General features: G+C 39.8%; 5 protein-coding genes across 6 annotated transcripts; 3 read left to right on the forward strand and 2 right to left on the reverse strand.

Moving 5' to 3' along the window:
- The first annotated feature begins 18111 nt into the window (after positions 1–18111).
- On the forward strand, positions 18112–34994 carry kpna6 (karyopherin subunit alpha 6). The gene is made up of 14 exons (XM_005812448.2): positions 18112–18221; positions 21005–21138; positions 21231–21323; positions 21472–21571; positions 23209–23303; positions 23397–23528; positions 23624–23712; positions 23852–23951; positions 24426–24589; positions 24691–24769; positions 25076–25201; positions 27895–28022; positions 28121–28305; positions 29842–34994. The coding sequence occupies exons 1-14, from the start codon at positions 18218–18220 to the stop codon at positions 30027–30029; spliced, it is 1617 nt and encodes a 538-aa protein (XP_005812505.1). The 5' UTR covers positions 18112–18217; the 3' UTR covers positions 30030–34994.
- Positions 34995–36136: 1142 nt separating this feature from the next.
- LOC102237307 (alpha-taxilin) lies at positions 36137–42335 on the forward strand. 2 transcript variants are annotated; one of them, XM_023344852.1, is made up of 11 exons: positions 36137–36268; positions 36658–36883; positions 36988–37230; positions 37323–37414; positions 38119–38289; positions 39182–39376; positions 39474–39593; positions 39680–39754; positions 40431–40523; positions 40606–40701; positions 41145–42335. In XM_023344852.1, the coding sequence occupies exons 2-11, from the start codon at positions 36679–36681 to the stop codon at positions 41436–41438; spliced, it is 1584 nt and encodes a 527-aa protein (XP_023200620.1). In that variant the 5' UTR covers positions 36137–36268; positions 36658–36678; the 3' UTR covers positions 41439–42335. The 2 variants fall into 2 exon arrangements, with proteins under 2 accessions (XP_023200620.1, XP_023200621.1); XM_023344853.1 differs by having other exon boundaries at positions 36677–36883.
- A 1500-nt stretch (positions 42336–43835) lies between these two features.
- eif3i (eukaryotic translation initiation factor 3 subunit I) lies at positions 43836–46903 on the forward strand. The gene is made up of 11 exons (XM_005812449.2): positions 43836–43949; positions 44226–44318; positions 44404–44491; positions 44604–44669; positions 44846–44995; positions 45579–45706; positions 45925–46035; positions 46117–46206; positions 46284–46357; positions 46463–46555; positions 46645–46903. Exons 1-11 carry the CDS (start codon positions 43947–43949, stop codon positions 46724–46726), a joined length of 978 nt encoding a protein of 325 aa, XP_005812506.1. The 5' UTR covers positions 43836–43946; the 3' UTR covers positions 46727–46903.
- Positions 46904–47524: 621 nt separating this feature from the next.
- LOC102236362 (probable histone deacetylase 1-B) lies at positions 47525–55394 on the reverse strand. Its single transcript, XM_005812450.2, has 12 exons — positions 55290–55394; positions 53326–53438; positions 52012–52129; positions 51849–51923; positions 51563–51701; positions 50146–50287; positions 49967–50059; positions 49777–49885; positions 49318–49698; positions 49082–49237; positions 48640–48685; positions 47525–48304 (listed from the first exon to the last, which is right to left on the reverse strand). The coding sequence occupies exons 1-12, from the start codon at positions 55336–55338 to the stop codon at positions 48277–48279; spliced, it is 1449 nt and encodes a 482-aa protein (XP_005812507.1). The 5' UTR covers positions 55339–55394; the 3' UTR covers positions 47525–48276.
- Positions 55395–62771: 7377 nt separating this feature from the next.
- Positions 62772–65624, reverse strand: LOC102236611 (MARCKS-related protein-like). The gene is made up of 2 exons (XM_005812451.2): positions 65319–65624; positions 62772–64276 (listed from the first exon to the last, which is right to left on the reverse strand). The coding sequence occupies exons 1-2, from the start codon at positions 65394–65396 to the stop codon at positions 63719–63721; spliced, it is 636 nt and encodes a 211-aa protein (XP_005812508.1). The 5' UTR covers positions 65397–65624; the 3' UTR covers positions 62772–63718.
- Positions 65625–70426: the final 4802 nt, after the last annotated feature.

Consider the following 70426-nt stretch of genomic DNA (forward strand, 5'->3'; position numbering starts at 1 on the left):
CTTCACAAGCAGAATATGAGGATTTAAAAAAAAAAACATTTTCTGAAAGTAATATCGGCAAAGGACATATTATTCAATCACTGGGATCCAGAGGCCACGTCTGTCATGTAATTAGATGCTCTTTCATTCTCGTTTTCTCTCCGTCTCGTCTGCTCCTGCATATTCAATGAAACGCACACTTGCTCTATGCTGTCCAAATACAAGAAAAATAGTCTGGCTTTTAACGCTCATACAAATGGAGGGAGAGTTCTCATTAACGCACAAACGTGTTATTGGGACTTATCTTCACTCGAGGGCAATCCTAACTCCACGTGGCCAGAAAGGTGTCAGGCGTGACTGTTGAAATGCCACCTGGATCACACACACACATGGACGGACGAGATTTGGAGCGGTCAGATTGGGCAATGCCAAAGAGGACCCTGGGAGGCGAATGGAGGAAAATTTAAGGTGGAGAAAAACTGGAAGCGGGTCAGACGAGGGTGAGGTGGGATTAAGATGTGAGAAGGCAGGGATGTTGATGGGGTCAGGCGGTTTAACGGGAGGGATTGATATAATGATATGAGAAAAGGTTGAAACTCTAATCTGTATTCATCAGGGGCCACCCTGTCTGGTCAACCCCCACAAGAGCTGTTGTGTGTGTGGTCAGTTTGTTCATGTCATATTGTACTTAGAGTAGAGTTTTTTTCTATACTCCATGTCAACAGGTTGCAACAGAGTAATAGGTGTCAAACTGAGAAAAAAATTAAATAACATGACAAGAATAAAGCAATGTTACGAGAATAAAGTCAAAGTGTTATGAGAATATCATGACTTTTATTCTCGTAAAACTGAGTTCTTGTATTTAAACTTTATTCTCTTACGAAGTTATTCTTGTAATACTATTATTCTATTCTTGTAATTTATCTCAATTCTTGTAATACTATGATTTTATCCTCATATTATTTCGACTTTATTCTTGTTCGACTTTTTTCTCGTAGTGATAAGACTTCCTTCTCATATTAACTTTATGCTCGTACAACTTTATTATTTTTTATTAATTTAGTATGGCCCCACAACCCATAAATATTTTTTTGTTGTTGATTATTTCAAGTTGTTTTTTTTTTAAATGGGACATTACAGATTAACACTTAATGTAAATACATGAGGTTATAGCCAAGTGGCTAACTTCCATTTCTAATCCCAGTGGTAGGATGATGTATGTGATGAAAAAAGAAGAAGAAAAAGTAGCTTTAGACTACTGCATAACTACTACTACTTCATAAAGGACAAAAGTGGTTAAGCAAGCAGTTATTTTCAATTTGTAGCCTTTAACGCGTCAATAACGGTTAACGATTATTGATATAACGGTTTCAATTTGACTTTTAAGTTGATCATTTGAATACAGTTAGCAAAACCGTACTAAAAGTAAAGTTTATACGGTTAAGCTAGGCTAAGTTAAACAGGCTAATCATGTGGCTAGAAAAATTAGCTTGTGCCCTAAGCTAGGTGTTTTCCATGCTAGCTTTTGGGTGGAAACCCCATTAGCAAACCCTCACACAATGCTACAAAATATGTAAAGGAAACTTTGAGAATGTTTCTTCTAGCTTTTATTCCTTAGTAATTATTAGATTGCTTTACATAATTGTGACCTCATTTCTTCTTATTTTTGTTAGCCATGCTATGCTAGCTTGATCAATTTGACTCCCAGCTAATCTGAAAGAATGAATGATGAGTGGACATGGCAAATAACATCTAAAAAAAATTTTGAATTTGTACTTTCTTAAAAACAGATCAGATTTTACGAAATTTATTTAATCAAGTTTTAGATTTAATTTTTGCCAATTTTTTCCCCCTCATCTTACCTCCAGTTTTTTGAGGCCTCCGACCTCCTAGAACCCCCTGGTTGTCTCACGATGAGGGTGTTGGCAGAATCTTAGGAAGCCTAAAAAAAAGTGGGGCGAGCTCCATTTGGGCGATAAAACCCAGAAAGCAGATTATTTCCTCCTGGGAAGCATTCAGCAATATTTTACTGTAAGAGGGGAGAGAGGAGCTCATGCATGAAGCCATTCACCGGCAGACTATTTCAGTGTGTGTTGATGTGTGTGGCCTCTGCAGTGCTTTGATTTACCAGAGTGGGCCTTTCAGCCTTCGACTGGGTGGGTGAGTTGGTGGTTGGGGGGGTGGAGGCTCCTCCATCCTCTCCATGAGGTCCTTCCCTGCAGAAATGGCCGTCTATTTTGGGGAAGACGTGGGGATAATAACAGTGGAGTTTCCAGGGAAATGGCTCAGGGTTTTTTATTTATTTATTTTTTTGCTTTTGTCTCAGTGCTTTCCAGCAGCGACTGTTTCTAGAGGCTGCCGTGCTTTAAGTTCATCGTGTGTCTCCCAGTGGCGTAGTTTGCCCTGCAGCTCAGAGATACACACGGCTTCTGTGTGTGTGAGTGAGCGTGCAAATATGATTTACTTTCAATGTAATTACCAGTCACACCTGACTAATTAAAAAATGAATTAATAATCACTCTGCAGCTAATTACTCATTACTCACATGATTTATTTCATGTTACCCCGCAAACTAGTTTGTCATTGACCCAATGTAGAGAGGAGGAAAAGGGAACTAGTTCAAGGTTCAGCTTGTACAGAGTGGAGTTAGTGGTAAAAAAAAAAAAAAAAAATGTTATTCAGGTGTTTCATGTTCTTTTTTTTTAGAAAGTAAAACCTGTTTTTTTTTTTTTTACAGAAGTAAACTTTAACAGCTTTGGAACATAAAATATTGAATTAATTTTCAAAAGGACTCCCTTTGTAGTCTATTTCATCATTTTATTTCATCATCTTATGTATGTAGTTGAAACCAGATATTTACTAACAACTAAAAAAAAAAAGACATACACATTTTTCCTTACTGTCTGAAGTCAAATCAGAACAAATTTCTCTTGTTTTAGGTCAGTTAGAAATATCAAAATTATTTCTATTGGCTAAATACCAGAAAATTAACATTAACAGTAATTTTCCGCAACATCAGATTTATTTGGTCAGTATCAGGGATGTAACATACACACTACTTGACTGAGGTTTATCTTATGGATTCGTCTTTACACTGATCTATACAGACTCAGTCTACACACCCCAACTGACAACCATAGTAATACAGAGGTATCCTTTATGAAGGATTACAATGTCTTTGTCTCTCTTCCCACTCTTCCTTTTCCCGTCCTCCTCTCTCCCTGAGGGAGCAGTGTACCTGGAGTTAGTAAATTTAATTTAAGAGTCTGTAGAGTGGAGTATTTTTCACATATCTTTCTTGTTTTCTTCAGTGCTTTAAGTTCTACCAAGTCAGCAGTTTTCTTAAAGCACCAGTCCTTTACGGCGCTCGCCTGAAATAACAAAGCTGCCCCGTTAAGGGATCAGCCGAGACCTCAGGTAAAATTTATACAGGAGCAAAAAAGCAAAGGCTTTCTTGGGAGTATATGACTCTTTTATCAAGCTCAATTTATTCGTCAGATTGTGAATAAATGCTGCACCCGATGTCAACGTACTGCATAATCCAAAACACACTTTTTGTTTCTTTAGATCCAGACACCGGGTTTGCACTGTTAGGACAGAGGTTGGATGGTTTCGACCTCGCATTGGGTCAAAAACGGTGACCCGGTTTGTTGGGTCAGTGAAGGAGCACAAGATGAAATAAGAATTGGCGAGACAATAAAATGTTCCTGTATATTAATTGTGGGTTATGTTAATAGCTTTAGTTCACACTAGAGTTTGGTCACCTCAGAGATGCCCAGTCCACAAACAAAGACAGCATTAACATTCACCTAAAAATAAAATAACATCTTTGCTGAAATTCAAACTTGCAACCTTGTCTTTGAAAACAAAGGTCATTATTTGGAGTACTTAGAAAGTGTAGTATTAGTTGCATACTAAGAGGATAGACGTTCACAAATGTAGTAGATTTTAATACAAATGATCAAATTTATAGCACAATGTACATGTACTATATGTCACAAATTATTTTACATTTTTTTAATATAACAGTTTTTAAAAGGAAACAAACTGCGTGAATCACAGTCACTCTCAACTATTACCAAATTAAGTCAACTTAACCATGAATGTGCAAAGAAATTAGGCAAGGTTAAAGTAACATATTTTTTTTTAAAAAGTAAAAAAACGAATTAAATTAAAATGTAATTAACCGTTATCGTCACTCTGGGTAAAAAGAAAGAAATGGCTACCAGATAAATTGAATCTTCTTCAAACAAAAGATTATTTTATTTTATTTTTTTCATTTACTTCATAATCCTCCCTCGGAAAAATAAAATGGGTGGCTTTGACGGACAAAGTTTTAAGATGTTTTCCAAAGAAAAATGAAGTTCCACTAAACCTTGTTGTTATGATCTGGACATATATAATTTAGTTTATACATAGAAATTTATATAATATATAGTATATAATACTCCTCAGTTTGTTATAAGCATAAATTTATAGGGTTGGAATTCATACATAATGCCTTACTTTTAATTTGGACAAACAGCTTCCGTGCAGAGAGAGGCTATTTGAATGAGATTTTCCTTTTCGTGTGTAGTGGAACAATTAGGAAGTGAGGTTCAAACACTGGTAGCGCCCAGAAATTACTTTGCAAACTGGCCTGTCAAGTGTCACATAACCCATTACCAAGTCAAAACCCTGCAGGGTTTGTTAGAAAAATGTACACAGAAGTTAAAGGAAGCAGTGATCGAGAAAGTTATATATACTGTATATATAGAGAAAATAAGCTCCGTGTTAATTAAAAAAAGGCCACTAAAGCATCTCACAACCATCCCTCTCAGATGAGAAGTCTGAAGTCGCCATTGGCAACAGTGGGTCGGCTGGGGTCAAAGAGGTGAAAAAAATAATTGGTTTCCTCACATATTTAAAATAAAGTCAAGAGAGGTGAAATTTAATTCATGAACTACCACTCTCTTGTTTCAGGTCAATTAAAAAGGTATGCAACACTGAACATTCGAAGTGTAATTAACATTTAAAGGCAAAGTTCATTTATTTTACTTAGCTGCTCTTGTGGTTATTAAACGGGAGTACAATGCAACATAAAGCTGTGAGCCTGCTGTAATGTAACGGTGTCGCATTTGGGGTGGGACATTGTTGGAGGCACAATTGCAGCACATTTAGAAGCTAAGATTTTGACCCCATTGCATATGCAGTCATATTAGAATATTATTGACAAGTTCATTCAACTCAGTAACTCATGTTGGGCCTAATGGCATGAAGGACTGAACTACATAAAACAAGGAGCCTGGCATAAAAACTGTTAATCCCATAATTCACTGCATTAACTCTCTCTTAGGACTATTAGGTTTTCACACCTGACAGTCTGATACATTTAGTTCAATTTGGGACCAGAATTACAACATTTGTTACACTTTCAGTTGGTGTGGTCTGCTTTCAAACTGCACTGTGTCAAACGACCCAAACCCTTTGAAAAACCTATTCCTCCCCTGGCCTGTGATGGCGCTGGACCAAAAATCACTAAAGAAAGCAACACAAAAACATCAGAGGAAGACATGAGCGCAACTTCCTATTTCACAAAATATAACCAAAACTAGAGTGGTGTCAGATTTTAGTGGTTGTAGACCATAAGTAATTTCTTAGTCCTCCCACAAGCCATGGATCCAAATGAACTTAAGTCTACTGTTATTGAAATCAGTGTCTGTATTCTGGCTGATGGAATAAGTCTTCAGCCTGTCTTACTCATAATTATGCAGAAAGAATATTTGAATTACACATTCCCTAAACGTCAAAAGAGATGTTGTCTTTCTTGCGTTGTGTCTATTGCCATTGCTAAACCAACTTTGTTGTCATTCTTTCCAGGGAGAAGGCCTACAGCTCCACCCATGCTGGTCGCATGTCCCACCCAAGACGCCTGTTCCAGGATCGGAGAGAATCCCAGTCACACGTTACTTTGCTATTGCTGAGCTCCTCCAACTGCTAGCCAAACGGCTAACCATTATATTTGCTTTGTTCTACTTTTTAAACACTTCCTGTGTAATCAAACCTTGCTGACCTCCATCTATCAATTCATTGGTCATACATGTTTATTCTTGCAGGGTTGCAATGGGGCTGGAGCCAATCTCCAGGTTGAGAGCCCTGTTCAGGTCGCAAGTCCATCACTGGCAACCCCAGAAACACACATAACAAAAAACCATCCTCTAAACGTAATTTTAGAGGAGCTAATTAACCAAACATTTATGTTTTTGGACTGTGGGAGGAAGCCGACGTACCCAAAGAGAACCCACGCGTGCACAGGGAGAACATGCTAACTACTACTGTTACTACTTAGTAGAACAGTTCAGACAGGGATTTGAACCCTAGACCGTCATGCTGTAAGGTCATCAGGTGAAAAGAATTTTTTCACCATAATTATGTACCTCACCTCCATTGTGGTTTATTTTGCAAATATTTTAGCAGTCTGCCTCACAGTTAGAGCTGATTTATGATTTTTCTCTGTGTATCCTGGAATAAGTGTTGTCTCAAATAAATTTTGCATCATTTGACCTTGCAGTTATACACACACAAACCATGTTGGTCCAAAACGCGCACCTCACCATATGGCAGTAAATGATCAAAGATCCTATATTTGACTTTAAGATTTCTCCAGAGAGTAGCAGCATTGCATTCAAAAGGCATTCACATTAAATGTCTCCAGCTGAATTTAATTGCTCCCCTGCTTCCCTCATTTTCTCAAAGATGGAGCTCCCCGCTATGCTATGTGTGTGTTGGTATGTCAACGTGATTGTGGGAGGGTGTGGGGGGAAAGAGGGTGAATCTGGAGAGGGGGAACGGAGAACGGAGGAGAGGAAGACTCTGAGGAATATTGGCCCTGTTGTGTGGTAGATATTGCATCCCTTAATAAAAGGCTGATGCCACGGGCAGACAAGGTCTGGGCAGAGAATGAAAAAAAAGGAAACAGGAGAGGGGAACAGCTACGCTCTGAAAATTTCTTCTGCTATTAAAATGACTTTGCTATCAGCTACATAATAGAAAAGATCTATTAGAATTAATTTAACAGTCAAAAACAATCTTTTGACAGCATCTGACCTTCAAATTAACTCTCGGATGGTGAGAGGGATTAAATAACCGATTGTGGTTGAAGCGTTCCCAATTAAAAAGATTACATTGTAAACTTTGATGTTAAATTTGATTCCTCCTATCAGTGACTGTGACTGACTAACTGAGTTTATGGTGAACAGTGAGTGGACCCTCGGTATATGGGAAGTTGCTGAAATCTTCAAAATACTCGAATTTCCCTCCAAAGATGCTTAGAACTGCTTATTTTATGTTTCATTCACCAAATACATCTCAATTATGAATTAATACGCACAGTGGAAGCCATCTTAGCGGTACCGCAGAAGCTAACATCAACTCTCTTCTTTGGGGTTACAGCCAATTAGTGCCAAGGACAATAAATGCCACTCCTGGATTTAGCAAGTCAAGTAGCAATTCATATTTAAAGTTCAAATTGGGTTTAGTGAAGAAGGTTCCTACTTGAAACTTAGAAATTTCCTTTTGTTTTCCCCTTTTTGTGACAGAACAACAAACTGAAAAGGTATGAATCAAGAAGATCAAGAGAACCCATCACCTGAGGAAACAATCTGTCTTTGTTGCAAACAAGGCTTTCAGTTTTCTCTTTACCAAGTTAGAGAACGGAATCCAGAGGATTCAAATCTGTTGAGGTGCGAGTCTTTAAAGAGGACTTTCAGGGAAAGCCACTACTTCATGTTTTTGCTAGACTTCCAAGTTTACTAGCCAGTCACTCACTTTTCCAGACTGACCTGAAAGCATTTCCTGAAAGAGAAAGTTGCTGTTCACCTTACACATTTGTTTGTCTGTAAATAAAATCTCATTTCGTCTCCTTTTGATTGAACTCTGTGTTTTGGGTCCGTTATGTACAGCATGATGTGCCGTCTTAATTGTTTGCCACTCAGAATTTTACCCATTGGTCAAAGACGTACATTTTGGTCTCATATGACCAGATCACCTTCTTCCTCATGCTTGCTATGTTGTTTTCTACATCGTGACAAACTGCAAATGGTACTTCTTCTAGCTTTTCTTCTTGCTGTGGATTCCAAACCCAATGACTGTTCAATAGGCTGATTCTTTCACCTGGGCTCTCTCAAAAATTGCATCTCTATCTTCTCTTCTGAGTTCCTCGGTTGTCCTTTGACGTTCTCAGACCTCTTAGGTCTCCACAGAACAGCTATATTGAGAAGTCTGTTTACTAACTTTCATCAGAAATTACCGCTACAAAAATATCCCCTCATTACACTTCAAAATTATGCATTAGTGTAATGTTTTTATTGAAATACCAGTAAAATGCACTACCGTTTTCGACTCACTCGAAGAAAGAAAATGTGGAAAAAGCTCACGGAGTGTGATAGCATTTGGAAGGCTCTTCAACCTAATGAGGCACCCATTGGACTACGGCTTAAATTCTTCACATAGTTGTTCTAAATCCTGCATTTGTGGGAGAGATAAGTCTTGCCCTTTAACTCTCTTGTCGCTCTAATCAGAAAATTCTGGCCATTAAGCTTTCAATCCAAGTAAAGGCTGCGCCGCTCGTTTCCTCGATGCTCTATTAATACTATTAGGTAAATTATGTTTTTGAGAAATGCTTCCAAATATGTGGAATGTGCTAGAGGAGTGTTTGGCTTCCTGCAATCATACCACATTGTTAAGAATGTAATGAGGCAGAACGGAAGGTAATAAACGCTTGCATGATATGCGCGAGCAAGAAGCCGCACGCGCACACTGACTCGCTCGGAGATAAAAGAGAAAATGACGGCAGTGAGGATGCTGGGTGTTGAGCCTGCCAAGAGCTTGCCCATAATTAGGTGGTGATGTAGTGGCTTTTGTTCTCTCTGATTAATTATAAGCGGCTCTCAGAGTATAAGAAAACAGCCAATTAACTTTATCCAGGTTCTCATTCAATTACTCAGACGCTACACGCGAAAGGTCAGCTGGGGAGAGGGGGGGGGTTCGGCTGGTTGTGGTCGGAGTCAAAAGTAAAGAACCAGAAAGGTTCTTTTAAGGCTCGCTAAAGGGCACGGAGGCAATTTTCTAATCCACTTATCATCAGTCCTCTGTGTTTTTCCCATTTTCCACTCAATCTGCCTGTAACATCAATAATAGACGGCTCGAAAAAAAAACCAAGCGGAGGCAGTGAGGCATGATGGCGGCGCGCAGGAATGCATCCAGTTAAGTGACGGGCTGTCAAAGAGCATTCCCTTGTTTTTGAAGCTAACTCAAAAGTCATTTGTTCGTCTTTAGCCAAAATTGCGTTCCGCCGCCGTCAATACGGCACGTCCAAAACTTTTTTTTTTTTGATAAACACGAAAAAGACCGACGAGACTTTTAATTTTACCTTCTAAAATTTGCGTCCTGTCAGAAGCCATTAGTGCGGCCGCGGATACGAGTGACCGGAGTCGGGGAGAGGCTCGTCGGTTGCGGCAGGCGGAGTTAATTGGATAGATTTACCGTGAGAAGGTGACGGTGGCACGCGGGTATGATCAGACGGCTGTCAGGGTCGCGCGCCGGTGTTATTTAAGGAGACGTGCTGGGACATCGTGATGGTGTGTGGTCACAGAGTTCGCAGGCTGGCCCTCGTTACCTCGGCACCCTCCAATCACGGGCTGGATTTATTGCTGCCATAGGGGTGGAGGCTGTAAAAGCCCTTTTGTGTGGTAGTTTGGCGCTCCAGCACACCCACATCTACACACATCTCCTTTATGGTCACTACTTTCCTCACACGCTCACACATCCGACCGTATGAAGGGCCTTTGACATGAAAATAGGGAGGAGTAAATTTCTGCCAAGAGACTCAGAAATTTTGAGATCAATGTCAGAAATGTTCTAGAAAAACTTGTAAATTTCTGAGTCCCTAATTGAACTTGTTTGATGTGTGTTCTAGAAGACCGAACGGTATTAGGGTCAATGTAGATGGGGAAAAAAAGGGGAGTAAATTTCAGCCAAGAAATTCAGAAATTTTTTGATTAATCCCAGAAATTTAGTAGGAAAACTGAGTATCAAAAGTAAAAAAAAAAAAAAAATTCCCGTTTGGAAACTCAGAACATTTAGAAAAAATGTTTAATTGTCTACTTTTGGAACTGAGTAATTTCCATGTTTTGTTTGTTTTGTTATGTTTTTCGAACATTTCTGAGTTTTTTTGTTGTTTTTTCCCCCACAAATTTTCAACTTTTGGAGCTCAGAAGTTTCCTTATTTTTTCTAGAAAATTTCTGAATAATCTCATTCACATCTTCCGGTTTCGTACGGAATCCACTGAAAGTACTGTATTAAGTGAAAAAGTAAAAAATAAGCAGACATGATGATTGTCATGGCCTTTGAAAGTTCTCAGCTGCTGCTGCTGCTGCTGGTGCGGTGTGTGGGTGTGTTAGATCACCTAGAAATAAAGAGATATCCTCCAAAAGCAACGTCGAGATGCACCACAGGTAAATAAAGGCAGTTTGAGTTAATAGGCCATATTGATCCACTTCGATCGGCTTGGAATTGGCTTGTCAGGATGGGAGAAAGTCCTCCCAGCCCACATGCTCATCAATTACACTGCACGTGCAATAATTGTAGCATATTGATCTCTTTAATTCAACAGCACTGTTGGTTTCACCTGATGCAAGGCTCTGCTGTCTGCGTTGAAGGGGCAAGATTAGTACACATAGACAAACATTTGTATGAATTTCAGGCTGAGAAAGAGTCAAACAGGCAGGTGACAAGGGCCAGCTCTTACATAAGTTACAATTTATCTGTAGTATAGTGAAATTGCCCTTGCCATATTAATATCATTTGTGTGAATCTGAAATAAGAAGAATAAAAGCAAAAGAAGATAAATGACGACTTTTAAACCTTGTGTCATCCTCACTCCTCCTAATGAGCAGCAGGTGTAGCCACAGGCTCCGCCCCAAAGTGCCTGGCGTGCATCTTTTGAGTCTCACACTTCTTCTTCATTCCAATCCGTGATGAAGACGAAGGGTTGAAACTGTGACCTAGCCGTGTTTCCATCTGTATTTTTCTATGTACATTTTGCGGAAGCTTGGAAACAGCAGCTCTGAGAAGGAGCTACGTCCTCAATGGCGGAGCTAGGTCCACCAAGATGTTTTTTGCACAGCTGAATGGTTGCCATGGGAGAATAAAGGATTTCTCAAACATGTATGAAGGAATCAAAGCAACACTCCAGGTATGTTTTTGATGAGGGAATGACATTATAACCTGATATAAAGCTCAAAAACATTGATTGAACTTGATACTGTCCCTTTGAAAAGGGAGAATGACACACATTTGCCGAATAAGTTCTGACGTTGCGAACATTTAGCACACATCTCTAAACAGCATGTGACATCGCTAATGCTAATTGACATGACAGAACAGTCACAACTTGCCCAAAAACGTCTCTCCGTGCTAGGCTGCAACCTCCATCCTCCTGCTTGTTTCAACCATGCATCACTCGATACCATGACTAATTTTCTTTTTTAGTTTTTCTTTTTTGCGACAATTCAAAATTCGTATGACAACAAGACGGAAGCATAGCTGGTGACACTAAAACATGAGAGCCTTATTAGTTGGAGGTTCTAAGCATATTTAGACAAGGGTGAATGGAAAATCGAAAACAATCTCAGTCCTGACTTTTTGATCTAAATCAAGCGAAGGCCAGACCCATGGGCTTTAAAAGTTTGAAAACTTAATGAACAGCATCTGACTTTCAACTCCACATAGCAGCATACTGGTTGTGAGGATGACTTCCTATCAAATCACAAGCTAGGGACCAAATAGAAAGGCAAGAAGCTCTACATGATAGTTAAATTGCTTCAGATTTACCTTTGAGGACAATGGCATTAAGGTCTTTCTAACTTATTCTAAGCATAGTATGTCTCCTATCGTATTTCACAGTGTGAAACGTTGCTAAAAGATTCCAGGTAGCTTTTTTTTTTTAAAAACAAAAAAAAAAGCACACGCAATGATGAAAGTGGATTGAAGTTTAAGAGAAATAGATTATTGTACCAGGAGACAGTGGGTTAGGCTTAGATGTGCAAAGATATCCTACAGAATCCACCTGTCTTATGTTAGGCACACATTTATCTTTTTGAGTCTTCTATCCTGCTGGGTGGAAATAATGCATTAGAATTCAAGTAGTTCTCCACAAATCTCCCCCTTTGCACAAAAGGAATGATCTGCAGGAATAGTCCAAAAATCCCCATACTCAGCATCTCACTTTATCAGCCCCGCCACCTGCTAGATGTCAGAAAGTGAGCGAAAGACGGGAAAGGTAGAAGACCCCCGCTCACCCTTCCCCCAGTCGCCAGATTAAAAAAAAAAAAAAAAAAGTATAGGATGGACGAGGCTGAATTGATTTTCAACACTATATTTTGAAGACATATCTCTTCTTTTCCATTCACACCCCACATGCACTGACACACTGCTGTCTCCACACGTTATCCTCCCCACGGCGTTATCTCTCTCACTCTTTATTGCGCTCGCACACAGCGTTCGGCACAGAGCCTTGCAGATGTTCTCTCTCTCTCGCTGTCTCTCTCCCAGAGGTGGCCAAAGCCACTCTCTCACATTTCAGCAGACTGGCCTCATTATCATATTTGGTGTAATTGAATTAAGCAGCAGTCACATTGACTATGTTTGCGCTACAAGATAAGCACAATCAAAAGTAAACTGCTTTTGATGCCTCGTAATTGAATTTGGAGTCCTCGATGTGATTAGCTTCTTTTTTGTGTGCCAAATATTCGTAGTCTGTGAGTGTGAAGTCATTTTTTTTATTTATCTGTAGGGATTAAAATGTGAGCTGCTCATTGGTGGAGCTGCTGCCTCAACAAGTATGCAAACATGTGCCTGTCAGATGAAATTGCCCTTACGTATATATGTGTCTGAGTGCAAGGTTATCTTTTCTTGTGTGACTGACCTGTCCAGACCTGTCCGTCCTGTGGATGCTTGGGTTTTGTTTGTTTTTTTCCTCAGTTATCAAAAGGCATGCATTATGGGTAAATTGGTTACTCTAAATTGTCTCTACTGTCTCCATATCTTGTGAACTCACATAACGGTTCAAGCTAAGATGGCAAAACCATAGTTTTAAAATTGTCTTTCTTCAAAATGATGGACAGGTGTGTATTACATTGCTGTAGATAAGACCCTAACTCATCTATTCATCCTACCATGACTCACGAACAGGAAATCAAGACAGCTAATCCTCACTTGGGGCAAAGAGTGACTGGAAAGAGCAGTCCAATTTCTTTGGAAAGGCCAATGGAATCCAATAATTTGCAAAAAGCTAATAGCAGACAATCTATTTTCATGACTACGTCTCAGCCTTCTGGCCATGAACACCACAAAGAGGATATGTGGCAAGAGTCAACCGTGGCAGAGTTCAGCTGAGGCTGGAAACAATCTTCACTTTGTACCAGTCGTACAATGCAGATACAGCTCTTCAGTCAAGTTTGTTTGTATAGCACATTTCAACAATAAGCCAATTCCAGGTGCTTTACACCATAAAAATATAATAACAAATGATGAAACCAAGCTTCACTTGAGGCGAAGACTGAGTGGAGAGAGAAGTCCACTTTGTTCCGATTGAAATGCTGAAGACCATTGCTTCAAGATGCCAATGGAACCTAATAATTAGCAAAAAGCAATGGTTTTTAAACCGGACAACCTATTTCTATGACTACGTCTTAGCATTCTGGCCATGAACACCACAAACGGGATATGTGGCAGAGTCCAGCTGGGACTGGAAACAATCTTAACTTCGTCCCAGTCGTACAGCGCAGACACAGCTCTTGCTTTGGGTATGTAAGTCAAGTGAAGTTTATTTGTATAACACATTTCAGCAACAAGGTAGATCAAAATGCTTTAAACCATAAACATGTTCCATTGCCAACTATGAAACAAGCAATAAACAATTATGGCATTTTGTTAAATGCCATCATCAAAATCATCAAGCAAATACACATCAGATATGTTGATCAATGATCTGGTTACTAGGAATCAAAGGAAGCCCTAAATAAGTGGATTGTTATCCCTGATTTAAAGGAACTCGGTGTTTCAACATCTAAGGAAAGATCTAAGGAAAGATCGAAGGTACCAGGTAATATGACATATGGCCAAAAGAAAAAGATTCTGAATTTAATGAACTGAAATCAGTTTCATCTCTCAGGTGGCTATTGGTCATTTGGGCGGAGCAGGAAGTAGAACCTCCACTTTTCTATTTAGGAAGTAGTCAGTTGACGAAGTTCTGACTTGTGATCTGGAAGTCATCATGGCGCCTCCCGTGAGAGCTTTCCCAGGGGCAAATCCAGAGTTTGCTGGAGAGACTGAATGAATCATTTCTGACCTAAGAGCAGTTTGGAAACCCTGTAAAATGATCTGCATAGTGTCTCTAGCTGAGCTATCTGGGTTTAATTCCTGCACCTATCATCCCTGCGACCTGATTTGCAACCTATTTCTGGTGGGGTGGATAAAAGAACGCGAGTGTGTTGATCTATTTGGAGACCACCGCCACACATTATTCCCCCCCACATATCCCAAAGCCTCATTGAACACGAGGTTTAACCCCCCCACTGTGGACTGAACGCAATTGTCTCATCTTGAGATTTTCTTCCCAGACACATACACATTTGTATGTAACTAAACCTTCGTTGACTGACACTTCATTGTTAAACTCTTTGTGCTGTTGCAGCAATATGCACCAGCTTGAAGTGAATGAAAATGCAGTTTATCAATATAGCAGGCTCAGCTTGGAACAGCTAATGTCTACTAATGAGTTTGGCAGGAGAGGTCTTGCTGAAGGTTTTTTTTTTTTATTATCATTATTGTTTAATTTACTGTATTTTAAATTTGCAAGGAAACAGAAGGTATTGATTGTATTGTTCATTAAGTCTACTGTACTTTAAGGAATGATGATGAGCAGGAACTGGCAGCCAGAGAAACCATTTCCCTCTGAGCTTCAGTTTAAAACCCTTCAGTTATACACACTGCTTTGTTACAGTGATCTCATTACAAAGACACCCTTTCCTCTGTGGCATTGACTAATGGGGGAGCCCTTGCATCTCCGTGCAGAGTGTCGGCTGTTGTGTGATGTGCTTCAGCAGGCCTAGAAATAACATAAAATAAAATAAAAAAGGTAAAGGGCCTCCTAAAAGAGCCGGTGAAATCAGAGGTGATAAGCCCCGGCTGCGGCTCTGCGGTCTGGATCTGAGAAGCATTTGAATGCTGACTCCAGAGGACAAATTGGTCCAGTGTGTATCAGTTATTTGATACTGACAGAAAAAGCTGCTACCCAGCTTTTGATTCATCTCTGCACCACCGCACCTGTTTGAAGATGGGGGGGGGGGGGGGGGGGGGGAGGGTGAGGGAACGTTCCAGCCTTGGTGCTCTGCTGAGCAAAGCACAATCCCGGCTACAGTCGGGGAGCACGGATCCTTTACAGTGTTTGCACATGGCTGCAAAGAAACTATCTCAGTTTATGCTACAGTTGATCTGACCTCACACACCCTTTGGAGCGGCGGAGAGATCCGGCCCGACACGAGTCGTGCTCTCGTTCGTTTGTGCAACATTGCCCCCTAAAGTTTTCTACGGGCGCACATCCGGCTTCCTTGGGGACCCTTGTCACAGGACGTTGCTGCATCACAATGTAGTGCGGTAATTTGCCAGCTCCTGCTCCCAGCAAATCGACCATAGATGCACCTCACCTGTATTACTCTGTCACTTTCAATTTGAGAAGAAAAAAAACACACAAACACTAGGGACCCGTGGCTGTTCACAGTGCATCTTGAAATCAAAAGGAAATATAGAGATACAGCAGAAATGGAGGCATTTGAAGCAGGACGGAGGGCGGAAGGTGTGAGGAACCTTGACTTTTCTAAGAATGTTGCAACATTTATAGCAGTTATTGTTTGACTGATTGATTATGATAACTCCTCTGGGAACTTGTGCATTAAAAAGAGAAATGCATATTGCAGTTTCATGGTTTTGGTTTACTTTGTTGATAAAATGTGATGCAAAAATATTCACACTCTTTGTACTTTTTTTTTCCACATTACAACCACCAACGTCAATGCATTTCAATAGAATTTTATGTCACAGACCAACACAAGCAGTGCATAATTATGAGACGGAAAGAAAATGATGACTAGCTTTCTAAACCTACAGAATCAGGTTTGTACAATATCAGGCTTGCAGACACTTTTTCAGCCGTACCATTTGACTGAAATCAGGGCTTTTCCATTGTTCTTTTCTATGCCATCTTTTTTGTTAAGTGCACTAGTTCCTCCAGCTTCATAACACCCCACAACAGTCTGTTGCCACCCTTGTACTTTTCATTCAAGCTCCCCACTTCTCCCTCCACATGTAATGGTCAAACACTTCAACTGTACTTGCATAAGATCAAATAAAAATCAATGTGTTTGTTCCTGAAAGCATTTACGAACTGTAATTTGGCTTTGCATGTTTCTTTTTGTGTATTAGCTTATTCCTCTCTGAGTGCCCTTTCAGCCCATATCGATACAGATATCATGTTACTGAGAATGGGGACATTGTTATAACAGCTTTTCTAGCACTCCAGCATTCCTCAACATCTTTCTCTTTTGTTCTTGAATTGCTTACACAGAACCTGCTTTCTTCCTCAACCGCAGCTCACCAACACCCGGTGCGTAGACTTTAAATAGATGTGATGTGGGCCCGCTTTCTAGTCTCGGTCAGCATTATTGAACACTAAGCCGGTTTTCACGAAAAGACAAGATGTCACTTAAGTAGGCAACATTTCTTATTGTCAGCCTTGGAAAAACGAAGCCCAGAGGAACTGACAGCTAAATCTGTTAGTTTGTCACACCAAAATGCGAAAGGTGACCTATAGCAGGATGTTGGCACTGCTACCGTAGTTGGACATTATATGTCTTTAGTCTGTCTGCTGATTGTGCAAGTGCTGCCAAAAAGCCTGTAAGCACTGACTGAGCCCATTTTGGTCTGGATGTGTCTGTCATTTTCCCAACACTGATATAATAGGATCCTTGACCACAATGGAACCCCTCAGCTACCGCTTATTCTCTAACACTTAAGTGCTTTGAAGTGGCAAAAGACAAAGTCAAGAAAACAATGAATAATTTTAAGAAATGTCAGGGTTTGCATCAAGATAGAAACATTGGGGAGTGTATGGCCCCACATATCCAATATGGTTATTTGTATATTGCATCAAGACGTTGGACACATTTAGCAAACAGCTTGTCAATTTCTGCTTGTCTAAAGCTATTTCAGAGTAATTAGAGACTCCAAATTGTTTTGATGTCACCAGAATGCTATGAAACGCCTTAAAGAACACCGTTGTTCTGACAGTTCATCCTACTAAATGAAACGTCTGCATGGTGGTTAATTTCAACAGCTACACCTAATGGTAACCCTTGCTTTTTCCAATGCATGTTTTTTTTATGGTAAGTATGTTTTTGCTGAACAACTGTACCTCAAAGAGCTGTTTCCTGGTTCTGACAACTCCAGATGTTGACAAAAGAGATGACCGGAGATGACAAAAAATGTGTGGAACATCAGAGTTCCCGTGCAGTTCAGAAAAGTTTGGAAATGTCTATTAATTTTATTTACGTATACAGCTCTAGATAGGTATGAAAACGAAATTATTGTTTGAGGAAGTGTTTCTATTTCCTGACTATATTCCAGTTCTCATTGTGAAAGTATCTGTCTCTCTGTCCATTAATGTATCTACTTCCTAACAAAAATCATCTGCTTCAGAAATGTTGTTTATTTTTTTATTTTAATTACCTTGATTTTGGTCATTTATTTTAGTGCATTGTTAAATGAGCTGTACTGCAAATGTATTTGTAACACATAAAAGGATTGAGATCTAATTGACGTTATTTATTTATTTTATAACCACAATGTAATGTTAGTGTATTGTGTTTCTGACAACCAAACCGCCTATTTCACTAAAGAAATTATAATTTAAACTTGTCACTTGATGGTTACATTTACAGTTACCATACTTTGGAGACAAACAAATGTTTGTGGTACTGGGGCGACCTCTGGTGGCAGGAAGTCGCTCTATATTTTAATGTTTCCGTCTCCGGCGGACATATTGCTTACTGGAGCAAATTCTGGAAAGCTAGCAGTGGGGAAAAGGATTTGAACTTGGTATACATCTTCACGGCTTACTATACTTAAAACATAAACACAATAATGGGTAAGTCGTCTTTATATCTAAAAGTGTTCAGGTGACTGAAGTGTTTTCTTTGTAGTCGACGGTAATAATTAGAAAATAATTCTGTGACTTTAGTGTAGCTACTTAGCTAACACGTTAGCTGTTGTAGCTAATAATGTAGCGTATGCACGCAGTTGGAAATTGTTTATGGCGTTTTAACCTGGGGTTAAATGAACGACCATTTATCGGCTCCGTGACACTTTCAAACTTGTTCAGAGGTATTAGTCAAGTTGTAAACGTTTCATTTAAACAACGACGAAAGGGAGTGCTAACTTGAGAAGCTAACTTGAGAAAACTTGGCTAGGTGCTAACAACTTTAGCACCGCGCTTTACCATTACAATGACCCACGTAGTTTTTAACCAAAGGTCTTACCATTTTCGTGAAGATATTTACTTCTTATCGCCAATTTTGTAGCTACGTTTTCTGAGTCCCGCTTTTCCCATTTTTATGTACAAGCAAGCTTCGAGAACCACGTTATCAAGTTATTTACATGTATTTGTTTAGTCTGTTATCTACAACTTAAACACGCTATTTAACCCGTGAATGCACCGCGCTAACTAAGCAGGAGTCACCAAATGTCTCGTCGTTCTTAAATAAATTGGCGAAGTACAGCAGTTCGGACAATAAGGTATAAATTTGTGTTAGCATGTGTGCTAGCTTCTGTGCCTTAGTTCTGTCATTCAGCCTCTTTCCAGAGACCCCGCACAGTTACACAACATTGGGGGTCGGGTTATAATAAGACCGTGTGCTTTCTGGAAGGTTTTCAGTCGTCTTCAGACTGATAATCTCATTTAAACCCACAAAAATATGCCAGCAGCGTATTTTTGTGTTGTATTTTGTAAGGCTAGACGTCGGAGGGTAGAGCTAACGTCGGCTTGTGTTTTTACCTCATTGCACAATTTCTGGTAAATGCTTAATAAGGGTGATAAAACTGCCTGGTTCAGTTTGTCGGTGTTTAAATGTAATCTGAAGACACTATCGTGATGTGTTTCAATTGTAATCTAACATAAATATTTGATGATATCATCACTAAAATGCCAAATTATAAAATTCCTGAGGATTCCCGCACAATCTGAAAAGTATTAGAATAAGTAATATTAGTATTTTCAGACATTTTTATTTTTCTTTGTCCTTCACTTTGCCATCCTTCCATTTATCCAGTTGTCGAATTTCCGTTCCATCCCCTTCATGTTTTTTTATTCTCTATTTAAAGCCTTCCAGCTCAGCTATGAATGCACAGGAGACATTCATATTAATTTATAACTTATATGTATACTTGCATAAAAAAGAATTTATAGAGCTGAAACTGGAAATTTGAGTCCAGAAAGTTACAGCACTCTGCGTAAGAGTCAACTTTTCTGTTGCAATGTGTACGTCTTCTGATTTATTTCAGAGATTTTGCTAGCTTCTTGGTCGTCATTTCCTTCTCGGTTTAGCTAGATGATGCTATAAGCAAGCCCAGTCAACAAACGCGCAACAGTTCCCCTCCCCTTTTCTGCCCAGTGGGGTCCCTGTTTGCCAGTGGGGGTCTCGGGGAATTTCCAGTGCAGACAAGCAACTCCCAGCTGGGCTATTTTTGTTCCACCTTGCCCAAATGGCCAAACGGGCCAAGCAGTTGTCACAAAGAATATAATCCAGCTACCTTTTTCGTAGAAAAAAGACACACAAAAAAAGAGAGCAACCAGCTGTTACTGGTGTTTGTCAATCCCAGCGGCTCCACCATCTGCTTCCCACATTACACACCTTTACAAGGCTGCTTGGACAAAACGTGACCTCAATTTCCAGAGCTTGTTGGAATATTTAACCTTAGGACACCCTGCTGGTAGCCGGGGAGACGGGTCTTTTTGAGACTTTTTTGGCAAGTTTGTCAAAAATTTATTAAATAAAAAATTTAATTCCTCTCTGCTAGGAGCAGCTTATGTTCATGTATGTATTTTTAACTAGTTTTTTTGTTTTCTTTCTAAGCTAATTTATGCAAGACTTTCCGACCAGTCTCTTTCTAATATTAGAAACCTGAGCGGGAGAGACGAAGTCATACTTAATCTCTCATGTTTACTCATACTTCCTTACGCGTTTTTTTTCCTCTTCTTTTAAACTGCATTGCATTCAAGTATTATAGGCAAGTTACAGACAGCAGGAATAATAGGAAGAAAAGTAAACCAAAGATTTTGAGATTGGGCTCAGTAAACGAGTAAACAAACAGAGGATACATATCTGTAGAGTCTGGGTACGTTCCGAATACTAGTCAAATAAAAAAGACAAGACCAAAAGAAAAAAAAATTTTGTGGAAAAAAAAAATCTATTTTCCTTAGTAGTTTTTCAGTGGACTTTTATTACAATATTTTGAGGTACTATTGTGATGGCAATAAAAGTGAGCATTATTATTATAAGAACCATTTCTTACATTTATTTTAGGTAACTATGTGACTGTAACTGCGTGTTTAAAAACACAAATGCTGCCCATATGTAATGATCTTCTCTAGGACAACAGTGACATAAAGAGGTGTGATTTGTATAACTAAACTAACCAAATGTATTTATATTTATTGACGCTTTTGAGCAAATGCTGGAGGAAATAGTAAAACTATCAAACCAGATAACAAAGACAGTTGATTTTTTTTAACATCATTAATTGGAGTTTATTGTGACAAGGATAAACCGAAATTCTTGTCACAATAAACTTATCACATTAAATGATGAACGATACAATACTAGTTCCCGGCTTGCTTCTTGACCTCATGTCTGTGTTTCTCCGGGCCGTCAGAACCGTCAGCCAGTCCGGCCAAGGACAACTACAGGATGAACCGCTACAAGAACAAAGCACTGAATCCAGAGGAGATGAGGCGCAGGAGGGAAGAGGAGGGCATCCAACTCAGGAAACAAAAACGAGAACAGCAGGTGTGTCTCCCTCGTCAGATTTGATTGTTTTTGTTTCTTGGTTTAAACCTTTCTTCAGCAGGATGATTCTGTGACTCTGTGGTTGTTTGCAGCTTTTCAAGAGGAGAAATGTGGACGTTCTCAACGAGGAGGAGGTCATGTTCGAGAGTCCGCTGGTGGACTCGTACCTCAACTCTCCAGCAACAGTGAGTGACTCATTTTCCTAATGATTCTTGAGTAGCGGAAACAATTTGAGGCTTTTCATAAAATGTTCAATTTGGTTTTTGATGTTAGAAGTGATTTCGGTGCTGAGGGCCTCAGCCACTCAGAGTGTTTGTGCTCGTTCACGTCTAGGAGGGAGTCATCACCAGAGACATGGTGGACATGCTTTTTTCAGAAGACCCAGAGCTTCAGCTTGCCACAACACAAAAGTTCAGAAAACTACTTTCCAAAGGTTTGTGCAGAACGTTGTGTGTTTGTGGTACAAGCAGAAATATATTGCGTCTTGGCATGGAACCACGAATAAAGCAGACAGTTCAGGACTATTGAAGTGAGATTCTGGTAAAAAGTTGTAAACAGTGACTCTTACCTGATGTATGTAACTTTCTTGACCTCACTAAGTATAAAAATTCAGATTAGTTGGTCCTCACCTCCAGCATGTGGCACGTTCTAGTGGAACCAAGACCAAAGCAGGCCTCTTCCCTCTTAAAGGGGCAGTATTAGGTGTCTTTCAGACACATAGCGCCATTTTATATGTCAGTCAAGTAACTGTTATCTTCAGTTGTTATAAAAATATTATTAAATATGACTTAAAATAAATTTGACAATGTAATTTAATGCCTTGAAATTGGGCCTTTGTCTCTTTAAAATCTCCAACTCCGCCTTCAGGAAGTCATAACATGGCTCCTCTATTAACCCTTTAACATTTTTACCAGCATTCACTGAGCAGTAGCTCCTGTAATGAGCTCAGCAGAAGTTCAGTTCCACCAGGTGTTTGCTAGTTGATTTTGACTAGTCTGGAGCTGGACACTAGGTCCATTCAGGTGTTTTGCACAGCTGAATGATTGCCATGGGAGATTAAGGGATTTCTCGAACATGCATGAAAGACTCAAAGCAACAATCCAATGATGAGGGGAATACTAATAATATAACATGACGTGAAGCTCAAAAAGTTGATTTGACATGATACTGCCCCTTTAAAAACTCCTCTGGTGAACTGGAGAACTGTTGTCACTTTGAAATATTTTTGACTTGGAACCATATGACAGCAGCACAATGCCAATGTGAAAACAGTTGAAAAGTTCATAAATTGATGTTCACATAAACTGTTCCTGTATTTTTAATTGCAGTCGTTTTATAATACGTGTGGCGTTTCCCAAACCAGCCGCAGCCTTGGGACTGGAATCAACTAATCTGAACTGCAGTTATAATACTTCAGAAATCCTAATCTATCTGCTTACAGTGGAATAAATATTATGGTCAGCTCTTTAAGTCATGCTGCCTTTGAGTTACACAAAAGGCTAAAATTTAAAGTTCAAGTTGAGCTGTTTTTACCAAATTAAGTTTACATTACAAATATTATGAATGTCAAAACGGGTAAATGTAAGCACCATAATTAAGTTTAAAAAATGTGTCATGAAGGGAAAAAAAACATGCAAGTTGTGTAAAATATAGTAAAGAAATGTATAAAATCCTTGTTGACTGACATATTGAAAGATTGTGCTCCATATTTTCTGTGATTAAAAATGCAGCCGGTCACTGTCACAATGCTCTGATCTGATGTGTGCTGCCGTTTCTTTTTACTAGTCATTGTGATTTAATACAGTATTTCTTTTCTGTACATACATTAAAGTATGTTTTAAGGCATTTTTACTCATAGATCTCCAAATAACCGATGACTAAATGTAAACGCTTGTTCTGTTTCCAAATAGAGACCACCAGCTGATGCTGCGTAGCGTCATGGCTTTTGAACTGCAGTTACAACATCTTGCATGTTTATGTACCATGGAACTATAAAAAAAAATGAAAAAGGAACTAATAATTATTGCTTTAGTTCTAATAATTATTTTTGACTTTAATATTTATTTTCAGAGCCCAACCCACCGATCGATGAGGTCATAAACACAGCCGGTGTTGTGGAGCGGTTTGTGGAGTTTCTGCAGAAGAGCACCAACTGCACACTACAGGTATGCTCATTAAAACTCTAAATGTTAAGATTTTAAATGAAGAGCTTGATCTGTACCACAATAGTTTTGTTTTTTTTGTTTGTGCCGCTGCAGTTCGAAGCTGCCTGGGCCCTGACCAACATCGCGTCGGGAACATCCCAGCAGACGAAGACGGTCATCGAGGCCGGAGCCGTGCCCATCTTCATCGAACTCCTCAACTCAGACTTTGAGGACGTCCAAGAACAAGTAACACATTTTTCAGCTTCAGCTCTAAGGCAGGATGTTGTTGTTTTGCTGCCCGGTGAGATAAAGCGGCCCTCGTGTTTGTGTGTGTTCTCCAGGCTGTGTGGGCATTGGGTAATATCGCCGGGGACAGCGCGGTATGCAGGGATTATGTGCTGAACTGCAACATCCTAACACCGCTGCTGTTGTAAGTTCTTACATTTTTTTGTTGTTGTTTTTTTACAGTGTTATTACATCGTGACCAAGCCCAAACAAGTCTCTGCCTGAGACATATTTCTGTCATGATGTTATCGTCTGAGTTTGTGTTTTGTTTTTTTTTCCCTCAGGCTTTTGACCAAATCTACTAGACTGACGATGACTAGGAATGCAGTATGGGCTCTGTCTAACCTCTGCAGAGGCAAAAATCCTCCACCTGCTTTTGAAAAGGTGACACTTCCACATAAACACACTTGTTGCTGAATTTTGAAATGGAGTTGATCTCAGTCCTTTGGCCGAAGAAGCAATGAAATGACCCAGAATTGGGAGCCGACTATAACATTGTGCTGTTTGATTATTTGTGGTACATATAGATTATCAAACCCAATTCTGTAAAAGTTCCTCAAATGTCCAAAGTGCTTTAAAATCTTCCCGAGTAATCCTAAAATTTGTGGTTGAAGTAGTTTTTTATTTGACATTGAAAATTAGTTGGCAAACAGTTACTTGTTTTCAAAAGTAGCCACATGTCGTCCTCCAGTTCTGTTGCTTTAAGCCGGTCTGTTTGCCGTTCCTTCAGGCTTGATCTCAGTGTCCAGAAACTTTAGAAGAGATTTAAAATAATCTTTTGCTGCGTCAGTAAAAAGTTCAGTCTCCCGTTAGATTTGCCCCTAATGATAATCTCAACCGTAAACTCGTCCTGTCCAGGTGTCCCCCTGTCTGCCCGTGCTGTCCAGGCTCTTATTCAGCAGCGACCCAGACTTGCTGGCAGACGCCTGCTGGGCTCTTTCCTACCTCTCCGACGGCCCCAACGACAAGATCCAGGCTGTCATCGACTCAGGCGTCTGCAGGAGGCTGGTGGAGCTGCTCATGTACGTTTGGGGTTCTCGCCGTACCCGTTCCGTCACGCTTAAGTCGCAGCTGTGAAAACATGGTCCTGATGATCGCTGTTACTTATCGCTCCTCTCTGCAGGCACACAGACTACAAGGTGGCCTCTCCTGCTCTGAGAGCCGTCGGAAACATCGTCACTGGAGACGACATTCAGACACAGGTTTGTTTCAGAAATCAGCTCAGAGAAATACATTAATATGGAGTTTTACTTGTAGTGTTAATGATTAATTTACTTTAAGGCTCTAATATGTAACTTTTATTTAAAAAAATAAATTTTTACATACTCTTTAAAAGTCACTATTTTGTGACTGTAATATGAGAGATTATCTGTGGAAAGATCGATCTCCACCTCCTCCTTGAGCTAATGTTGCTGTCTGAAGAAATACAAAACCAGCCAATCAGAGCCAGGAGGTCTTAACGAGGTCAATAACCCACATGTACTCGTCTGGTTATTTGTTGTGTTTAGGTGGTGTTGAACTGCTCAGCTTTACCTTGCCTGCTGCACCTCCTCAGCAGTCCTAAAGAGTCGATTCGTAAGGAAGCCTGTTGGACCATCTCCAACATCACAGCTGGAAACCGAGCACAAATACAGGTAACCTTTACACATTACTAGGGCTGAAACGATTCCTTGAATGATTCGAGTACCTCGTTTATTAAAATTCCTCTAGGAAAATGTACCTGCCTCGAAGCTTCGTTAATTTATGTCTTTATTATTTAGCGCACCATGTTCCAGCCGGGACATTACTTGCTTAGCGCAGAGCTCTGACTTCCGCCTCTGAGTTGTTGACAAAAGCTAAGTGTTAGCAGCATAACTTCCAATTTACAAGTTCGGCCCGTGGGGATTTTATTGATTAATAATCATGCCCGGGTCTTTGGGGGACCAATAGACATCCTTAAAATGACTGGTGCGATGCCTGGAGTACGGCAGCCTTTCTCCTCCGGGAGCTGCTGGTTCAGAGCGAATGGCGGGAAGAGCGCTGCAGGAGTATTTATGCAGGTGAGCAGATAGACTGAACACGGCGGGCGGCTGAGTAGTTGATGCTTACAGTGTAAATGTAGCTTTACGGACAAACCACACAATAAATATTTTGTCACCCGGTCTGAACAAACGGATGGCAGAAATCATCGTGGTGGTACATAGCTGGTAGATGAGTTTCCAGTATTGCTCCCCCGTTCTTACTTTCGTCCCCTGGTCTACCGGTCGTTTGTCTGTCCCCTGGTCTGGTCTATTTCCTCCCCTCCACTCCCCTCTTACGTTCGCTTGCCCCCAGCACACCAAGCCCTCCCCACTCCAGAGACATTTCCTGTATTCTCAAACCCAAAGCGTGACAGGTAAGGGGCAAGGTGAGAGTTCATCTATTAAACTGACTGAAGATAAATACATAAACCAAAAGCTGGAGTATAGACATTTTTATAAGCGTATTTGTGATCCTGCCTCTTTATTATTGAATTGAATATAATTTTAGATCTTCGTATAACTTTCCTTCAGGTTAACTTAGAAAGTGAGCTATTATTGTTACAGGTTGGTTTTCTAAACTACAGAAAAGTTATTGTTAGAGAAGCTCAAATATGAAAAATTGGACTGATATTGATATTCGATAGTAACACTGGTGTTATGCCAGATTTACCAATATTTTATTTTATCTTTTTTTTATCATCCGATTACTCAATTAATTGTAAGAATAATCGATAGATTACTTGATTGCTAAAATATTTGTTAACAGCCCTACACATTACTGACGCAGAAACGTGCTGAGAGAAAACACCTGTTGTCTCTTAGATTGAGTTAATTTGATGCTGCGGTCTTGATGGAAGGTTTCCCCCCAACATTTTTAAAACTGTTAATAAAAATTAGATTGAAAAAGTTGTGTGTATGTAACCAACATTACTGTTTGAAAAGCTGTTTTTCAGAATTACAGGTAGGAGTTATGTGTTTCTGCACATCAAGTGCCTTCACTGCAAAAAGACAAAATCCTACTAGGTATGTTTGTGTAGTTTCTACTGAAAGTATCTTGGTACTCTTGAAATAAGACAAAACTAATTTACAAGTAATTTTTCAGAAATGCGTAGAGGCTTGTTTTAAGTAAATAATTTCTTAATAATGATGGAAAAAGTACCAGATCCAGTGGGAGATTATTACTTGTATGATAAAACTGTCTTGCTATAGGTGAAACAATCTGCCAGTGGATCTAATGCTTCCTTTTTTAAATCAGTGTTAAGATATTTAAATCAAGCTATTGCTTAAGTTACCTGTGAGTTACTTTTGTCTTATGTCAAGTGTATAAAGATATTTGTAGTAGAAACTGAACCAAAAATACTTGGTTTAGTTTGAAATAAGTTTTTGTGTTTTTGTCCTTTTACTTTTGCACGTAATTGGAATTAAAACCATAATGGATTTAAATGTGCTTTATTTAGACACAACGCAGAGTAGTGCAAATATGTGAAGTGGAAGGAAAATACTTGGTTTTTTAAATTTTATTTTATTCTTACAAAAAGAAAATCTGGAAAATGTGTGAAGTTTTGGTATTTGGCTCTCTAATCAGTCTTCTAATTGTAAACATGGGAGAATATAGAAATAGAAATTTTTCTACATGCAAAAAGAGTTGTGTGGTGGGAAACTAATATAATTCATACTGAACAAAACAACCCTCAGTGTGCAAGATTGTGTTGGCAGCACAATGCTGAGCTTTCCCTCCGAGGAAGGTTAGAAAATAATTCTGAAAACACCATGTTTTTGGTTTTTTTACTTCATAATTATACCCAATTTTGAGTTAATAATCACATAAAATCTCCCTAAATACTGTATATAGAAATATGTGATTGGGACATGAGCAAATGGTAAAAAGTTTAACAGGTGTAAAAACTTTTCTGAAGCTTGAAGTTTGCTGCTTGGTGTTTTTCCCCCATTTTTTCTTCTTTGAATCATGCAAACCCTTCCGGATTATCACTGTCATTATTATTATTATTATGATGTAAAAGGGTTTATTATCCAGATAAACTGTAATGCAGCGTTTCATTCCAAGCACATTATGCTCCAGCTCACAGTGATTGAGAGGTCTGTTTTATTCACTGTGAAGGAAATCACTGTTACTGTTACAGCAGTAATACGATGCCTCCATGAATATTTAATATATTAATCTCAGATATTCTCATATTACTCAATCATATTGTGGACAAATCACTTCAAGAAAAAAACAATCGCTGTAAAAAGTGTGTTTGGTCCGAGACGCTGCAGCTCCTGCTCCATCCCTCATAACAATGCTCTCATTTTCTGTTTCTCTCCAGACGGTGATTGATGCCAACATCTTTCCAGTCCTGATTGAAATTTTGCAAAAAGCGGAGTTCAGAACCAGAAAAGAAGCAGCATGGGCCATCACCAACGCTACATCTGGAGGAACACCAGAGCAGATCAGGTGCATTTTAGTTTGACGTAGAGACGCCTGCATCCGTTTCCCCTGTAATCGGATTCTTGCTCTATGTTAACATATGAACCATTTGTGTTTGTATTCAGGTATCTGGTGAACCTGGGCTGCATCAAGCCCCTGTGTGACCTCCTCACCGTAATGGACTCCAAGATTGTTCAGGTGGCGCTTAACGGGCTGGAAAACATCTTGAGGCTGGGCGAGCAGGAGGCCAAGCAGGAGAACAACGGCACCGGCGTCAATCCCTACTGCAGCCTCATCGAAGAAGCCTACGGTACGCCGCTCACTCATACGAACACACAGAATCTTTACAATGGAGGTTTATTATGCATTCTGACATTCGCTAATGGCTACTTTTTTTTTTTAACTCTGAATGTCATAATGTCTGCCGGCATGTTATTAAAGAGCAACTGGCTTCAGTAAGACAGTGATTTCAGACTAAAGTTAAGAGATATTCCACTTACTTTTTATAGACAATTACCAATAAGACATTAACCTGTAGAAGCAACCGTAGACTGAATTTATAGATCCTGCTGTTGTCTGAGTAAATGCTTCAGATTTAAATACCGTATTTTCCGCACTATAAGGTGCACCTAAAAACCTTCAATTTTCTCAAAAGCCGACATTGCGCTTTATAATCCGGTGCGCCTTATATATGGACCAATATTGAGTGACAACAGGTCTGGCAACTATGGTAAGCAGCTGCCGACTTCATTTTCCCCCGTAGAAGAAGAAGCGCGCGGTGCACGCTGGGATATATGACTGCGCGAAGCGTGCCGTTTCATTTCCATTTGTGTTTTTGTGTAAAGACCCCAAAATGGCTCCTATTAAGAGACACGCTTACGACGCAGAGTTTAAGCTCAAGGCGATCAGTCACGCAGTAGAACATGGGAATAGAGCAGCAGCGAGAGAATTTAACATGAACGAATCAATGGTGCGGAAGTGGAGGAAGCAAAAAGATGACCTGCGTTTGACTGACCTGACTATTTTGTTGACATTCCCTTTAGCGCAGCTCCATCTAATGGATGCATAACGTAACCCCAGCCTCTACTGTAGCGTCTATTCTATGCGCCTTATAATGCGGTGCGCCTTATATATGAAAAAAGTTTTAAAATAGGCCATTCATTGAAGGTGTGCCTTATAATGTGGTGCGCCTTATAGTGCGGAAAATAAGGTGATTTTTCTAATCTCTATACTATTTTGAGAGTCTTGTTTATAGAGCACTAGCTGGTGTCTTGTGATCTGGAAATTAGGGTGTGATTTCCTCCAGAAACACATTAAATTGACCTGAGGAAATGCAGTTTAGATTGTCGGAAGGAGAAAATCAGGACAGAAATTGACATAAAAATGTTGCCGTGTGAACACTTAAAAATGTTGTTGGAAGTCCTGAATGATCCATTCACAGATCAGATCTGTGAATGGTCAGATCTTTCTGCCTGCTCAGAGTTGATCTTTTGTAAAATTGCCCAATATTTAAAAGCAGACAATTTCTCAATTTATCTGTAAGATTTCATGAATTTTTTTAAAATTTATTTTTAAGTTAAAATCTCAGCCAATTAAGAATTAGCATAATTCCTACTATATGCAAAGTTTCTGCTTTTCACTATTATTATTTGTCTATATTTACATTTACTTATTACTTTAGACAGTCAACCCAGAACAGGAATCAAACCTATTAGTTAGAACAAAAAGATCCAGAGGACTACACTAGTTGCTGAGACATTTTGTCAGCAACTAGGCACTTTGAATTGCCTAGTTGCTGAAAATGTACTAAATAAAATCACCTTGTATTTATTTTATTTATTTACAGGACTAGACAAAATTGAGTTCCTCCAGAGCCACGACAACCAGGAGATCTACCAGAAGGCGTTTGACCTGATCGAGCGCTACTTCGGTGTGGAGGATGAAGACAGCAGTCTAGCTCCTCAGGTGGACCAGGCCAACCAGCAGTTCCTATTCCCTCAGCAAGAAGCTCCAATGGAGGGCTTCCAGCTCTAAGATTTCTTAAGTACACCACTCACCCACTGTCCCATCTGTATACTCACCCTCCACCCCCATTTTGTGGAAGGCCCCATGATGCCTGAGTCATGCCACTGTGCTCTCTCGCCTGATCTCTCCAAGCACACATACACACACACAAGCCCGCCCTTTGGAGGAAAGCTTAAACTGTCGCCCTCTTAAGCCCTAAAACTGCCCTCTCCAACCATGCTTTTCCACCAGTTGGACAAATGGCTCACAGGGCAGACGTGTTTTTGTTTTTGTTGTTGTTGTTTTCTTTTCTTTTCCCGGCCACTGGGAGCATTTCTTACAAACTAATAACCAAGTTGGGGGGAACTGATCACCTGAAAACCCGAAGCGGTTCGAAACGTGCACAAGGACTTCTTCCTGCCGTTTGGTAGCTCTTAGCTCCGGTCGCCAGCAGCAACCAGTTAGGATCTTTATCGAAATTTCTTCACCAGTGGGACATTCCTGTTTTCTGGATTACCCATGCATCCCCTCGCAGTCCACAAACGGGGGGCGTCCAGTTTGTGACATCAGTTTGATTTTGTGCAATGCAACATAGGCGTACCTTTTTTTTTTGTTCCTCCTCCCTTTTTAGCTTTTATTATTTACCTCTAACCCTTATTTATCTTCTCCTTTAAAGGTGTTTTTCTTTTTCTGTAAATGAAAAGTCTTTTTTTGTTTTCTTTTCTATAAAGAAATACCCTAATTGTTAGGCTTAGGGCTGGCCTAAACCTGCCGCCCAAGCGACGAAACGACTTTTACGTTGTAGTGGGGAGGGAATAGTTGAGATGTAACAGAATAAATTGAAACTAGGAAGGACTGTGATTGGGATTTTGGTGAAGATTAAGAGTTTTTTTATTTTAACCATGAAAAAAAAATCCACTTTTTTTTCTTTTGTTTTCGAGGGCGGGATATTTAAATATCCTTATATTCATTGTTTGCTGTGTTAATAACATTTGAATTATGAAGTGATCTATTAAACAAGGCATAGTTCAGGGGGCGTCAAGGTGGAGCAGAGCCTGCTGCGCTGGCAGCAAACTGAACTTCTTTTTCTGTCTGGCTGTATTTAAAAAGAAGGTGGAAAAACCTTCTGCAGTAGAGAAAATTTCATAGTTTAGTGGTTCAACTGAACCTCACCTCCCGGTCCCCTGCAGTGTAAATGGGTTCCTGTTTGGCAGTCGGGCCCTATGGTGGGGGGTCTCTGCATGGTATTCTACCACCCTACCTGCAGCCACGGAGGGTTCCTCGCCAAGTGCAACCTGTTGGTACGGAGAGGCGAAACGTACCTTGTAAAACAACACGCAGGGCTCAAAGAAGAAGCTGGACTCTAACACGATAACTTTAGGTGGTGTGAATAGTGATAGTCTAGTGACCACGGTGGTGTTTTCTTTAGTGGTAGAGTTGATTAATAGCCTCTGGCGTTCGATATCACTATATCTTTGAGAAATGGAGATGACAACCGCTAACGACTTTTTGCATGGGACAGTTGTGCTTACGTGTGGGTGTTTTGTTCATGTAAATAGCCTCTTCCTCTGCCCAGCCAGGACAATTCTGCTGCTTCTGTGTGGGTCTAATAACAGCTGGAGGGTTGGAAGATAGCTCTGAAGATAAGTGACAAGCCTAACTGCAACAAAAGTTCAAGTATCTAAATAGAAGTATATTTGGATTTTGATGTATTTGCATTAATATATCTTTGCGTACACTTCATGCACACTTGCATACAACACCAGCTGAAACACAGATGAGTGACTAGAAACAAAAACTAGCTTCCATTACGAAGAAGGGGGGGAAAAGGAGTAGTAAAATGTTCATGTTTGAGCACAAACTTTCTTTAGCTCCCATTTCTACTGTAGTAAATATTTTGTTGAATGAATTGGTCAAATGCAGAGTTGCTTATTGCTATGGAAACTTGTCGTTGTTTCTAGCCACAGGACTTCTGATGGTTGAGATTAGCTGAGTTGACGCTGACCAGGGATTGGCTGTGTTTCTGTTCAGGCCAGTCTCTGGTCAGTGTTGAGGCGCTGTAGATGAAGTAGAAGTGTGCTCGTGTGAGTTTTGACTGACAGGCGCTGTGTGAGGGAGTAGGTCTATTGACTCTATCAAGAATATGTCCTAATCAGAGTCGGGAGGGGGGAAGGGAAACCGCTGCTGTTCTGTGGATTACTGAAGCACTCAAATGTATGGAAGATGAACACAATCAGGTTTCTTTAAAGTAACCAAATAAAACAATCTTCTGAGGATTATTCTGACTTTTCTTGGAACCCCAAAGTGGTAAACAATTTTTGTATCATCTATAGTTGCAATTGGAGGTTTTCATCCATTCACTGTGGATGTGTTGTATTAATTTGGGGCTTTTTAATGCTTTTGAGTTGTGAAATGACTTGTGTAATCAAGGCAGTCTGAATTCTACCTGGAAGCTCAAATGTATACATATACCTCCCTGCCTTTGCTCCCCTTTAGACTTGGCTAACTTAGCTTTAGCAAGCTGCAGAAAAACTACATGCCTTTTGTCGCCATTAACAACCTTCTGGCATAACTGACAGAATATTTGAAGGTCACTTTTTTATCCAATTTTTCTGTTTTCCTGGCAGTGAATTTGCTCATCCAGGTGAGTTAATTCCATCTAGATTGAAGAGGAAATCCAAGCTAGATGGAACATTCTTGGTTAGCTAAGAAACACTGGCATCTTTCTTGGTTAGCCAGTGTAAACATTCGCATCTGTCATTGAAAATGACTATCTCTGCCCAGACGAGTCATCTGACTTTCATCTTGTTCAGAGATCTCTTTAAAGAAGTATACCGGTGGGAGGGGGTATGTATAATTATGAACCTGCCTGGACAGAAAATCCACACTTAATTCCAACTTAAAATGAATCCAAGTTGTTTGTATTATCATCCCAGCCTAGACAAGCAATCCTTCAAAGGCATTAAAACCCCAAAATTACTGTGACGTTTGTGCGCATAATAATTAAAAGTAAACCTCTGATTGGCATTTCTCATCTGTCTCTTACCACGTTAAGCACCATTCTGCAAGATGTGTTAAACATGATCTGACAGATGACTCTGTGCCTAGTTTTATCCGCAGAATACGAGTGCTCCCGGTCGACGCGAGAAGTCGAATCATGAATTAATCAACAACATCTTACCTCTACCCGACAGAAGTGTAGAGCAGCATTTAGACCCGGGAGTCTTTGGTTTCCTGGCCAATTCTGTGCTTGGCCTACAAATATAATGCCAGAATTGCAATATATATAAATAAATATATATATATTAAAGAAAAAAATCATTGCATCAAGGAGAGAAAGAGAGAGAGGAAAAAAAAGTTTATATTTCTTAAAAATCAAAATGCACTCCTGCTCACTAAAGTGCCAATCCGACCAACAAAGACTGGAGGATCCTGCGTTTCTGTCTTTGACTTGTAGATTATTTCTTTATATCTTTATTTACTTGAATGTGCACATGTTTTTTGTGCAAACCATTGCTGCTCTATTTTCCTTATCTTTCAAGTTACATTATTTGCCATTGTTTCTTAAGGTGGCATTCTTTAACAATGATGTCTAATTATCTGGGTTGGGTTTTGGGAGCGGGTGGTTGGGTGGGGGACTGACTTGACTCTATAAAACGGATGTTTTTCCATTGACGGGATGTTCTCTACGACTCTTGTGGTTTTCGCTGCGCGTAGCTCAGCTGCTGCACGGCTGTTTGGAATTGTACCACCTGTTTCTGTTGAGACCGGTGTTTAGCCTTTAGCATTTAGCTCAAGCCGAGGCCCCCAGTCCTTGTACGAAAAGTAGAAAATAGCTGCACTAGATGCAAATACATACCGAGAACCGACCATCATAGCAGACTGATGCAGGCACCAATCTCACTGCCAGTTAGTTTACCAAAGTTTTGTCATCCTCATCGCAGCATTTTCAGTCCCTCCCTGAGAGAAAAGGCTCTCTTCTTCTTTTTTTCTCCCAAATTCAAGCTCAGTTGAATCTAATTCCGAAGACTGCATTTAAATCTCAGAGACGAGATACAAACCTGATCTCATGTGACTTGAGGTCAGAGGGAAACTCTTGATGTTTAGTTTTTTTTTTTTCCTTGAGTATTAAAATGTGGATATTAAGGAAAAAAAAATAAAGTGCAGCAATTTACATTAAAGTGTTATAATTTTAAACTATGTATGTTCTGATACATTGACAGGGATTCAAATACAATTCTGATCACTTCTGAGAAGTGGAGAAAAAAAGCCTCAGTAGAACTTGTAACAGGATGAATTAAGCGTAGTAAAAAAAGAAAAGAAGACGAAGAAATGGAGGTGAATATCCAAAAGCCTTTCTGCTTCTCTTTTCTGTGATTTCTATCATTTTTGGAATATTTGATTGTTTCAGTCGGGCTGCACGATCAGAAATCTTGTTACTTAATATGGGAGTGAGTTTAAAATAATAAAAAAAAAACCTCTTCAAAAAAAAAAAAAGATTCACATCTTAACTTGTCTTCCGTCCTGGACACTTTTGGTGTCTTTATGAAAATCTAACGCCTCAGCTCGACGTCTATGCTACAAATGTTTACAATACTCCTCGTTTCTAAAATCCTATTTGTATGCCATCACTAAACAGTCCTGATGCATCCTCTGCTCTGGTCTTCTCATTTCTGTCTCTATTTATTTTCCTCTTTTTTTTTTTTTCCCCGGTCAGTACTTTTCTTTTTTTGCTCCAAATTAACCATGTTGTATACTGTGACTCGACTGGACTTTACCGACGGTATGAATGAGTGACGAGAACCTAACCACACTTCAGCTGAACATGATACACAAACATAAACATGGAAGAGAAAAAAATAAATAATAAATAAAAAAAAAACAGTGCATACAGGAATCTGCAACAATATTAGAAATGTAAAGAAACTGTATTGAATTTAACATTGTTCAGAGGAACTACTGTACAAAACAAATAAAGTTATGTTTCAACCCTTTCATGGATGTAATTTGTTCTTGCGTGCGAGTTGTGAAAAAGATGTTAGATTTAAGTACATGTATGTATCAGAATGGCCCAGTGAACGTCCAGATTTGATTCAAATTGATAGTTATGAGACCTAAAAATGCCTGTCGACAGATGCTCTCCATCTAGTCTCACTGTTGAGCTACTTTGCAAAATTTCAGTTTCTACGTGTGGAATGTCAGATGACCCAAATACCTACAGCTGTGATGACTGCAAAAATGACAAAAAAAATTGGAAGCATTCACTTTTAAAAAAAATATATATATTATTTGTAAAAATTATGATAAACCCTGCTTTTATGATCAAGTCATAAAAAAATACACTGAAGTTTTGTGGATATGTCAAAATCCACAAAACGACGCACAATGGTCGATGCATGTTGACCATTGTGCGTTGATGAATACTCTTGCAATGTAATGGGAATCCCATCATTGCACATGTTAAAGATTTACCGGATTTCTTCAGAGGATACATTATGGCACAGGTATTAGTATTGTTTTCATTCATCAAGTAGATCTTTTGCTGAAGTACAGACTGCTACAGGAGATCTTTCCTGCCCACAGGCATTTTGAAGAACCTTGGATATTACACTGAGTTACAAAAACATTTTGCTTCCCTTTGGGCTTGATAAGGTAACTTCAATTTAATTATATGTAATTTTAAGGCTTTAGAACAAGAAGCCATTTTCTTCAATAAAAGGGGCAAATTTTATGGTATGCTATTTCTGCAAATATAACATTGAAAACATGTAACAACTTCACCTTTTATATTTAAAAACATTTTTCAGGTCTTTAACGTTTCCAACCAAAGTTGTGAACAGGTACTGTGAAAAGATAAGAACCTTGTCCTAGCCGTTGTTAATGACAACTATCCTCTCAGCTTGATACTAACACCACTGTACTTCACTATAGAGTTTTGCTTTCATTAAATACACGTTTTTGTTCATTGAGGGGTGATTTTATCAATTTAATTTTCATAAACTACTGAAACTTGTTTTCAAATAAACAAGTGAGTAAGTGAGGATTTTTTTTACCCTCTTTAACGGCATTAATTATTTAGAGCATAACTCAATGAACCCTGTAGAGGGCGCCAAGCAGCCCGTTGAACCTTGAACCGCGTTGTTGCTGTACGACGAAGAACAGAAATCCACAGTTATGACCGGAAGTTCGATTTTTCAACAAAACTCACGCTATTAACGAAGCCTGGTTCTTCACAGATAACATTAGCAGTTTCTCTCTGGAGTCTTCAAGTAAGCAACGGTGTATGACAGTGTTGACGTATATAAAGCCCTCCGTGTTTATGGTGGTCGTTTTTTAAACGTTTCTGGCTCCTGTCTCAAGCTAACGCTGCTCTGGTTGCAGTTTGAGCTTCATGTAGCTGCTAACCAGGGTTAGCCTGTGCTGAAAAGAAAACTGAAAACTCTTGCTTGGAATTACTCAGGAATAATCCTAGTTGGGCATTTTTCTTAGCTTGGTTAAAAAAATATATGTATGCTTAACAGTTTATACAAAGTTAAATGTTAGATTTTTAACGGTTTACTGTATTTATTCGCTTCGAAGCAGTTGAGCCTTGAGGCAAAATGTTCTAACCGATAAGTCTGACTGTAGTTCAAAAGTTTGCGGGTTTTTTTTGTTACAGCTTGGTTTTCTTGGTTTAGACATGAAAAAACAAGACACGGAAGAGTCTCCCAGCATTACTGGTAGTGAGGATTCTCCACCTACAGGTGAAGTCTCCGAGGCACCTCCTGCTCCACCTGCGGCTCACCCGACTACAGACGGCTCGGACAGCAACAGCCCCAACCGGGCCGAATCACAGAGCCCACGCGCAAAAACCCCTCTACAAACCAACGAGGGTGGGAATGAAGGTCAGTAATTTCAATGTAGAAATTGTTAAAGGTTGCCATAGTTACCGGTTGACTAAAAAAACGCTTCTTCTTTTTTTTTTTTTATCCCCCCTTGCTGTGTCCAGTTGCCCAGTCTCAGTGCGACATGGCAGAGGAGCTGAGCCGGCAGCTGGAGGACATCCTCAGCACCTACTGCCGGGAGAGCCTTCGGGACGACGCTGGTGCCTTGCTCAACGGCCAGTCACACAGCCCGGTGCTCAACGGGTTGACTGGAGAGAAGGAAGACGACAAATCAGTGGAGGGCAAGGTCAACGGAGCAGAGAAGGAGCAGAAGAAGACCCAGGAGAAGAAGAAAGTGAAGGGTCTCGGTAGGAAACGGACTGCTTAAACAAAGTTCTTACAGCTGATCTGATTTGTCAATATTTTTTGTTTCAATTGAATTGATGTTTGTGTGATGCAGGCAAAGAGATCACACTCCTCATGCAGACTCTGAACACTCTGAGCACGCCTGAGGAAAAACTGGCAGGCCTCTGCAAAAAGTATGCCGACCTGGTGAGTGACTACTCTACTGTTTAACTGTGCTCTCCTGACATTAAAAATATACATAAACAGGTTCTGTTTGCAGACATGTAATCTGCAGTGAATACAGTATATCCAGAGAGAACTGACAGGACTTCACTGTCTGCCTTGTTCTATAATACGTTAAATCAACTTTTCCCTGAAAATATATACAAACTTCCTCAATAATGTTTATTTTTGGTTGTTGCAAATATATTTAAAATGAACAAAAATATTTGTATTAGAAATTACATGTATACAGAGCATTGACGACCTTTTCTCAGTACTTTGGCAGTACTAGCTGCGTTCCCATTGAGCGTGATGTTACGCAGATTGGAATTACAAAAACAAACTCGCTCAATTTCAAAAAACCTCACGTGTTTCAATAAAACTTTTTTTTCCACTAGGATGAGGTGTCGATGTTAGTGAAATACTTTATCGCATCACACCAGTTTGCATACGACAAGTAACGCTCTTGTTTGTAGGCACTGGCCTCCTTGGACAAGCAAGTATTTCTAAAGTAGCTCCACAAAATCAGTCATTTTGACTATAAGTAAAATAAAATTAAAAAAACAATCGTAAAATCCTGGAGGAATTGATTAAATACTATCTATATTTTTAAACATTTGCCACACGAATTTACCCAATATATATATATATATATATAAATATATACATTTTTTAATCCCTCTTTTCAGGTGGAAGAGCATCGTACCACCCAGAAACAGATGAGGGCGCTGCAGAAGAAGCAGAGCCAGCTGGTGCAGGAGAAGGACAACCTGAGGAACGAGCACAGCAAGGCCATCCTGGCCCGCAGCAAGCTGGAGAGCCTCTGCAGGGAACTGCAGAGACACAACCGCACGCTCAAGGTGCCAAACTTTAAATCAGCTCAGCAGGAATAATTCCAGACCTGTGACAATAACTTGTCCCTGAAATGATTGCGATAAATGATGGTATTGGTGTTTTGAGACCATTTTCAAGTAATATATTGATAATGGCAGTATTGTATTTGAATGGTAGCGTGCTTATTAATGAACGCACAACAGTGTCATAAATACTCCAATGTCAGCAAAATGCTCATTTTTATCTGTAGTCCCACAAAACAAGATAATAATAATAAAATAATAAACACAATTTTGTAAATAAGAAATACAGTTAAAATAAAAATGTAGAAAAACTCATTTTAAGAGGCCTATGTTAAGGTGATGGTGTCTTTTAAAATGTTTACAAAACTACATCTGTCCTAAAAATGATATTTTAAACATAACATTAAAGGCATTGTTATGTAAAATCGACTGTTTTGAGCTTTACATCATGTTCTAATGTTATTCCCTCATCAAAAACATATGTGGAGTGCTGCTTTGATTCCTTCATGCATGTTTGAGAAATCCTTTAATCTCCATGGCAACCATTCAGCTGATTAATGGTTGCCATTAACTCAGGCGGAGCTAGGCCTGAGTGGACCTAGCTCCGCCTTGTAGGCGCAGACAGCTGGAGGTTTTGGTAAGTTTGCCTTTTTATATATAGACTAATAAAATCAATACTCTAATTTTGTGAAAAACATTTAACACTGGACCTGGAAGAGATTTTAAATATCCAAAAATAAAACAAAATGATAGATAAAACAGAAATACAAAAACCCCACACAGAACCAAAACCAAAAATGGATTATGAAGAAAAGAATCACGGGGACAGAACTTATCAAGCTCATTTTAATTCATTATTTGACGAATTTCGACTCCCCCCCCCGCCCCCCCGCAGGAGGAAGGGATCCAGAGGACCCGACTGGAGGAGGAGAAGAGGAAGGAGGTGACGTCCCACTTCCAGGCGACGCTGAACGACATCCAGACTCAGATGGAGCAGCACAACGAGAGGAACGCCAGCCTGCGGCAGGAGAACGCCGAGCTGGCCGAGAAACTCAAGAAGCTCTACGAGCAGTACAAGCTGCGGGAAGAGGTGAGGAGCTCTCCTCTTCACGTCTGCGTTCCGCTTTTTTAAACTGCCCTTTTATTCACGGAGAACTGTGTGTGTATGTGTGTGACCCGACAAACAGCACATAGACAAAGTGGTGAAGCACAAAGACCTGCAGCAGCAGCTGGTGGACGCCAAGCTGCACCAGGCGCAGGAGATGCTGAAGGAGTCGGAGGAACACCACGACCGGGAGAAAGACTTTGTGAGCGCCGCTTTGGAGAAACTAAATATGCATCTGTTCATGGTGTTGAAAGAACTCGGCGGTTACGATTTGTTTTACATGTGCAGCTGCTGAAGGAAGCCGTGGAGTCTCAGAGGATATGCGAGTTGATGAAGCAGCAAGAGGTTCACCTCAAACAGCAGGTTTGGCCTCGACTTTCTACCTCCAACTTGTCTGGTTGCTGTAAACAGTAAAGATATCAAGTAAATACAGGGCCTGTGTTGCTGATACCCGTACGGATACCAATACTTTTTTTTGGTTGTTTTTCTTCGAGAGGCACTATCATGTAAAACCAACTTTGAGCTTCACATATTGTAATGTTATTCCCTCGTCAAAAACATACATGTAGTGTTGATTTGATTATTTCATGCATGGTTGAGAAATCCTTTACTCTCTCATAGCAACCATTCATATGTGCATAATGTATGAGTGAACCTAGACGCAGCTCCTCCTCAGAGCGGCCATTTCCAATTCTCTGAGCTTCTGTGATCCCCCTTCTCAGCTCCTTCAGACTAGCCAGCAGTAATTAGCAAACGCCTGGTGGAACTGCACATCAGCTGAGCTCATCATACCAACTACTTCTCAGTGAAACTCTGATAAAAACGTTGTTAAAGGGTTAATAGAGGAGAGATGTTGTGGTGATGGTATTAAAATTGGGAGGTTTTTTTGTGTAAAATTAGTGTTTCGTTAAACAGTCATGTGTATAAAGTATTTTGTCATATTTTAGAACTGACTTTGAAAATGGCTTAAATGTTGCTGTGGAAAAACTGTACGACCCCTGATTTCAGCTCTATAACTATGGCTGCCGTGTCTTCTTAGCTGTCGCTGTACACGGAAAAGTTCGAGGAGTTCCAGACCACCTTGTCTAAGAGCAACGAAGTCTTCACCACCTTCAAGCAAGAGATGGAAAAGGTGTGGAACCTCAGCAGGGATGTGACTGGAGTCATCTCCACTATTCTCTAACATCACTCTTTTGTTTTCGTCTCACACACAGATGACTAAAAAGATCAAAAAGCTGGAGAAGGAGACGGCGATGTACCGCTCCAGGTGGGAGAGCAGCAACAAGGCTCTGCTGGAGATGGCTGAGGAGGTACAACTCTTTATGACTGCAATTATATTGAAAAGAAAGCAGTAAATAGTTCAGATAATGTTTGTGGAAGGTTTTGACATTCTACTGGATGCCCTGGAAGCTGCCTGTCAGAACTTTCTCAGTTTTTAGTTTAAATTATCTACATAAATGTATCCTCTCATGTTAAAAACACAAACTTTATTGTATTTTATTGAATTTTTTTGTGACAGAGTATGACATCATGACACTTAGACTTGAATTGATTATCATTTTTCAGCACAATAGTGGCCCAAAATACACGGTCAGCGCTACAGAGACATTAATTACATCAAGAAAATTCATGTATGAAAATCCGGATTTTGACAGATTCCAAAAATATCTGTGTGAAAATGAAGACCCAGAAGTTGAAAGTACAGCATTAGATGTTGGCTGGTTGACGGATATTTTTCTGTCAATGTCTCCAGAAAGCCGTGCGGGACTGGGACTTCGAGGCGCTTCAAGGTAAAGTCCAGCGGCTCGACAAGCTGCGGCGGGCGCTCAAAGTGGAACGAAACGAGCTGAGGAAGAAGGTCCAGAACCTGAATGGGGACAGCGGCGCCGGAGGGGCCCCCGCCTCCGACCCCGGGACCGACTCACCCTCCCCGCCACCCACAGACTCTCTGCCGGAACCCAGCAGCTGTCCCGTCGCAGACTCCGCTTCCTGTCACTGCGGCCCGCGGCCGGACACAGACGCCCCGCCTCTTCCTGCGCTGGAATGAAGCAGGGGCCACCCGCCGCTTCCTCCTTCCGCCCTCCATGTTAAAACCACCAGCCTGCAAGCCGCTGCTCCTCTGCTGGAACGACAACAGTTAGCTTCTAACAGGGCAGTTAGCTTGTGTCTTTCCACTCTGACGTGTCGACTCTCTAGACTCAGCAGTTCCTCTGACAGTAGAACCTCGTGATTCACTTCAAACTTTAGGGTGTGAACGTGTGCAGCTGGTGTTAGCATGTCGACTAGAGCAGGGCTTATGGAGCTGTTTGGGTCGACACAAGTCAAACTGGTTGTTGGAGAGAAGAGATTGTTAGCCTGTGTGTGTGTTCGGGGTTTTGTCTTAGTGATGGAAAGGGTTTCGTTCTAAAAGACATTTTCCACATTGACTTACTTTTTTTTTTGTGCGTCACAACATCTGTAAGCTGGAACATTCTGAAGGTTCTATAGAATTAATAAGGGAAATTTTGGGGGTTCTTTTTCTTCTGGCCACTTACATTTTTTATTTTTTGTTTTGACTTTTCTTTCTTGAAAGTTCTGGACGCTGCATTTACTTTTTGTTCCTTTATTTTTATTTTGTTTTCTGCCATTTTCTTTTCTTTTTTTACCCTGGCCCATTTCTTTTTTACGACGGAGTATTAGGGCAACATTAAGAAAATTTAAAAATAATAATAAATAAAATTATGACAATAAAATCATAATATGACTGTCATATTATTTCAACTTTATTGTCATATTATTATGACTTTATTTTGAATATTATGACTTTATTCTGTCATTAGTATGGCCCTAACTCTCCATTGTAATTTCCTGATCACGTTCCTTTTTTTTGTTTTACTACATATTTTTTCCATTTAATTTTCATATTTTTTAATATCTAAATACTACTTTTGCTTTTTGTTCCCTTTGTTTTTTTTCTTGCGCCCTTTTTTCCAATTTTGTCACATTCCTGTTTTCCATTATTGAAGGTTTTGTTAATTTTCACTTTTTTCTCAGCTTCATGAAACTTTTCATTTTTGTTTTGATTTCATTTTCCCTTTTTTGTTGTTGTTGTTGTTTACTCTTTTCTCATGCCCCTATTTCTTTTGTCCTGGCTGCTACATCTTTACTTTTGTTTCTGGCTCCATAGATTTGTATTTATTTTATTTTTTTGTGCGTGACACTATACATGATTTCTTTTTTCTCCCCCTCTAACCCCTTTAAAATTAAAAATCAGATTTTCCACTCCTTAATCTTTTCAAGTGATCCCCTCTGATGCCTATAATGCCCTCTCCCCCTCTTCTCTCCTAATTTAATCTGCTCTCAGTCAGTTTTATTTAGGTTCGTTTAGAATATGTGAAAATCACTTCAGACTCCATTTAACTAAATTTGTCAGTACTGCGTCTTGGATGTATGTTCTGTTTGTCTGTTCCACACTCTGATGATGGCAGTAGCTTGTAATCAGGTTTCAATCAAGGGAATGTTCAAGTACCTCTATGCAACGCTTGCATCTTGGTTTTATTCTAAGGCAGTCTCAACTGATCAGCACTTAGCTTGAATGTATGCTCATTTGTGTATGTATTTACTTTAAAACTCGACTAGATGCTTCACAGCAGAAGGCCTTCATGTGGGATGGGGTCAATTTACTCCCTTAACGTAGAGCAGCTCTCGTCGCCTGGGTTCCAGTTATTCATCGCATCATTCTAATGCTTTTGAAAGGTCCACTGACTGAGCCAAATGGGGGGAAATGGAGTAATGTTTTTTTTCTTTTACTTCTGAAATGTTTCACTCACTAACATGCCAGTTTCTCACCTGTATGACTAATGACTATGAATATGTAGCTATGGTAAAGTGGTGACAACTAAACCAGAAATGTCTAAGCTTCCTTTCTTCCGTCATCCCACAAGGACGCATTCATCGTTATCCACTTCATTTGGGCATAAGAAGGAACCAAAGATGTTTCCTTTTGTCTTTTTTGCAGTACTTTTATCTGGCCCTGTATATTTTTCTTGTTCAATAAAAGAGCAGTGTATGTTTGAGTTAATCGATGCCTAGTTGATGTTTTTAAAACTGACTGAATTGGAATTCCCAATCCTGCGTCTTTCCTCTGAAGCAGGTAGACAGGTTTGTAAAAAAATTCCCCAGATCTCCACACAATAATTAATATGTACGTAAACAACAGTACGACATATAAAAAGATTATTTTTTTTGCCACTTTAGTGGCCTTTATTCGTCCAACTTGACAGGAAGAAGGACGTAGCCGTAGAGGGACATGGAGCAAATGGGAATTGAACCATCGACAACTACATCGAGGACTAAAGCCTGGGTTTGGTTCACTTGCTCCCCCTGATACACCTAATGTTGCGCTAACACGTGTTAACGATAGGGGGCGCGCCACGTTGCTTTCTGACACGAGAGTGACGTCTATTTCCTTTTCCGCCGCGGCTCCGGCGCCTCACACACGAGTGTTCATCTTTTCTCTGTTGACGTGACGCGTAGTGAATAAACCGAGCAGACTGACAGCGTTTAGCTGGCAAAAATGGTGAGTATATTTACTAGGAAACATATTCCGACACTTAGTGTCTTGTTTATTTTCTCGTTCTGTATCTGCCAGCGTTAGTTCGGCTAGCATTAGCTTAGCTTTGACGCTAGCTACGTAGGATATTAGCTGCCAGTAGGAGTAATTATAGTTGGGCAATAGGAGATCGCGCTGTAGCTTAGCGGTTTTGTTGAGCTAAATTAACCTTATCTAGCTTCAATACACACCCTGTGGTAAAAGGCTAGCTCTTATGCTAACCCGAGAGTTGTGTGTTCCCAGAAACCCATTCTACTGCAGGGCCATGAGAGGTCCATCACTCAGATAAAGTACAACAGAGAAGGAGACCTGCTGTTCTCCGTAGCCAAAGACACGGTGAGTCCAGACTTGTGTTGAGTTCGTGCAACATCCGTAACTTTTGGGCTACAGCTGCTTCATCTCACGTGACGTTCCACTCCAGGTAGCCAACGTTTGGTACTCTGTGAACGGAGAACGGCTCGGCACCTATAATGGACACACTGGAGCGGTGTGGTGTGTTGACTGCGACTGTATCCTTCCATCATCAGGACCTACTCCTACGCCTCTATGGGCTCTGATGGATCATGTTATGGCTGTAAGCAGGATGTGACGTTCAGTGTTGCTTTCTTAACCTCTCATCAGGGGACACCAAGAATGTGTTGACGGGATCAGCGGACAACAGCTGTCGCCTGTGGGATTGTGAGACCGGTAAGCTAGCGAGGCTAGGTTTCCTCCTGGTTGCTAAAAGCTAACATAAGGAAACCCTAGAGGAGTGTGACGTCTTCTCTGGTTATTTCTCCACACACACACACACCCCCCGCCCAAAAATGAGAGAAAAGTAAAGGTATGGTAACTTTTACAACACCCTGCCTGTTTCCCCGCAGGTAAACAGTTGGCTCTGCTCAACACCAACTCGGCCGTCAGGACGTGCGGCTTCGACTTCAGCGGCAACATCATCATGTTCTCCACAGACAAGCAGATGGGCTACCAGTGCTTCCTGAACTTCTTTGACCTGAGAGATCCACAGCAGATGGGTACAGATAAACGCACGGTTATGTTTTCAAACTCAGCCCTCAGGGAGAATCTGACATACACATGTCAGAGCTAAGGATATTTATACATTATTTGCATTCTGAAGGAATGCAGGAAGCCGGAGACTATTAAAGTGAACCATGTTCTCAGGCAGTTTTCACTACGTAATTTGGGTTTGTTCATTTAAATGCTACCTGCGTTTGACTTTGTTTCTTATTTTCCTGACATTATTTGATACAGACAGTGTTGTGAGATTTATTTGATTTTCTGTGTAATTTCACCTTGCTGTTTTCAATTTGTTTAATATTGTAACTGATAGGTTTTTCAGTCGTCCTCTTGCTGCATTGTGCTTGCCAGTTTGTCCATTTAGTAGGATAAATGCTACTAATATCCATGTGATCGTTATCAAAACAACAACAAAAAAAACAATCGGAGCGTCATTTCTTTATACCAAGCTCCCAGACTGATGTTGCTTAAAATAAAAAAAGGTTATTGTCCCATATTTACCGCTGAGAAAGAATCCAGGTTTTTAATAAACTTTTAAATCATTTACAATTTCCACCGTTTCTACTTGTGTGTCTGCAGAGGACAACAATCCGTACCTGTCCGTTCCCTGCAGTGAGTGCAAGATAACCAGCGCGGTGTGGGGGCCTCTGGGGGAGTTCGTCATCGCAGGCCACGAGAACGGAGAGATCAACCAGTTCAGTGCGAAGGTTCGATGCTAACACAACTTCAACAGGCTCTGCCCACCACCGTAGATACGCCATAAAAGTCATATCACGACTGTGATTTGTGGCAGTAATGACGTATATCACAATATATATATATATATATTTTTTTTTGGATAAAACTTACAATAGAGAGAAAAAAGAAGGGGAAAAATGGCTAGTGTAGATGTGGTTTGTCCTAACTGGGCTGTGATCTTTTCCAGTCTGGTGAAATTCTGAAGAAGGCGAAGGAGCACACCAGGCAGATCAATGACATCCAGTCATCCGTCGATCTCACCATGGTGATCACTGCCTCCAAGGACAACACCTCTAAAGTGAGACTCGCATTAATACGTTTAAACACGTTAGTTAATAAGCGTTTACATTTAAACACTAAGTCTCTGTTGTCCTGTTAGCTGTTTGACTCCAATTCTCTGGATCACATCAAGACATTCAGGACAGACAGGCCTGTAAACTCTGCTGCCATCTCTCCTATAATGGACCACGTAAGACATGACTCTTATGGACTACGGTCAATCTCCTTGTTGTCATGGCGATGTGTCTGAATAAGCGTTTTGTGAAGGTGGTGATGGGAGGAGGGCAGGAAGCCATGGACGTCACCACAACCTCCACTAGGATCGGCAAGTTTGAGGCGAGGTGAGAGGAAGTCTGGAGTTATTTTCATGTTTAAGGTCGATAGAAGGACGACATTTTATATTTTGAAGGAGTTATTTTTTTATATGTGTAATTTCCTGCACTTAGGTTTTTCCATGCTGCATACGAGGAGGAGTTTGGGAGGGTCAAAGGTCATTTTGGCCCCATCAACTGTGTGGCGTTCCATCCCGACGGCAAGAGGTACAAACTGATTTTAATTATTTTTCTAAAAATACAGAAGAACAAGAGCCAACCCAGTAACAAACTGCTTGATGTTCCTGTTGCTACAGTTACAGCAGTGGAGGAGAAGACGGATACGTACGAATTCATTACTTTGACCCACACTACTTTGACTTTGAGCTGGAGGCGTAACCAAGCAACCCATTCAGCTAACATCAGACTCAATCCAGATCCATCAAAGGAAAATATCACTCGTCTCCAGTGCTTTGTACTGAACTATAATTATAAACTTTTTAACATTTGCCAGCAGTAATCACATTTAACTTGTAAACTCCAAATCTTCTCAATAAAATAAGGTCAAGGAAAGGATGGTTTGGCTGATTTTTAATGTTTTGGTTCGGTGTTTTGTTGTCACCAGTGGTACATGTATAAACATTAATTTTGGTTTCTTTAAAATTGAAGATTTAATAAGAATGTAAATCAGTAACATACATAGATTATTTAGCTATTAGCTGGATTAGGAGCCACAGTGAGCAACATTAGGTTGTGGCAGCATTAAAATATAACCTAACAACCAGTAGTTAAGGAAGCATGTCAGGGGAAAACAGTAAACATGGAACAAGTTATTTGAAGACCCAACTCTTAAATTTGTCATTTTTGCCGAAACAGGAAATTGCCGTTACAGGGACCAATATAACAATTGCAGCACACTACCAATAGCAAATGAAAATCGTAAATGTTTGAAGGGCTGAAGAGAGAAAAGAAAAAACTCAGAAAAGATGTTTGAATTTGTGGCAAAACTAATAGATACAGAAATTATTTTTGTAGCATATATTCAATATTTACGCCCATTCCACGAGTTTCAGGTGTAGTTACTCCTAAAAAAATAAACATTTTCTGCCTTTCATGTCACCACATGGCAATGTGCTCTTACATTCTTATGCAACTATTATTACTATATTTGTAATTGTGAGCATATACACAAAACAATTGAATCAGTTTTCTTTATTTTTGTATGACAAAGATATGATAATGCACATTTCACAAGGATACAACTCCAGCCACACTTTGAAAGCCCTTCACTGGCTTTCTCTACATTTCTGTAAAATGATACAAAATCTCTAAAGTCATTTGCTCAGCAACATCATCCTCTGGAGAGGGCCCCATTCACTCGCAAACATAAAAACAGCACAGGAAGGTAAACGGGTTCACAGAGCAGATAATCCTGGGAGGATGAGCCGACCGGATTCATGATTGAAAATAACTTAATGAGCAGAGAGTCAGGACTGGTGGAGGGCAGAGACTAAGAAATATATACATGCTGAAGGTGAGATGACGCATGCATTCACTGATGAGTATGCGGTAAGGTGGAGCTGCTTGCCTATGGCGGGTTTTTGATGCTTCATAAATACTTACAAATAAAAACCCAAACAGGAAGGCCCCACAGACAGGCTTTAATCAGAAATCCCAGCATGGAAATAGTTTTCTTATCACAGCAAACCTGATGTCCACAAAGAGCTCACAGGGGTTGGAGGGAATTTTACATCTCATACAGTGGTTGGCAGGTGGGTGGGGTTGACCTCCATCCCATCCACCTGCTGCTCAACTCATGTAAACAATGGAAAGCAGGTTTGTCTGCAGGAACGAAGGAAAACAGGAATACAAAAATCCTCTGGTTGCAGGAGAAAAACAGGAATCTGGGCTGAGGACAACAGGACGGACACGTCTCCCTCAGGATCACTTCAAGTTGTCTTTATCTCCTCTTTTGGTCTGAAACACAAACATATTGATTAGACATCACATATTGGGATATAGTTATGTGTTTATTTTTGGTTCAGTTTCATAATTTTGGCCTACAGCTAGTTCAAAACAAAATCAGAAAGTCAAGAGAGCAATAAAACGAGATTTTTAGTGCAGAAATGTGACCTACTGAAAAGTACATCCATGTCACCACATGATCAAATAATATCTAAAATAAAACTCAACCAAAAATGATAAGGAAACAAAAGGCGCACACAACCGAAATCATAAATGAAATGGATTATGAAGTCTGTCAGGAACATGTAAAGCCGCCCAGATGGAGAAGCTTTAACTCTGGTTCTTACCCAGATGTGTCCATCTTCTCCTCCTCTTTCTCTTCCTCTTTCACTTCTAGAAAACAAACAGAATGTTATCTCAGAGTCCAGACCAAAACCACTGAGAGTTTCTGCAGGTTTCACCAACTCAAATTTAGTTTAAAAGGAGTTTAAAAGGTCGAATCGCATGGATTAGTAACAGAAATGAAATGAGCCAGTGGTGAAGACGAACATTGTCCAGTCACTATATTGATATATATTCATCACTGCAATAAGTTGCCTACATACTAGCTTGTTTTTATCCAAACATTCATCGCTGTTCTTTAAAGCTCATCAGTCTGACTCTCCACATGGTTACATCATCATCAAGCATTGCTGCGGTTAGCCGCTAAACTACAGGTCTTTATCCCAGGCCAAATTTCTATTAGTTCAACTGTTTATATCGTGCATTACTAGAAAGTAATGCTCTTACCTTTCTTTTCCTCTCCTTCCTTCTCTTCCTCCTTCTTCACTCTCTTTGCCTTTTTGTGATTGGCTGCGTTCCTGCGGCCGCCACCTTGCCCCTCGGCCTCGTCCTCAGAGTCTGAGAACTCTTCCTCACAGGCTATCCTCTTGTCGTGGGCCCGGACTGCAACACAGATCCTCATCAGCGCCCCCTAACGAACTAATCCAACGCTTGTGTGTGTGTGTGTGTCTGTGTTCTCTTACTGGAGACGCGTTTGTCGGGGTCCTCCTCGTCCTCGTCTCCGCTGTCGGCGTGTGGGGCGTCCTCGGGGATGGCCTGCATTTGGACTCCGGGTGCGTGAGGCAGCATGCGCAGGTTCTCGAAGAGCCGCTGCTTGATCTTCTCCAGATACTCGTTGGTGTTCTGGTTGGTCATGTTGGAGGGGCTGATGTGCAGCTTGAAGTCGGGCCCGAAGTATTCAAAGTAATCGTTGTAGGGCAACTCGTTGGGGATGGATGAGTCCAGGGCCACGGCCGTCTCAAAGGTCCAGCAGCGGGCGACGTTGCGGATGGTGTAGCCGCCTCCGCCCAGCATCAGCAGAGGTAGGTTGAAGCTTTTGATGTACTCCACGCACTTGGCATGGCCTTTACGAGGAGACGCGCACACAGTTGAATTTCTAACGTGTCAAAGGAAGTCAGCGTGATTTTGAGACGCTGTCTTACCTTTGATGGTGAGGTTGAAGCAGCCCAGTCGGTCTCCAGAAAGAGAATCTGCTCCACACTGCAGAACCACAGCACTGGGCTGGTACATCTCCATGACTTTAGCCATAATCTAACACAAAAACAACGTTTAATCAAACATGTGAACTTGATTTGAGGAATTAAGAGGCATTAAACACACAAAACAACTCACAGGTTTGAAGATGGCTTCATAAGACTCATCGTCGATGCCGTCTCTCAGAGGGTAGTTTACGGCATAGTACTTGCCTTTTCCTGCTCCGATGTCCTGCACACGTTGAAATGGTTGGATTAATATTCATGACTTCTTTAACGTGTTGAAATGTTTTCCAGGAGAAACGCTCTGAAACACACCCTCAGATCTCCAGTGCCGGGGAAGTATTCCCCGTATTTGTGGAAGGAAACGGTCATGACCCTGTCTGTGGTGTAGAAGGCCTCCTCAACGCCGTCGCCATGGTGGATGTCGATGTCTATGTAGAGCACCCTCTGGTGGTATCTGGAGGGAGTACAGGGTTCAGGTAAATGCTGCTCCAACTTCACACAAAGAAGTGACTAATCTGGAGCTTTGTAAAAGTTCAAACCCTTCCTGCTGCTTGTAGGTTTGAGGTGAGTGTAAACAGTTTTTAAATCTAAGATGATCTAATATGATCAGTGAGGCATTGAGCCATTATGAATACTATTCAATACATTTAAATAATCCAAATCAATCTTTTTAGGTAAATTATCTTTATACGCAACACAATATAGAAAGAAAGTGGCATTTAGCAATAAGAAATAATTTTGGTGATTCTAACTGATTTAAAGCAATAAAAGTTTAGCCTGATTTAACTTCAGATAGTGAGAACATTTTTTGTCTTTTTATTAGTTTCAACTGTAAATAACATTTTCCAAATCTCTTCTTTTAATTAAACATTAGATTGCACTTTATTACAAAACTGTGCAGTTTGGACATCAAGCACTTTCTCTGACTTTATACAGAAATCAAGGACTTTCCAAACCTTGAAAACGCCTCAATTAAATTTAAGAAATTTCAAGCACCAGGTAAAATTGTCCTTGCAGGCCTCCATCTTCCACCAAAACAAGTAACCTAAAGTTTCACAGTGTCAGATTACAACACAAATCTGACAGAAACTCTAACAACTTTATTTTATTGGGATTCGATGCGTTTGACAAACCATTAGTGCCACAAAACTGTCATTTTGGTTTGCAAAGCAGCTCAAGATCAACTTTTAACCTCAGTCTTCAACTATTGCCAAAGAGTCTCAGTTGGATTTAAGTCTGGACTTTGACTGGGCCATTAACACATGAACATGCTTTGACCCAAACCTATAGTCTCAATTATTTTTTGCAATTATTTTTTTTAGCAGTTTTTACCCCAGGAATGTTTTTAGCTCCATGCTTCTTCTTGTCAAACCTGACTGCTTTCAATCATGATGGACATGATGCTGCCACTACCATGATGTGTTTAAATGTTCAGGTTTCTACCACAAACTGAAACCTGAACACTTGTTTACACTGGCTGCTCTACTACTAACTGAACTGACTGAACAAATTAAAGTTGTTTTTACATGTTTAACCAAAGTTGTGAAGCTATTGGTGTATTTAAGTGCTGTACTGGTGCAGAGTAATCAAATCAATTTGTAATTCAGTACATTTATTTTAAAAAAGAAATGTTGTAAGTCAATTCAGCTGTGTTTCTGGATTGGTATCCGACTTGACACGATATGACAAACAGAAGCAGCTAGAAGCTGCAGTGAGGTGTTGGACTTACTTCAGCAGCTCCAGGATGGCGAGGACGATGTCGTTGACGTAGCAGAAGCCGGACGCCTCAGACTTCTTGGCGTGGTGGAGTCCACCAGCCCAGTTGATGGCGATGTCCGTCTGCTGCTTGTTCAGCTTCACTGCTCCAGCTGAAACAAAAACAGAGTTGGATCCAGATCTGAGGTAAAAACCTCCGTCCGCTCAGCATAGCGATCTGCAAATCAAGCTGGAAATGATACTTAAGACTATTCTGTGCTTTAGAGAAGAAGACGGATCATCTAAGATAGATAACTTACCGACTGAGCCACCTGTCGAGAGCTGGCAAAACTCAAACAGACCGTCAAAAACTGGACAGTCCTCTCCGACATTAACTGTAAGAGAAGAAGAAAATGGAGAATCTGACTGTGAGTGAATGTGAGGCGAGCAGCAGGAGATGGTGGAGAAGAAAACCGGACGCACATCTCTGCATCTGTTTGCTGTACTCAGACATGTTGTCTGGACGGATAGACCTCAGAAACTTGATGTAGTCGTCGCTGTGGTACTTGGTCATCTCTTCAGCACTGGCTTTGTGCGGCCTCTGAAAGATAAATAAAAACAAATTTAATAAAGATTCATACAGTCCTGAAAATGTATGGAAGGTATCTGTTAAAAAACAGTAGTACCATGACGGATAGAAACCACAGAACGTTTTGGTTTGTGATTCAAGTCAGTATCAGAAAATGTTTGAGCTGTCTGAAGCAGTGACTTAGTTTTATGTCTATAATTTAGCACAGCTTTAGGTTAACTTTTATCAAGGGACAAATGCGATACAAGTGATTATTTTATAGTCTGTTTTTAAGTATCTAAAGAATTGTGCCCAAATTTCATAGTTACAATGACAACAAATATTGTTTTCTGTTCTTTGTGAATCCAGACCTGCTTTTTCCATCATCAGTTAAAAACCACTGGTTGCAGTATTTATTTAACATTACACTGACGATACAGAATCCAATTAACTTCAATCCTCCTTACTGTTCCATCAAATCAAAGACCTCAACTACCTCCTTTAGCTTTAGCATAAATCAGCTTAATTTAGTAGCTTAAATCTGTATCAGAAATAGGCACAAAAGAAATTAAAAACTAACAGAAAAGTCAAATAAATTATTGACTTTGTTTAATCATAATATAGAGAAAATAGACTGTCTTTCAACTGGACACTTAAAGTGTATATGTATTGACCAAATTTTGTTGCAAGACTCTAAAAATAAACAAAATAATAAAAAAAGAAAACTAGTTAAAAATAGTGTAAATATATACAATAAAAAAAAGATATTAATGTTTTATTTAACCAAATATTCCATCCAAGCATTCCTTTGCTCTCGTTCTATTGGACATTGACAGCTAATCAAGTGTAAAAACAAATCTAAAACAAATGAGTAAAAGAAAGGATTTTGTATTAAAGACTAATGTAATAGATCCACAAATAAAATGGGACGATGCAAGCAGCCACTTCTCTTTGTAAACAGCTTTTAGAATCCAAATTAATTGCATAAGTTAATTATGTTAAATGTCTAGTTGGTAGGAAAAAGAAAGTATGTCTTATTGGAGCGTTACATTTGTACTCTAAAATAAAACAAAAAGAAATTGGAAGAAATTCCTCAAATATAATATGGCTGCTGAAAAGGTATCTTAGAAAGATTTTTCTGATCAAATTCTGATCAAAACTTTAAAGTTTTAGTTGTACAGTACAGACGAGCGATGAAACTGGGGATGGTTCTGTTCTGTTTGACTCACATAGATCTCCATTTTCCTGTAGAGTCCGTAGTTGAGGAGGAGGTTGTGCGTCATGCGGATCCTGTGGGGCTTCATGGGATGGCCTTGACCGTAGTAATAGTTCCCCACGTCACCTGCAGGAGATAAACCGAGTAGGTCGGTCAGCATCCAACGTTCTGAAGCTAAGAGAGAAGCTTCACATATTTTTTTTTGGCAACTACGCCTGTTGCAATAAATCTAATAATGATAAACTAAAATGAACTATCATTTTTCTCCTTTCTCTGTTTCTACCAAAAACTGGATGACAAAGTCTTCAGTCTAGTTCTTTGTTCCCAAATAGCTCCGTTTTAAAGGACAATTTTGCTTACAGAGACCTCAGTGATTTTATGTGTTGTTTCTGAGGTTGTGTTCATTTATTTTGGATATTTTAAATGCCTTCCAGTTACAGTGTTAAATGTTCATTAGTATTTAAAGTTTATTGATCATTGCATCATTATTCTTTGCATCATAATGGTAAAGTAATACCATTATATTACTTGAAAATGGCCTAAAAAACAACAATATTATCGTTTATCACAATGATTTCTGGGACAATTTATCGTCTAGCAAAATTTGTTAGAGACAAACCCATCAATCAATTCATATCTGCCTAATAGAACCTTTAATGAGTTGGTGTTTTATTTTATATTTTACTCACTGTACTGTAAAGAAACATAATTAACATTTTTAGATACTGAACATCATGAAGTATCCAAATCAACGTATACCAAGTTTTGAAAAAATTTTGGGTTTCAAATCAGATAAAAGGTTTTACATCATACTTTGGGTGATTACAATCCTTATTACATACCAAAATATACAGAAGAACGGGTTTGTTTGTTTTTTGCTCTTTTGAGGCTGTGAATAAAAGTAATCCAAAAGCCAGCCAGCAGCCAGCTGACCTTTCTTCCGTCAGCTGGCTGAAAAAAGATAACTCTTTACAAGTATTTCCAATCACAAAAAAAAGGTATGGAAACCAAAGGTGCCTGCATTAGTGAAAGTTCTGTAATGTCCAAAATACTTTCCAGCTAAGCATAGTGAATCCATGCCGCCTCTTGAAACAAATCCACTAGGATTCTGGCTACTGTGATACCGATATCGCAATCCTGATTCGATTTATCGTGCAGATCTCGAACAACACAGGAAATGGGTATCTTACGTGCACGGCAGCATTAAAATGCGCATCCAAATGAGATCCATTTAATTATTCATGAGCGTCCCGAATTATGAGTTCACGCGACACAATGGGAAGACGGAAGTAACGATCAGATGTTTCGGTACGAACAGGGCTTTTCCGCTTATTTTAAATAAAAAATAAAAATAAACTGGCTTCAAACGATCAATCACAAACAGGACAAAACTGCAGTCGTCAGCGCAAATGTAACGCTGGCGGGGTTCATTTACAGTTTGAAATAGCGCAAACGCAATAGTTCAATGACAGGCAGTGTTTAAACGATACTTATTCCCCGTAAAAGTATATAGTATATGGTTTAATCCTCCCCCAAATCCTTTCGGAAGATGAAGCGAATTAAAGCAGCAGAGTGCATCCTTCCTCACTTCTCGGAAGTTGTTAGCGAGTTGGAGGAACACTGTGCGATTATCACCGCATAGCTTCATGTCCCCATTTGTTATTATAGTTCTAATGCACAAATACAACCCCCATAGGAGGCTTTAATAATTTATGAAAAGTTGTTTTAATATTGAGTGACCAAAAATGAAGCCGAAGAGACAACAATGTACTGGGTCCGGAATTCGGGCTAATAGCTAGCACGGCTAAAACAAGCTAGTTAGCAAGCTAACGTTAGCTCCCCAACACCGGCTTCGGAGCTGGACCGCGCTGCAACACTTAAAACCCTGACACAGGAAAAATAAAACCCCGAAGTTTCACACGCGGTAAAGGACATTTGAAAATGAGAGCGAGTAAAAGGTCCAAGTGAAGTATTTACCGTCATAATAATAGCAAACTTTTTTCTTTGTTCCTTGAGACAGCGCCATTTTACACCAGTTACCCCACTGGTTCGCCCGCTTACCGGGTTCTCAGTTCTACGGGGGAGGTCGCGCGGAGCTCCTCTCAGCCAATCACAGCAGCTTACCCGCCTCACTGGGCGGAGCCGGAATACAAACCGAGGACCACCGAGGAATCAGCTCCAGACTAAATAATGGGTCTCCACCTTTAATGATCTTGAATATTTCTCCAAAACGCCTTCAGTAAACCATCTTTTACTGATATAATTTTACAGTTCTCAGTCATTTTCAAAAAGTATTTATGCCTATTAAGCCTTTTCAAACTTTGATATAATTCATCATCATCATGTTTTGAATCTTTGCAAGGACTGCTCTAAGCTGCTTTTTATATTGACAGCATGTTATATTTTATTTTTATTTTTATTTTGTCTACAATTGCTACTCTGTGGTGGTTGTTGTGTGTCTTGTCTCTATGCTGCTGTAACTGCAAAATAATTTCCCTGCTGGATGAATAAAGTAATTCTATTCTATTCTATTCTATTCTATTCTATTCTATTCTATCAGGGTTTTATTTTACAGACCAACACTGAGCAATGCAATGGTTTGCAAAAAAAAATGAAGAAAAATCTGAAACCTTTGGTGTGTATTGTTGTTTCTGCAACAAATTCCCTTCAATCAATCAATCAAATAAAATCTTATTTGTATAGCACATTTCAGCAGCAAGGCATTTCAAAGTGCTTTACATCATATCAAACACAGAAACACAATGCAACATAGAATCAACAATCAAAACACGACATTAAGTCAAGTTCCATCAATGAATATGTAATCGATTACGTTTCAAATACAATCCTAAACAGGTGGATTTTTAGTCAAGTTTGCATCCATAGAAGGTTTACCTGTTGCACTCCTACTGTGTTATATGGAACAAAATACCTATTGCTATTTTTATTCCCACTCACGCTCACAATCACACAGTTTAAAACGATGTAGACAGCATTTTAATGGGCTTCTGGCACAAGGCTCCGTATACCTCTTTCACGGAATTTCGAGCTGGGACTCCACCGTCCCTCACGGATTTTTGTGCAATTCTATGGTACCTGTTAGTGTCTAGAATTTACAGGGTTCCCGTTACGCGCAGTGGCCCTCAGTCGCTCGCCGTTTTTCTTTCGGCACGGGGCTCCGTTCAGAAGTAATCTATTGTTTTTTAATTGATGTTGTGCATTAAGGGCCATTTTGCCAGGACTGAAATCCTGCAAGGCCAAGACCAGAACCTCCAAGACAGAGGTCGAATGTTTAGAGCAGTGGTGCCCAAAGTCGGTCCTCGAGGGCTGACTCCTGCATGTTTTAGTTCTCTCCCTGGTTTAAAGCACCTGGACCAAATGATGGCTGTTAGATGGCCTAAAAAGAAGAAAAGGTTGTTACTTCCACCAGGGAGAGAACTAAAACATGCGAGGACCGACTTTGGGCCCCCCTGATTTAGAGTTTGACTAATATTTCTGAACATTGTTTTTTGTTTGTTTGTTTTTTACTACAAATGCAAAATTAATGGAAAAAAAACTGTATCTAAGTTATTAAATGGAGCCACACATCGTTACATAGTCAGGATCCTGAAAATCTGGAAGTGTTAGTCCAGCTCAGAAACAATTACATCTTCTCACACAAGTGGAATAATTTATTTTGTTGTTGTCATTTTGAACCTGTCAATACACAAGTAAAAAAAAGAGAAATAAAAACACAATGCCAAAGACAAAATAAAACAAAAAAAAAAAGTAAAATAAAGAAAAAGCGACTAAACTAATACAGTCATTTCATATTCAAATGGGGCTGAATATAAAAGTGTGACACAGTTTTCTGATTTTTTTTTTTCTTTTAACCCCAGTTTGGCCTTAAAATTAAATAAATACTGGCAAACCTATTCAAGCATATTGTGGGAGAAAATAACATTCATTTCAATTTTAAAATTCAAGTTCAATTTTCCTTATTTAAGTTCCCAAAATCTTGTCCAAATAGAATTATGCACAATTGCGCTGTCAGGAGAGAAACACTTTTCAGAGGGATTTTTGAAAGGGACCAGACTTTTCAAATGAAACAGAGGAGGTGCTAACAAACAAAGGTCAACTGTAAAACTACAGCTACAGCCTAAAGTCTTGGAACTATGGTAGTGTACTCTTAGGGTCATTGTAGGTAGAGAAAACAAAAAAAAAGGATGAGTAAATTTCCACCAAAAAAATCTCAGAAAATTTCCAGAAAAAACTTGAGTCTGAAAAGTCAAAAGTTTGCAAAAAAAAAAAACCTCAAACTTTTTTCCCAGAAAATTTTTGAGTTGCTTTCTGGCAAATTTCGACTTCTCAAACTCAAAAATGTTGTCATTTTTCCTTGAAAATTTCTGCGAATAATCAAACGATTTTAAGGGTGGGGGGGGTTTCAAGCAAATTTTCTACTTTTCAAACTCAGAAATTTCCATGTTTTTTTGTAGGAAACTTTTGAGATTTTTTTTTTTTTTATATTTAGAAAGACCCTAATACGCTGTCGTACGGAACGGAAACCACGTCACCACAGTGACAAACAGACTCATGTTGCCACCGGTGCAGAACTTGAGCAAAAAATAAAAATGGCAGCTTGGTGAGGGAAAACCGGAACAGGAGATTCCCATCAAATTCCCACCCAATTGAGATGACTTAATAATATTTCTGTATATTCCTTAAAAGAAAATGACAACCAATCCAACTTGTGCTACAGAACCTTGTATTCCAGACGATAGGTGGCAGTACAGGCCCATGCGTGTACGACCCAACTTCCAAACGTGTGCCTGCTGTCTGAGAAATAAAAGCACGGACAAAGTGACGGCCTCACACAGATCACACTCTGCAAATGAAACAGTTATGCGTAGAAGAGACAAAGCACAGTAAACGGGCTCAGATTGGAGCAGCTATGAATTATTTACAGCACACTGCCTCCTACAGAGAGAGAGAGAGAGATGGATGGTTAAGTCAGCCGGTTATTTGCCTGAAGATTTTAATAAAAAGAAACAAAAAGACTTCCTTTTATCTGAATGTGAGAAACACAGAGAAGTCAAGCGGGAGCTCCAGCTTCCAAAATTCCTCCTTTCATTCATTACGGAGGCTGGATTTGAATGCGGCTGCGATCTCAGCACATCATATCACATGAAATGGGTCAGTTGAGCCGGAGTCGGAGCGCCGCGCTCAGCTCTCCGTTTTCAGGAGGACTGCTGGCCGAAAACCATCGATGTGAAGAGGGGGGCGCGATGCTGAACGCAGAGCAGGGGAGGACAAACACAGGGGGTCAAGAGGTCAGTGGAGCTAACAGCATCAGTGGTGAAGCCTTCGCTATTCACTGCAAGGGAATAAATGCACTTTGAACTAAGATAAATGGAAGTTAAATGGAACCAAATACGCTAGAGCAACACAAAATTCACATCCTTATTTATCTGTTTAGCCTGTCACAACATGTGACGTGTGGGACCTGCAGAGGTCACCACAAATTGGAGGGATAAGTTTACTTCATCATGTTTTTACTCAAGTAAAAGTAAAAAGTAGCCATGAAGAGTTAAAAACAAAAAACAGTATTTCCTAAAAAGGCTACCTAAATAGTAAGTACATGTTTGAGAATAACAGAATTAGACAAACATTTCCCTTTTTTTTAAACTTTATTTCATGTCATAAAAGAAAGAAAAGGCATATTATGCTCTTTAGTAGGTAAAAATGAAAAAAAGTATATGCACAAATAATGCACAGTATCAGTATGCATACAGTAAGACCAAGACATTGTCTGAGTTGTCAAATTCATACTTTGTATAATAATAATAATAATAATAATAATAATAATAATAATAATAATAATAATAATAATAATAATAATACTGTATTTAGACATAAACAAGAGTGCATTTATCTCGAAAAGGAGTGGGAAGAAGACAAGCTTATTTTCTCCCACATAAAATAACATATAACCAATTCACGACAAAGCAACAGAACACATACAGTGACGTATGTGTCTGTATCTGGAATTTTCAAGACTATAGTAATAAAAAAGATTTGAAAGAAACGCACTAACGGACACGTTCTCAAAAATAAATTCAGGCAGAAGAAACACTTTATAAATCAAACGTTTTCAACATGAAACGTGTGAAACCAACACTTACAGTAGGCAGAGTAAATATAAATATACTGTATGTTAGAATAGACACTAGTGACTGTACATAGAGCTAATGGCACAGAAGGTTCAGCAGACTATCAAACTAACATTAGAACTATGATGGCTGTGGACCAACAGGAAGTTTTTACTTCAACATCAGCTGCATTTGAATGCGATGCATTTCTGGGTAAAACATGTAGGTTATTTTTTCAGTGAAATGACTCAGTTTGTAGAGTCTCCATAAATTTTACTCAAGTAAGATTAGCAATGTTTCATGATAATGTTACTCAAGTAAAACCAAAAACTATAATATGAGAAAACGACTCCTAAAAGTCTTTGTTTTTCAAAAAGTTATTCACGTAAATGCAATTAACTTTTTTTTCTTTTCTTTTTTTTTTATACTTTAGGATAACATAACCAACATGTTGATATCAGACATGTAAACCATTCTACTGGCTTCGGTTTCAGATAGTTTTACCTAAATGGAGAGCTTGGTTACATTCCATTCTTCCTTTTGTTCAGTTTCGGGTGTGTTACATGGCATAGCCGCACATTTCGTCTAAGTTTGTGTAAATTTCTGCGTGATCGGTTGTTCAAATTGGCAAAGAAGCTTCTGGCTCAACCAGTTTTCTTTTTAAACGATTCTCTTCCGAATCCAAAGTGAAAAATCATCAATTCATTCAAAAGACAGGAGCTGCGTTTACACTGCAAATGTGAGCAAAACTTTGTCGATATTCCGCTGATGTCAGAAACACTGCAATTTTTGCAATTGCGGTGTTTCCACTAAATAAGAAACGCAACTAAGATCACACAGCCATGATCTCCAGCTGCTTCCTGTCGTCGGCTTCTTTGTGGTTTGTGCCAGTGGCAACAGATCACATGGCTGATCACGTGGTTTGTGTGACGGCAAAAAAGTGCTTCCAATGCAGTTTTGTGGAATAAGCTACAGCCAAGAAACCAACCTCATCTTAGCGCCGAAACTGATTGAAATACAGGTTTGTTTGAAATCGACGTGTTTCCATTGAGTGAATTTATTTTCAAAATGTCAAATTGCGCAATTAGACAGTCAGGGTAGCTAAATAATTATCCATCCAGCCAAGAGAGAGGAGGGATGAAAACACAGAGCTTCCTCTGACCCAAAGTAAAGCATCTCTCGTCAGATCCCATTTCTACGTTCTCTGTCAAACATTTTTCACACCACAGGAATCACACAGATGTAAACCAGTCTGTGCTTCAGATGTGGGACAGAGGAAGGTTCGTCGGATTTGGTTCCGACAAACCAAATCAGATGAAAGACACGTTCAGGAATCATTTACCCAACATTATGTCAAGATTTCTAGAATGATCTTCTTCAATAGATCCTGAAATGTATTTATTTGGGGATTTTACACACATTGGGAGACAATTCAAAGAAACCGAACAGAACTTTCTGTTTTGTGCGTTTCCAGAAAGTGCAATGTCATTACATGGAGGTGCTACTCCGTTGTTCCTATTTCCAGATGTATCAGGAACATGAATAGTTGTGTTCCATTGGAAAAAGATTGCACTACAGTAGTTAGAAAACACTTCATCACGTTAGTCAAGACTTTGCAGCATTAGCTAACCGAGTCTTTCTCGGATACCAGTGGAAAGAAAACAATGCCAGGATGGGAGAAATTAATGTGCGCAGGAATGTTTTTCAGTTTCTTGGGATGAGTTGCAGAACTTTTGCTATTATTATACACTGGTAAGCAGATTTAGATCTGCAAGGTTTTGTTGTTAGCATTAATAACACACAACTACATGAAAACATGTGATTTTAAGTGTGTTTGGAGATATGCTGTGTCCATGCGTTACTCGCTTAAAAGCTCAAAATGACCTATTGCCAACAAAACCAAAGGGGACAAGTCAGAAATTGCTCTGATGTTTGAAAGTTCATATTAGTGGCAAAAACAAAACAAAACAAAAAACTGTACTGAAAATGTTCAAAATCTCCAACCTTTATTTGGGGGACAAGAATAGTATTTATTGGTAAAAAAAATAAAAAATGTTAAGAAATATTTGTTTTTGTTAAAATCACTGGTGACCATTCTGTTGGCAACCCTAATAATCTCTTTAAAGAACGGCATGTTGGGGCCACAGAGTCTCCATATCAATGATAGGATATGATACAAGCAAAAAGAAACAAAAAATTCTGTCCTACTATTACAAAATAAGACAAATATTGAGATTAATCTTGGCAACAAACGCTCAAGATCAGTCCAGTGTAAAACAAAGGATAACAGAAACCCGTGTGGGCTTGTTTCTCTTCTGAATTTTTGTTGAAATTTCAAAACATTTTAAATGAAAATATGGTCTACTGATCTGTAAAACTCAAATATATGTTATTTGATCTTTCAGCAAGATTAAAGCAATAAAAAAAAGATATGGCAACACAAAGCTCAGCCAACAGAATATAAACCTTGGCACTGGTGTTTTTGTGAAAAACAATTATTTCAAGAAGTGAGATCTTTCTTGCAACACTGAGTAAATGTCACCAAAACAAAAGTAGATTTTTTTTTAGATGTCTGTGTGAGATTATGCTCAATATATACTTATTTTAAGATATATTTTTTTACACATCTTTTCCAGTGGTTCCAATGAATGTAGCCTGTATATTAAATGTTAAATTTTGGTCAAAGCATGCAACCGGGGTCAAATTTAGACAAGTTGAGGTCATGTTTTTAGATAGGAGCTTCAAGACAATTAGAGTTTTAATTAACAATTATTTTAGTAATTGATTAATCAGATAAAAAAAATGTCCAAGTCTACAGACTTTAACATTGACAATTTATCCAATTAACAGTTGGATTGTTTAATAGTTTTTTTGACAGAACTTGAGTTTAGAACATATTCACATACAAAGAAGGGTATTTTTTTCGTCTTAAATTACATTTTTTTTTATCGTTTTTACACAGTTTTGTCTCAATTCCTGCTGTGAGGATGTTGTTCAGTCAGCAATTGGTATTCTTTTGAGTCTGTTTACTCCAGTTAATGATCGATGGATTACTAAAGTAGTTGACGATTATTTTGATAATCGATTAATCGGATGAATCACGATTCATCCGATTAATCATACTTAATCGGATTCATCGTTTCAGTCCTAAAGATGATTTATATACCACTTCTTCCAAGCAAATTGGTCTCAACTTCATCGTAGAAAAGGATCCTGGTAAAGAGTAGATGGGGAAATTAGAACATCCTACATCGACAGAAACCGAATCCCGTCTGATTGTGGGGTCTGTATGAACCATAGTGCATGGTGAAAATAACCGTACAGACACATGAACAGGCAGGTACCCAACATTTATTTACCATTATCAACTTTACAATAAAACCAGTAACATCTGTCAACATTAGCAAAATAAAGAACAGAAATCAATCCAACGTATTTACAGAGACAAAGCAGATTCAGGCTCACACACGACAGATAAACAACTCTGCATCATATCAAACCGCAACAGTGAACATAGCAAGCTTAAGTGTTCTTTTTTTTTCTTCTTCTTCTTCTTTCATAGTACGGTAAAAATCAAAACTGTCTATTTACTTTTCTTTTTAACAAACGAGAAATAGCTTCTCTGAATCTTTAAGATGGTTCTCTATAATACACCACAAAATACTTCAAATTTGAGTTAAAATATAGGAATGTAAAAAGTTGACGAGTCTCTTTAATTTTCTGATTTCACATTTTTTTGTAGTTTTTTTTTTTTTTCCTTTTTGTTTTTTTTCTTTTCTTCTATTTAACAGTCATTTCAAGTGGTGGTGGTGTCCTAGTATCGTATTTAGCTTCATTCCTTCAGCTTGGGAGGCGTCTTCAGCTGTGGTTGATTTGAGGAAAAGACGCCTCGGCTCCATCTTTCTCCATCCAGCCGTCCGTCCGTCCTTCATTCGCCCAATCGCGGCTCCGCTTCGCGCCCGGTTAAATCCAGTTCTCTGCACGGCGACCGACCCGCTGCCTAAAAAAACAGAAACAACCCAGTCCAACGTCCAGATGTCGAGCTGTAACCAGGGAGGTGATCTAGTGAATCTAGTCTGTCGTCTTGTTATCATGACGAAAAGTGGCACGTCGAAGGAGTCTTTCACATACATGTGTATATATTTACATATACATATATCCATATACATATGTGTACATATACACATATATATAAATATATATATATATACTCTTAAATTTTTCTTTCTCTCTCTTGGAAAAGCAGTTCACCCAGTTCATCGTGAGCTCAACGTACAATCACTCTTTCTTTTCAGAGGGGGCGGGGGTCGAGTTGCTCTCCTCCGTGGGTTTGGCGGCTTCAGGGGCCGGAGCGGCGGCCTCCTTGGTCTCCTCCTTGGGTGCCTCCTCCTTGGCCGCCCCCTCCTCCGCCTTCGGAGCCTCGGCCGCGGCCTCCTCCTTCGCCTCTTCCTTCGCCTCCTCCTTCTTCTCCTCTGTGGGAGCGGCGGCAGCGGCTCCGTTTTCAGCCGGCTTCTCCTCAGAGGTGGCGGCGGCGGTGTCGGCGGCGGCAGCCTCTTCCTTCACAGCCTCACTCTTCTTGCTCTTCTTCAGGTTCAGCTTGATGTTGAAGGACTTCTTCAGGGAGAACTTCTTCTTCTTCTTCTTGGGGGTCTCCTTGGCGGCGGCCTCGCCTTGAGGCTTGGCGGCCTCCCCGTCTGCGGCGGGCGCCGGTTCGATGGCATCGCCTCCCGCCCCGGCTTCGGGCTCCTTGGCCGCCTCGGCCGAACCATTGGTGGCGGCGGCGTCCCCGTCAGGCTTAGTGGAGACATCACCGTTGGTTTTCACATGTCCGTTCTCCTAAAGATCACAAGATGATAAAGGGGGGGAATCAGAAGATGTTTTGTTTTTTTTCCCAAGTGATATCTCTTCAATTTGAAAGAACACAAATAATAATAAAAAAACCCAGCTCTTTGTCATATTTTTTTTTGCTCATTAATAAACCACCATGCCTGGCTGCGAGGCGACGCCTTGCAGTACTCTAATCTGACGATAGGCGGCGGCAGCGCATCACAAACCAGACCGTCGACTGTACCAGACAGACAGACAGACAGAGGCTCAACAAAGACAAGGCTGCGTCTCCTCAGAGAAAATATGAAAACACATGGACCGCTTTTATGCTCATTTTTTATCCAGAAAAAAAAAATTCATCATGTATAAAATCAAATTAATAATAAAAAAAATAAAATAAAATACAAGAACCAACCAAACGTCGGCCGAACCGTTGGTGGCGTCAATTAAAAAAAAAAAAAAAGTATTTAAGCAGGTGAACCTGTCTAATTAACATTCATGATAAAGTCATGACTAAAGTGTTAAAGGGTACACCGAATGTAACTCATAGGTTGAATACATCAAGGAAAGTCCCATTCAAATAAATAGACGGCTCGGTTTTACCAGGGAGGAGTAGTAGACTGTCTACGTGCATCCAGGCTCCCCCACCCCCTCCCCTTTAAGCCTGACTGACTGTATCCAACACGTTCATGGAGATAGAGGGTCGCATTTGTCTTCATTTACAAATAAACACAGACTAACCTCAAAAAACCCGAACAGTCAACTCTACGCCATTGCTAGCATAAAAGCAAACATTTTACAATAATTTGGTGGTTTTGGGGGTGAAGGTGCCAGACAGCAAAAAGCTCCCCGCCCCCAACCTGTCCTGCCCAAAACGACAGAACTTCGACCCCCCCAAAAAAGAAAACCAAAACAAAACCAAAAAAAAAAAAAAGAACAAACAGGTGATTTTATGAGAGAAATTCAACTTCTATCCACGCGCAGAGATGTTTCCCGTTGGGAGGGGAAAAAAGGCAAGAGAAGTGAATAGTAGTAAGCTGTGAGTGGCTACCTGTCCGTTGGTTTTGACAGCTGCAGCATCAGCGGCAGCAGCGTTCGCCTCCGCGGCAGTGGATGTCTGGGATCCCATTGTCTTCGATGAGTTCGGGTGTCTTCTAAAGCAAATTAAAAAGAAAAACTAAAAAAATCGACTTAATATTAATCCAGTCCCAAGGCGAGTTATGTATCCAGCGGTTAGTTGATGAAAAGTGTGGGTTGTTTTTTTCTTTCTCCTTCTAATATCAGCGACGTCCCTTCCGTCGTTGAAGTGTGCTATCTTATCACCCCGGTGGAGAGAGACCCTCTAAATTCACAGCTCGCGGAACGCGTCGGTTCAACATACAACAGGCACCAGGCCCCGCCCATGGCGAGGCTTAACGCCAGTCGAGCCAATCGCTGTTCTAGTAAGGAGGGACGTCAAGAGAGCCTGACCAATCAGTTAAGACTACTTTTATTTTTTTTCCCCGCCCCGCTACAGGACCCCCAGCAATGAAATCAATTAGTGCTTTTTGATTATTACTATTACTCTAATAATAATAATAATAATAATAATAATAATAATAATAATAATAATAATAATAATAAACAATAAATGTAATAAAAATAACATGCTGAAAAATGTATGACTCATAATTTTAATTTCCTTACATGTTAGATAGCAGCTGTTTGATTTTCTTACAGGAATCTGACTTTTTCCTGGATTTTAAATTATTTGTTGTTTTTTATGTAATTTTCTTTATCTCCTTTCAGTTATTGTTCTGTAAAACACTGAGTAACCCTTTGTGTGATTGGTGGTACAGAAATAAGCTGCCCTTGCCTTCTTTGGCTTTCGTTATTCACTTTCTTATTCCTTGATCATCATTGTTGTTTATAATATGTTAATGCATATATCAAAGCTTTCCACTCCAGCAGTATAATAAACACAGCATACAGAAAAATAATTGGGAGTGTGCACAGTGAGCAAAAAAACTAAAAATAACCAATTTGTTGTCAGTGGAGGCAAATTTAGCACTTTTCATAAGGGAGTAGTCTAAACTAAAATTTTTGGTTGCGGTTGTATCGCTGATTATCTGAGAGTGCTTCTGCTCAAAGGTCATTAGCGGCTATAAGCCTGTGCACAATAAATAACTTTTTTCTGTCTTGATTTAAACCCACTTCAGTTGGTCACGTGGGCTAAAGCTAACAGTTATTTCAAGAGGGACTAGCACTTGTATAATTGTTAGCATCTCCACTCTTAAAAGTGCCTTGAATACCGAAATTACTTTTTGAACCTTTAAATTGTTGCCATATTTGCCTTATAAAGTAATTTTCACAAATGCTATTTACCACTTACAGTAGAAACAGAGGTTGGAGGTGGTGCGGCACCAATGATCGTCCAATGAAACATGAGCTTAAAAATGCAAATGTAAATTTTTTTTCAATCAAAAATAATTGCCTAATTTTAAAGAAAGTGAAACAGTAAAATTCAAAGGCAGCTTAGGTCAACACTATTTCTTTGTTTTTCACATCGCCTTCCGTATGTTATTCTGACTGGAGTCGTTTGACACATTCAGCGTTCCACGCAGGAATATAATTAGTGGTGCACCACCTTCAAACCTCCATTTCTCCTATAAACAATCTTCAGTGTCTGTGTAATTAACTGCCCAATGCTAATTTGAAAATGAGTTAAAGGATCACAAAGTGACTTTGTAATGAAGCACTATAAAATGTTTTAAGATGGAGATATTTGAGAAGGAAACAGTAAACTTAGCAGCCATTAGCTTCAGCCTCCAGCACCAACACATCAAGCTGAGAAAACCATGAACTATTCCTTTAAAGACACATTTTCCTTTTCCTTGCATTGTGATAAGTTCCTTTCTGTATTTCTTTTTTAAAGGTATCACATAATGCACAGCACTTGAACTGTTTCACTTCTCATGAACCCATAAGCAAGAAAATGTTTTTGTCTCTTTTGGTTTTGGTATCACTGAACGTGCTCGCGTCTTTAATTTCAGTTTGACTCAGCGGATTGTGAGGATTTCAGTAAATCCTCTCACGAAGCGTTTCCGGAAGCATCCCCAGGCTGGATCGCTTACAGTCAGAGGCAACGACAGCCGAACGACGGCTCACAACGCGTCCGACACCGAGTCAGACTGACCACGAGCAAAGAGCGAGATCGCATGGCATGGAAATCACCGACTGTAGGTGAACAAAATGCACCGTGACACCAGAGGGCGAAACATCTGACATATGACATGGATTGTAATTGTGTGTTCAGGTGAAAGGTTCAACTGGAAGAGAGGGATTTTCTCTCCAAACACTGTGTCCATCAGATTTTCTGTCTCCATCAGATTTTCTGTCTCCACCAGATTTTCTGTCTCCACCAGAAGGACAAGATGAAACTGTAAGACTGACCTCCGTCTAACAGTACAGTGGATAGATTGTCCACTGTTGCTGCATGCTCATTTAGGACATGCTACATGCTACAAGTCAACGAGTTAATGCAATTTGCTGGGTTGGCTTAGGCCAGTGGTGCCCAAAGTTTTTGCCATGAGGACCAAAATTGTTAAGTTGGAAGCACATGGGACCACAACAAAAGTTGTTTCACAACATCTATAATACAAACTTTTTTGTACCCTTTAAAATCGTATCTGTTCAATAATAAACTAAAATATAATTTTTTTTTAAATCGACAAAATAGTAAGATTTTTATATAAAATTTATTTTTCAGTAAATTCATATTAGGGCATATTATTAGAACTTTTTATATTCTGCTATTATTTAGACTTTATTCTCAGAATATTATGACCTTATTCTCATTATTACAACTTTATTCTTGTAATATTATGATTTAATTCTCATTAGAATTTTTTATTGTTATTATTACAACTAATTCTCATATTATTTGGACTTTATTCTCTTAATATTATGACTTTATTCTTGTAATTTTATTATATTGTAGTATGGCCCCATTACTCCATCGGGCCACAGTTTCTAATTTTGTTTTGCAATTAACTATTTTCCTATTTGGGCTGCGAGAGTTGCTTTTGAGTAAAAACAGGTCAATAATTGTTGCTTCCAAAATTAAGATGAAATTCCCTAATAAACAGAAATCTATTTGTTATCTACGATGTTTATCTGTTAAAAAAAAAAGAAAGAAAATTCAACAAAGTATGCTAGAACGAGAAACGAGGTCGAGGAGCCGCCCAAAATCCTGCACTTTGGAAACCCCCGTCTTAGACAGAAAACTTTTTAACCTAATTTGAAAACTGAACTTAACGCACTGTTTGATCAAATTTGAATGTATGTATGATTGTATTTATATTACATTTTTTCTTCTTCTTCCGATTAGCTGTAGTGAGTTGAAATCTAAATAAAGGGTTGAACTGAACAGAGTCTAACCTATTGTCCGGTGTTGTGTCCAGACTCTGGGTATGGGAACACGTCCGAGGTCCGACGGAGGCTCTGGCTGCGCGTTGGGGCCGAGAGCGTGTCACGCTGTCTCCCCGTGTCTCCATGACTGGACGTGTTGTTTGTCTCCCACTTGTCAACAACATACCAGCAGCAAAATATGTCAATGTGATGATCACGCACATTCCATCTGATCATTTCCATCCAAACATGTCGTTCGACGCGTCCTGCCGTGGCTCCAGAGCCCCCTTCGTTCGCTGCAGGAGAAGACCTCAGTGTTTCAGTGCCACAAATTGATCTTCACTGCAACCAATCAGCCTAATTGATTTTGCGAGACCGTGGAGGAGTAATGTGCCGTTTCAGCAGCCGGTCCCAACGCTCGGCTTCCAGGTGGCAACCTACGCTCGATGCGACGCAGATTACAGACAAAGGTGGCGTTCTTTAGGGCAATTATGAAAAAAAATTTGAAAGAAAAAAATAAATTGGGGTTGTAATGTGGTTAGGTCAAAAATGTAGGGCAGGGTAAGTCACACTTTTAGCACTGCTGTATGTACAAGATTATTGCAAAAGTTCATGTGACCATAGCTGACTTCTGCAATCAGAAAACTCTTTTCTGTGCAAGTTTTTGTTTTTCTGGTACTTTTGTTAATGTGCACAGACCAGTGTGGACATGCATATCCACAACATTACAAAGTCAAAAAAAAAGAAGCTATTCTGAAATTGATTTGTTGTAGACCTGTCACATTTTCCAAATCTGTTCTGTAATGGACACACAAAGTCACAAACCAAAATGTAGATTCTGTAAGTAGTTTGGAATTCGAACACATCAGGCTCCCCCGTCATGCTTACCGCTGTTTGAAAAATAGAAAAAGAATTACAGGTCTTATTGCAACACTGGTCAGTATAACACTGGAATCAACCTAACATAACCCATAACCCCAGGATTTCTCTGAGTAACAACTTCATCGAGATCATCAGGCTATAAACGGACGGATTTCTCGGTTGGGTTCAGTTTCTGACTTCCAGTTTCTGGTGATTAAGTGGCAGATGACAGGACTCCGGGGGGAAGTTGTCGTCCGCGTCAGCTTTTGGTGCATTCTGTCATTCCAGCGCACAAAATTCAACTTCTGTGTGAAGGTGAGCGTTTGTGTTTGAGTCACTTTGGGAGCCACCGTCATGCGATGATACAGAAAACGAAAAAAGAAGAGTTACTAAAGTCTGCTCCTAATCATCCGCATTAGCTAATGAGCGTATGTTGGGACAGTGTGGTTTGCAGACGTGGCTGCTTCGAACGTGGTCTTCCTCTAATCTCTCCTCCTTCTCTGATTCCTTGTGGTTTTACCCTCACCTCATTGCAGTCACATGGCGGAGACCGTCTTTGCCCAGTCAGAAATTATGCTGTATCTATCGAGCTGGCTGTGTAAATGTCATAATAATGTGTCTTCTGTGCGCTCAGGAATGCCAGGCACGCAGGGCCCTCCCGTCTCCTCAAGCCATCTTCTGCTGTGAATGGGCTTCTTCACAACGCCTGAGGTAACCCAGGCCTGAGGGGGGGTTATGGGGCAGCTGGAGAGACGCCATCAGGGTTAACTTCTTCTTCTTCTTTTTTTATTTAATTTTTTTTTTACACTTGGATCAAGTGCTCCTTTCTTCTCTTTCCCTGAAACTTTGAGCCTCTGTGTGATGCTAATGACGACGGTGCGGAGGACAGTGACGGGGCGCGGGCTCGTC

The sequence above is a fragment of the Xiphophorus maculatus genome, chromosome 13 (genome assembly GCF_002775205.1).
Source record: "Xiphophorus maculatus strain JP 163 A chromosome 13, X_maculatus-5.0-male, whole genome shotgun sequence".
Lineage (NCBI taxonomy): Eukaryota > Metazoa > Chordata > Actinopteri > Cyprinodontiformes > Poeciliidae > Xiphophorus > Xiphophorus maculatus.

Excerpts from the sequence above, each read along its gene's own strand:
- LOC102236611 (XM_005812451.2), bottom strand. The coding sequence starts at position 65,396 with ATGGGATCCCAGACATCCACTGCCGCGGAGGCGAACGCTGCTGCCGCT. Across the intron at positions 64,277-65,318 it reads CTGTCAAAACCAACGGACAG|GAGAACGGACATGTGAAAAC; the intron begins GTAGCCACTCAC and ends TGTGATCTTTAG.
- kpna6 (XM_005812448.2), top strand. Across the intron at positions 24,590-24,690 it reads AGGCTGGTGGAGCTGCTCAT|GCACACAGACTACAAGGTGG; the intron begins GTACGTTTGGGG and ends TCCTCTCTGCAG. Across the intron at positions 28,306-29,841 it reads CCTCATCGAAGAAGCCTACG|GACTAGACAAAATTGAGTTC; the intron begins GTACGCCGCTCA and ends ATTTATTTACAG.
- LOC102236362 (XM_005812450.2), bottom strand. The coding sequence starts at position 55,338 with ATGGCGCTGTCTCAAGGAACAAAGAAAAAAGTTTGCTATTATTATGAC. Across the intron at positions 52,130-53,325 it reads ACAGGAAAATGGAGATCTAT|AGGCCGCACAAAGCCAGTGC; the intron begins GTGAGTCAAACA and ends TTTATCTTTCAG. Across the intron at positions 50,288-51,562 it reads GCCATCCTGGAGCTGCTGAA|ATACCACCAGAGGGTGCTCT; the intron begins GTAAGTCCAACA and ends TACTCCCTCCAG.
- LOC102237307 (XM_023344852.1), top strand. The coding sequence starts at position 36,679 with ATGAAAAAACAAGACACGGAAGAGTCTCCCAGCATTACTGGTAGTGAG. Across the intron at positions 37,231-37,322 it reads GAAGAAAGTGAAGGGTCTCG|GCAAAGAGATCACACTCCTC; the intron begins GTAGGAAACGGA and ends TGTGTGATGCAG. Across the intron at positions 40,702-41,144 it reads TGCTGGAGATGGCTGAGGAG|AAAGCCGTGCGGGACTGGGA; the intron begins GTACAACTCTTT and ends CAATGTCTCCAG.
- eif3i (XM_005812449.2), top strand. Across the intron at positions 44,492-44,603 it reads GTGGTGTGTTGACTGCGACT|GGGACACCAAGAATGTGTTG; the intron begins GTATCCTTCCAT and ends ACCTCTCATCAG. Across the intron at positions 44,996-45,578 it reads GAGAGATCCACAGCAGATGG|AGGACAACAATCCGTACCTG; the intron begins GTACAGATAAAC and ends GTGTGTCTGCAG.